Here is a 53,499-nt window from a genome sequence, read left to right on the forward strand (position 1 = left end):
CACCCCAGAGCCCCTCGGAGCCCATCCCTCCAGCTAGGCTGTTGGATCTGGCCAGTGTCATGGTCATAAGAGAAAGGATATCTAAGCTTGTGGTCACCGTGAGTGTTGGGTGCTTTCTAGAGAAGGAAGGGTCTAGCACAGGTGTGACCCTTGTAGTTGGAGGGTGTGGTGAGCAGGCGTCAGTTGTACTTTGAGCTATATCGGAGCAGGGTGTGACCTGGTACAAACGACCTGTGTTCAGACCTTGAACCATAGAGCAGTGAGAAGGAGGCCAACCCCTCCTCCCCTCCCAAAGCCAGCATCTTCATCTTCTGCTCCCCAAAGAGCTGACCTCACCCCCAAAGCCTTCCTGGCTGCCGGCACCTGCAGCTTTCTATAACTAACCAGGTGGGGCTTCAGGTCTGAGGCACAGCCAGAGAACTTTTCCCATCTATAAAACCACAGCAAAAGGGCATATCACTGTCCGCCCAGGACTCATGGACCTCCCAGACCAGGCCGAGAGGCCACCCCATCATTTGTGAGTCATTGCACTGGGCTCACCTCCCCAGTGACCCTGAGAGGGCTGTGCTGCCAAATTTGCCAGTGCAGGGCTGCACCCCAGCTGGGAAAGCTGTCTTCATCCGTGGAGAGGAGGAGAGCCTGGTCTTTGTGAAAGGTCTCTGTTTCTGGCCAGCGGGCAGGAGCCACCTTCTGGTTCATGGGAAGTGAGGCAGAGAGTGGCGCAGTAGGTTCCAGAGACCAAGTCTGAGCTGGTGGAAGAAGACAGCAGTTTCCAGTGTCCCCGTCCTCCAGGAAGCATGGTCCGCTCCATGGGGACCCAGGGAGACTTGACGAAGGAGCTGCCTTTGGGTATGAGGGCAGAGTTTGGGCAACATCAGACAGGGTGGTGAAGTGCCTGCAGCTGGTGATGGCCTCGAGTTGCGACCACCTCAGGCACGGCCTGTTTCTGGAGCCCAAAAAGAGAGTTGAAATGTCAGGGCCAGGCGAGGTGGCTCACGCCTGTAATCCCAGCAGTTTGGGAGACAGGCGGGCAGATCACCTGAGGTCAGAAGTTCGAGACCAGCCTGGCCAACATGGCGAAACTCTGTCTCTACTAAAAATACAAAAAATTAGCCTGGTGTGGTGGCAGATACCTGTAATCTCAGCTATTCGGGAGGTTGAGGATCGCTTGAACCTGAAGGCAGAGGTTGCAGTGAGCCGAGATCATGCCACTACACTCCAGCCTGGGAGACAGAACGAGACTCCATCTCAAAAAAAACAAAAAAAAAAAGTGTCAAAGCAGAAGGTCCCAGGACAACAGCTGGGGCCTCTTGCAGAGGATCCAGGGAGGGAAGGAGGAAAGCCAAGGTCGGGGGGTAAATATCTCAGCCTCACTCACCTCCCATAGGCTAGACCCGCCCAGCAGCCCAGGTGCGGGGGCTTGATTGATACAGCCATAGAAGCTGCCAGAAAGCATTTCAGAAAATGTGCATTTGCTCAGAGTAGCAGCTAGAACCCTGGCCCCAGCCCTGGCATTGGCTGTGTGACATGGGGCCGGCTGCTTGGCCTCTCTGAGCTTCAGCTTGTCCCTTAGACCAGGCTGTACCTAGCAGTCCTGACCCCACCGCTCTGATTTCTGGGGACAGACTGTGTGTTGGCAGAGGCACCTGGCCTGTGTCATCCGGTCTGATCCCCCATCTGTCCCCCTCCCTCTCAGCACGCCTCTGCAGACGTCGAAAAGATGATACTCGGGAACAAGTGTGATGTGAATGACAAGAGACAAGTTTCCAAGGAACGGGGAGAAAAGGTGGGCATGGTGGCACAAGGGGCAGAGGGCCTCGGGGTCTTGGGGTTCTTGTGCAGAGGCCTTCCCCTGTCCCTCCTCTGCCCCAGGGGCCTGAGACGAGTTGGTCACCCCAGTGGGGCACGTGCCATGGGATGACAGAAGCACACACCCAGCCGGGGCTTCTTGGGTGCACTCTGCGGGCATCTCATCAAAACCTACCATGGCCCCACTCCAGACTTTCAAGACCACAGGAGTGGGGAACAGAGCCATAGTTTGATCCCAGCAAGTCCCCGCCACCCTCCCATCTCAGCTGCCATCCCCAGCACTCCATGCCCTGTGAGGCCCTGTGGAGGGGCATTCACTATAGACTTGAGGGAGTGATCCAGGAAGTCACGCCCACAGCCCCAGCCCTGTTGCTGCTCCCTCTTGGCGCCGGCCCTGCCTTCAGCTCCTGTTTTAGGCAAGCTCAGATGCGCCCGGCGGCTGGTGTGCTCATGCGTGTGCCTCCCTCTCTCACAGCTGGCCCTCGACTATGGAATCAAGTTCATGGAGACCAGCGCGAAGGCCAACATCAACGTGGAAAATGTGAGTCCCGGGCCCTGCTGGGAGACATGGGGCCTGCAGGATCGGCCCCTTCAGGCTAAAGGGGGAGCTGGCGTCCTCCGAGGAGGTCCTGCCAGACGGACCAGCCTCGGGCTCAGGGCTGCCAGTCAGTCCTCTGAGGGACATTTCCTGGGCAGTGCCACGTGCCAAGCACAGGCAGCCCCTGGGAATGTGCCATCAGCAGGGACAGGCACCACAAAGGGCACCTAGGACGCATCTCACGGGCTCTTGGGCAGCCCTGGGGAATAGGCACGGTTTTACAGGTGAGGAAACTAAGGCTCAGAAAGACCCAGCTCTGTGTTTACCCTCTCAGCCACACCACTTACCCTGGAGAGGCCCCTGTCAAAAGCCCAGACATAGCAGGGAGCCCTGATGGGACCCGGGCCCATGCCACCCTCCCCTCTCCACGGGGCGACCCCAGCCCTGCGGCCGATCCTGTGATGTTTCCCCATCCTAGTCATGTTTCCAAGGCGGATCTTCCATATCACTCCCGACCTAAAGTCTCTATGCTGACATGAAGACAGAGGCTAGACTCCTTGCCTGGCGTGGAAAGCCCTCCCTCACCAGCTACAGCTGGTGTTTGCCACCCAGGGCTTGGGCCTTGCCCTCCCCAGGCCACCTGGGCTGCTCCCTTCTCCAATACATCACTGCATTTCCCTCCTGTGTGCCCCTTTTTCTGCCTGCCAGGTTCCCTTTTCTAGTCAGGGCCTGGCCCAGGGGGCCTCTCCCCAAGAACACCTTCAGTCTCCCCTGGGCCTTCCTCCGCACCCCAAGCCACTCTCCTCTCCAGAACCTCCCACATCATGGGGATATATGTTGGGATCACGCCTCCCACCATCTCTGTATGTCCCCTCCTCAAGGCTGTGACAGCAGCTCAACCCTTGGCTGTGCTGGGAGATGAACCTGCTCCCGCTTCCAGCCCTGCCAGGCAAGGACTCCGAGTGAAGCTTGTTTGGCCACAGAGCTGCTTGCCTTTTTCCCTGACCATCAGAAGGGAGGCCAGAGCTGACAGAACCTAGGAGTCAGAGACAAAGAACTGGGCACTCCTTCTAGATCCTTCTGGATTGGTCGGTTAACTGCTGGGTTCCTTTGGACAAGTCACTTGGCCTCTCTGAGCCTCAGTTTCCTCTCTGGCCAACTGAGTGTCGCCCCATCTCACAGGGCTTAGGGGAGGTGGCGCATGCGTAAAGTCCCGTCAATGCTAAGGTGCTCTGTGGAAGTGAGAGTTGATGTCAGAGAGTAAGGGTGGTTGGGAGGCAGAGGGAGCCGGGGAAGGACAGGAGCTGGGGCCGGACAGGCCAGATGAACCCACTGCCAGAGGCGGGCATCAAAGGGCCAAATGGGAGGCCCACGCCTGGGAAGCTGTCTCGCCACACCCGCTGTACACGGGTGGCTGAGGACTCAGGGTCCTGCCATCCCAAGGACTCACAATGTGCTTATTCCACAGGCATTTTTCACTCTCGCCAGAGACATCAAAGCAAAAATGGACAAAAAATTGGTGAGTGTGTGTCCTTCCGAGATCCCCGAGTGGATCTCTGGGATCCAGCCATCGTCGTTAGCAGCACTGATATGACGTGCCCTAGATCCTGCTTTTTAGGGCCCAGCCAGACCCCATGGGACATTGCTGGGAAAGGGGGAAGAGTTTGCAGGTGTGGCTGGGGCATCAGCATCAGGCAGTGCCAGCCTGGGGACGCTGCCCAAGCAGACAAGGCCGTGCCCGGTGAATCCCCAGGCTAGCAGGGAGCACACGGCCTTTTCCATTCCACTTAAGGGCCAGAAAGACAACATGGTGTGCAAGGACAGAGAGCCACGGCTCGGAGAAAACCTTCCTAGGTCGCTTGGGCAGGGCCAGGGCTGGTGTCTGATAACTGCTGGCTCATCGTCTTGACAAGCATGGCAGATCAAGAACCTGCCCCCGCTCCACCCCAGCCCCAGATGCTACAAGTTGTGACAGCTCTGCGACCTTCATTGTGTCCCAGGGTTCTTGGAGGCCTCCAGGGAAGTCTGCACGAACCCCTACCCATCTACCCTCTCATTCGTTTCTTGCTTTTTTTGTTTACCACGTTAGCGATTTCCTAGTCCACTGCGCTCAGTATCAGTGGTGCTTTCTTGACGGAATCAAACACTTCCCTGTACTTTGGGGGCATTTAGTGCCTAAACACTGTAGTGACCCTTCCTCCCTCGCCCTGGTTCCAGCAACTGCCCTTTCCCGGCCATGTTACATTGGTTGTCCAGTCGAGGAGCACACGGCGCTCTATTTGTGGGTTAAGTCTGGTCACTTGAGAATGCACATAAAATACAAAATGCCGTTCAAGTTTTACATCTGATGTAAGCAAATCTGTTTTGTAATTCTAAGATGCGATGTGTTGAACAGTGAGGCATGTGATTGATTTAATAGCAGCTCTTTGGCCATTAAATCAAAATGGGAAACAGTTCATGGAAACCAGTGCACTGACCAACAATAATTTGGGATTTTCTTGCAATTTTTTTTCTTCAGTATAATGGTCAAGGTTTGATTCTTTTTTCTTTTAGTTTTTTTATTAGTTAAAAAAGAGATTTTTTTTTTTAGAGTCTCACTTTGCCACCTAGGCTGGAGTGCAATGGCACCATCACAGCTCACTGCAGCCTTCAACTCCTGGGCTCAAGCAATCCTCCCACCTCCGCCTCCCAAGTAGCTGGGGCTATAAGCACACGCCACCATGCCTGGCTAATTTTTTTCTTTTTCTTTTTCTTTTTTTTTGAGAAGGAGTCTCGCTCTGTTGCCCAGGCTAGAGTGCAGTGGTGCAATCCCCGCTCACTGCAACCTCTGCCTCCCAGGTTCAAGCGGTTCTTCTGACTCAACCTCCCGAGTACTTGGGATTGCAGGCACATGTCACCACGCCCAGCTAATTTTTGTATGTTTAGTAGAGACGAGGCTTCACCATGTTGGTCAGGCTGGTCTTGAACTCCTGACCTCAGGTGATCCACCTGCCTCGGCCTCCCAAAATGTTGGGATTACAGGTGTGAGCCACCCCGCCTGGCCATTTTTTCTTTTTTAAGAGGCAGGATCTCACTTGTTACCCAGGCTGGTCTCAAACTCCTGGGCTCAAGCAGTTCTTCTGCCTCGGCCTCCCAAAGTGCTGGGAAGGGTATGATGGGGTGGGCGGATAAGTGAGAGAGTGGTTGGAAGGGGTGGTATATAGCAGATGGAAAATAGATCTGTTTCTGAAAAATGAATTATCAGTTGTAAGAGAATTGGATGGATGGGTAGAAGATAATGGATGGATGGTTGGTTGAAAGGGAATAAACCGATGGTTGATTTGTTGGAAGGAGATCGTTGGATAGATAGATGATTGGTTTGTTGGTTGGTTGGAAGGGGATGGATGAATGGTTGGTTGGAAGGAGGTGGTTGCTTGGAAGGGGATAGATGGATGGTTGATTGGTCAGAAGGGGTGGTTAGAAGGAGATGGTTAGTTGGAAGAGGGTGGATGGGGGGAAGGAGACGGACGGGTGGATGGATGGTTGGAAAGGGATGGTCGGATGGTTGGTTGGTTGGATGAGGTGGTTAGAAGGGGATGGATGGTTGGTTGGTTGGTTGGAAGGGGATGGATGGTTGGAAGAAGATGGATGGTTGGAAAGGGATGGATGAGTGGATGGTTCTTGGTTGGAAGGGATGGATGGTTGGTTGATTGGTTTGTTGGTTGGAAGCAGGTGGATAGATGGATGGAAGGGAATGGGTGAGTGGATGGATGGATGGTTGAAAGGGTATAGATGGATGGTTGGTTGGTTGGTTGGTTGGTTGGTTGGTTGGTTGGTTGGTTGGATGGTTGGAAGGGGACAGCTGGATGGACTGGCAGATGATGGATGGATGGTTTGATGGCTGATCGGTTGGTTGGATGGCTGGAATGGTAATGGATGGATGACCTGGCAGATGATGGATGGATGGTTGGATGGCTCGTTGGTTAGTTGGTTGGTTTGGCTGGTTTGATTGGTTTGGTTGTTTGATTGGTTGGTTGGTTGGTTGGTTGGTTGGATGGATGGTTAGGTGGATGGTTAGGTGGATGGCTGGTTGATTGTGAGACCTAGTGCTGATTCTCAGTGATAACCTCAGAAAACCTCTTGTGATTTCAGGAAGGCAACAGCCCCCAGGGGAGCAACCAGGGAGTCAAAATCACACCGGACCAGCAGAAGAGGAGCAGCTTTTTCCGATGTGTTCTTCTGTGAGGAACACCGCCTTACTCTGAGCCTCGCTCAGCCCAGCTGACTGTGCCTGTTCTGAGTGAGCCCCTCACTCAGCCGGGGCCCTCCCACCTCCAACGCCCCGCCCACGCCGCGGCCACCGGGCCCACGGCCACCAGAATGCAATTGAGAAATCGTTTATTTTAGTAACTGTCTGATCTTTTTCAACTTTGGAGATGGAATAAGTTAAAAATTTGCTATTTTTCCTGTAACATCTGCTGAACGGGCCCACCCACACGTTATATATTCAGAGAGAGAGAGGGAGTCAAGGTGTGACCGTCGACCACAGCCAGTGTCAGGCCTCTGCCTCTGGGCCTTTGCTTTGTGGCCTCACTGCAACACAAAGCTCCACCAGGAGGCTGGTTCACGTCCCCTACCACGGAAGCGAGGTCCCAGAAGGCCAGCGGTGGTTCCGGGAGCAACAGGTCCCAAACCCTGAGCAAGGCAACCGATCGCCAGGCCCAGGAAGCATCACCCAGGAGATTTGGCGCCCACTTCCACCTCTTCTCTCAGTTTTGGACAAGTGACAAACCATTTTGCCCCCTCACTCTTCTTTTTTAACTGTTAAACCAAAGGAAAGCACAAATGAAGGAAATCCTGTGTGAAGCATTGAGAAGGAAAGAAGCCTGGAGCAGCCTCTCCTGTCCACGGCCAGGGGTTAGGTCCGCAGGCCCGTCTGCGGTCCCCATCGAGCATCAAGGGGACGCTGTGTGTGCTGCAAGTGACCCCGAAAACAACCACAGCCGTCACATGGTCCTCCTGAAGTTGGGGCACCCTCCTCTCAGCACCAAAATGGCCCCCACTCCTTCGTGTCCTCCCGCTGTCTCCAAATCGGACGTTCTTTCTAGCTGAGATTTTTATTTTTCCACATCTGTAGTGCCATGAAGCGATTCTGTCTTTGACTTCCAATGGCAAACCTGGGTGATCGGGAACAAGCACATTGTACCCTTGGCTGGACATGGCCAAGACACAAGGCATTCCACGGCGGCAAGCTGACCGCACAGCAGTCTGGCTTGATTTTCAGCCGTCATCATTGGGTTCTGTTTTGACAGCTCTGCTGTCCCATAGGGACTGCGATTGGGACCAGGTCAACCAAGCCAGGGGGGTGTCACCAGCCTTTTCTTTTTTTCTTTCTTTTTTTTTTTTTCCTCCTTAAGCTGCTGTCAATCCAAACCATTGGCATCATCGTTTCTTTTGAATTAAAACCAACGTATCAGCAATAGTCTGCTCTCCCCGGGAATCTCTAACATGCTCTGTTTACATCGATAAATGCACTTAAGGAAAACAAACAAATTAAAGCTCATCTTAAAGTCCAAGGATTTTTATGTCCACATTTTCCCTGTAGGCCACACGGACATGGCCAGGTGCTGGGGGTGGGTCTGGACAAGATGGTAGAGCCCATGGGTTACCCCATCGAGCGGCCACCTCAGAGGAGATGCCACCCATCATCAAAAGACTAAATTGGGAAAAGAAGCCTCCTGGCTTGGTGCAGTGGCTCACACCTGTAATCCCAGCACTCTGGGAGGCCAAGGCGGGCTGATCACTTGAGCTCAGGTGTTCGAGACCAGCCTGGCCAACATGGTGAGCCTGCGTCACCTGGCTTCTGGCACACAGCTCGGCCACTGTGTCCCTCCTGCCTCCCTGGCAGGTCCTTCTAGGGGCCTTCTCCCGGCTGGCTTTCCAGGGCGTTCCTTCCACTCTATCCAGGGTCCTTCCCAAGACCACCCCCAGGTCCAGTCATTCCCTAGGACTTGACAGAGAGCTGTACTCACAGCCAAGATCACAGCAAAATCAGCAAAGGGAAAAGGCATGCAGAGTGAAGTCCAGAGGCAACCAGACAGAAACTTCCAGAATCCTCTCACAGTGGGGTCACACACCCCATGCTTAACTCCCCCAACAATGAGTTGTAACAACAGGTGTGTAATGTGTCTTTCGTGAAAGCTAGTTGGCAGTTCTGTGCCCAGGTGTTTATGGGGCCAGTCACATAGGAACCCTCTACCTGGCACTTACCAGGATTCCACACTCCTACAAAGAAAGCAGGGGTTTAGCATAAACCGCATCACTTGTACAGAAAGTGTAGGCACCTGTCATGAGCCACACATGTAGGGAAGTTTTAATATCCGTAGGGAACTTTACCAACTGCAGGCCCACCTTGCCAGCAGGCCTTTCTCAGAAAGCAGCCTCAGATCTATTCTTTTCTGCACACGCTATGCTTTTAGATAGGCCAGTGGCTTTCAAGCTGCAAATCCAGGCCAGACCCAAGTCGGTTTCACCTGCCACTCTCTATTCCAATTTGAATGTCTCATCGGCACCGTAAGCGTTAACACAGCCCTGACCCTGGACTCCATCCCTGCCTTCCCCATCGTGCCCACAGCTGACCCCTCCCGAGTTGTAGCCATGACCACCTGGACCTCTGTGACCACTTCCTTATGGGTTTCCGGTCCTCACCTCTGTCTTTCAAACTATTTTCAGAGTGTCCTTACGAAACTGAAATCAGTGTCACCTCCTTGCTTAAAGCTCTCCCCAGGGGCTGGGGTGTGTGGCTTATGCCTATAATCCCAGTGCCTTGAGAGGCGGAGGCAGGGGAATAGCTTGAGGCCAGTTCAAGTTCAAGACCAGCCTGGACAACATAGTGAGACCCCATCTCTAAAAAAAAAAAAAATACAAAAATTGGCCGGGTGCAGTGGCGCATGCCTCATCCCAGCATTTTGGGAGGCTGAGGTGGGTGGTTCACCTGAGGTCAGGAGTTCAAGACCAGCCTGGCCAATATGGCAAAACCCCATCTTTACTAAAAATACAAAAATTAGGCATGGTTGCACGCGCCTGTAGTCCCAACTACTCAGGAGGCTGAGGCAGGAGAATCGCTTGAACCTGGGAGGCAGAGGTTGCAGTAAGCCGAGATTGCACCACTGCACTCTAGCCTGGGTGACAGAGCAAGACTCCATCTCAAAAAAATAAAAAATAGTGTGGTGGCATGCACCTGTAGTCCCAGCTACTCAGGAGGCTGAGGAGGGAGGATCACTTGAGCCCAGGAGTTGGAGGCTGCAGTGAGCTGTGACCACACCACTACATTCCAGCCTGGGTGACAGAGCAAGACCCTTTCTCAAAAAAGCAAACAAACAAAAAACCTCCCCAGGTCTTCCTTGGGCTTAGGGATACAACTTACGCCCCTCACCATGGGGCACAAGCCTCTACACGCTGCAGCCATGGCCCTGCCTACTCCTTCCTCTTTCTCTGGCTGCCTTTCCTGGCTCACTCCACTCCAATCCTCTCCTTCCTTACTCCTTCACTCCACACTCATCACTGAGAAGGCCCCAGGGCCTTTGCACTTGCCACACCCTAGTCTTGCAGTCTCCTGAAATGTGCAAAGCCCACTGTCCATCACATCATGGTTATCCAGGGCTACCTCTGCAGAGGCCTCTCCCAGTCATGCCCTTCTCTCTTCCTAGCTCATCTTCATAGCATTTATGAGAAGTTACCTGTTTTCATTGCCAACCCTGTCCCCACTCAGCCCAAAACCTCCATGAGGACAGGGACTTCTGTAGTGTGCTTGTGTGTGGCCTGAACCCATTGAATTAATGAAGGACACGCAAATGGCCTCTAGGGTGAGCACAAGGGAGGTGACATCCTCTTCCCTCAAAGAAACCAGCTTCCAGGGTTGATCCTGCAGCCTCTGCAGCCTAGGGGGCAGCTCCCCAGGCATTGCAAACTCAATGGGTTTGGGAACCCCCAGCCACAAACTCCCTTCCCACCTGACCATGCTAGAGGCCGGCCCTGGTGGTCCCTGGCTTAGCTGCCATCAACATCTCTGTCGTCTCTATCCTTGAGCCTCCGAGCACCCACTCAGGAGGACCCTGAATCCTGATACTAAAACTCAAAAGTCGCCCCCTGCCAGGGATGCCTGATAAACGGCCACTTTGGGAAACTTGCTTTCTTTCCACGAAACTTTGCAGTTTCTGTCCAAAACTGCAAAATTCGGAGACAGTGACAGCCAATGGCAATGAATAGCAGATCCTGACTGGGAACTCATCCTGTGCCTGGCTTTCTTCTGAGCGCTTAATGGGTCACGGATAAGAGGGAGCTGCCTGGGCCCGAATCCCAGCACCACTCAAGACCCACGGTGATAGAGGAGCTAGAAAGAAATTATTTAGGCAGATAGTGAGGGCACCAGAGTCCTTGGCGGAATTTCTTTTCTAACAAAAAGCAGCCCAAGAAATTACTTTTTCTAATAAAAAGCAGTCTGAGAAATCGAGCTGCAGACATAGATAAGCGAGCTAGAAGCTTGCACGGGGAAATGCCAGCAGCTGCGTCAATAGAAAACAGTTGCCTGGGAGCCAGGCAAGACCACCGTGGAGACTCCATCTTCCCTCTTTTTATTACCACATGTACAGTAAAGGGATGGGCAACATGGCACAGCTCAGGCAGAGGACCCGCTTGCATGATAAAAGATTAGGGTAGGGGTGGCCAGAAATTCACACCCGATGCAAATGGCACACCTAGTCCTAACCAGTTTTTCACACCCTATGCAAATATAACACCTAGTCCAACCAATCTTTCACGCCTATGTAAATCAAACACTGCCTCCTCACCGGGCATCTATAAAATCCCCTGCATTTCACTGTGCATCCGTCAATGCATTTTTTCAGGACCTCTCTCTGCAGGAGGGAACTCTTCTCTTTCTTTCGCCTATTAAGCTTCTCTTAACCTCACTCTTGTGTGTCCACGTCCTTGTTCTCCATGGCCATGAGATGACAAATCTCGGGTATCTACCCCAGATGAGGCCGTTTCAATGGCACAGCCTTGAACACATGCCCTCACCAACTGAACTTAGTTTCCTCTCTTGCAAAATAGGGGGGATCATAGTTTCCACCTCACAGGATGGCTATGAAGAGCCAGGGAGATGATGGATCCCAGAGGAGGCACAGGTACATAATGAGCACAGAGACAGAATAGGCTGATATCAGCATCATCACTGTCCTCATCACCATCATCATCATCATTATCATTATTTTGAAGCAGGATCATCCGGCCGGGCGCGGTAGCTCACACCTATAATCCCAGCACTTTGGGAGGCCGACGTGGGCGGATCACTTGAGGTCAGGAGTTCGAGACCAGCCTGGCCAATATGGTGAAACCCCGTCTCTACTAAAAATACAAAAATTAGCCAGAAATCACTTGAACCGGGGAGGCGGAGGTTGCAATGAACCTAGATCATGCCACTGCACTCCAGCCTGGGCAACAGAGCAAGACTCCGTCTCAAAAAAAAAAAAAGAAAAAAAGAAACAGGGTCTTGCTCTGTTGCCCAGGCCGGAGTGCAGTGGTGGGATCATGGCTCACTGCAGCCTCAACCTCCCAGGCTCAAGTGATCCTCCTGCCTTAGCCTCCCAAGTAGCTGGTACTACAGGTGCATACCACCACACCCAACTAATTGTTTTACTTTTTTGTAGAGATGGTGTCTCACTGCCCAGGCTGGTCTTGAACTGGCCTCAAGTGATCCTCCCACCTCAGCCTCCCAAAGTGTTGGGATTACAGGTGTGAGCCACCACACCCACCGTGTTATTACTATGACCACCATTGTTCATCTTGTTCCCCAAGAAAAGTGCAGTGGTGCAATCTTGGCTCACTGCAACTTCTGCCTCCTGGGTTCAAGCAATTCTCATGCCTCAGCCTCCCGAGTAGCTGGGATTACAGGTCCCGCCACCACACCTGGCTAAATTTTTGTATTTTTAGTGGAGATGGAGTTTCACCATGTTGGCCAGGCTAGTCTCGTCACCCACCTTGGCCTCCCAAAGTGCTAGAATTACAAGTGTGAGCCACCATGTCCAGCCAGTTCTGGACATTTCATATCAATGGAATCATGCACTAGGTGGCCTTTGTGTCTGGCTTCTCTCACTCAGCATCATGTTTTTGGGGCTCATCCACATTGTAACATGGAGCAGTGCTTCCTTCCTTTCTGTGGCTGAATCATATTTCATGGCGTGGATGATGGAACCACGTTTTGTTTACCCATTCATTCATTCATGGACATTTGGGTTGTTTCCACCATTTGGACATCTTAGCTGTCATCATCTGTGCCTCAGAAATGCCAAGTTCATTCCTACCACAGGGCCTTTGCCCGTGCTGATTTTGTTTGTTTGTTTGTTTGAGATGGAGTCTCGCTCTGTCGCCCAGGCTGGAGTGCAGTGGCAAGATCTCAGCTCACTGCACCCTCCGCCTCCCGGGTTCAAGCGATTCTCCTGCCTGAGCCTCCCGAGTAGCTGGGACTACAGGCGTGCGCCACCATGCCCAGCTAATTTTTGTATTTTTGGTAGAGACAGGGTTTTACTATGTTGGCCAGGCTGGTCTCAATCCCTTGACTTCATGATCCGCCTGCCTCAGTCTCCCAAAGTGCGGGGATTACAGGTTTGAGCCACCGCACCCAGCCTGCCCTTGCTATTTTCTTTTCTGCCTGACTGTCCTGCATGTGAACTCATTCAGCATCTGTCTCCTCATAGACTGTGGGCCCTAGAAGGGTGGGGACCATGCCGATCTTGCCTTTTTTTTTTTTTTTTTTGAGACACAGTCTCACTCTGTGACCCAGGCTGGAGTGCAGTGGCATGATCTCAGCTCACTGCAACCTCCGTCTCCCAGTTCAAGCAATTCTTTTGCCTCAGCCTCCCGAGTATCTGGGATTACAGGCATGAGCCACTACGCCCGACTAATTTTTGTGTTTTTAGTATAGACAGGGTTTCCCCATGTTGGCCAGGCTGGTCTTGAACTCCTGACCTCAGGTGATCTGCCCACCTCGGCTTCCCGAAGAGCTGGGATTACAGGCATAAGCCACAGCACCCGGTCCGATCTTGCCTTCTGCTTCATCCGCAGCATCTAGCATGGTGCCCATCCAGAGCTGGGGCTCAGCCAGTGTTTGTGAAATCAATGAATGAATAGAATGAAGGCATTGTAGGAAGCTAAAATCATAAAATTACATCAAGTCCAGGGTTGGGCACAGTGGCTCATGCCTATAATCCCAACACTGGGAGGCTGGGGTGTGAGGATCGCTTGAGCTCAGGCATTCTAGACCATCCTGGGCAACACAGCAAGACCCTGTCTACAAAATAAAAATTGAAAAATTAACCGGGCATGGTGGTATGAGCTTGTGATTGCAGCTACTTGGGAGGCTGAGGTGGGAGGATCGCTTGAGCCCGGGAGTTTGAGGTTGCAGGGAGCTATGATGGCACAGTGCACTTCAGCGTGGGCAACAGCGTGAGACCCTGTCTCTAAAAAGAATAGCATCAAACCCAGTGTTGGCAGAGCCTAAGGGCTTCCCCACTCCCTGACATGTATGGGCCCAGCATTTTCCCGGCACTAAGATGGCATTGTGGCCACCTCCCCCAAGAGCCACCCCACGTGAGTCTGTGAATGGCCCACTTACCAGCTGCGGCCTCTGCTGAGAAGCCCAGATCTGTCTCCCTGGAGAACCTGATATCAGAGAGAGGGGGCCTTGGAATTCTAGCCCCGTTATCTCCCCATCAGGGCACCTTCGTTTTCCCCTCCACACCCTTCCTTCCTCTGGGGGACGCATGTCCGTTTGCGGGCCGAGGCCTGCGGACACTGAGGGGTGTGGGGGTGATTCTGTTGCGACATCTGAAAGGAAGACGTTAGTTTGTGGGAGACCACATCACCCAAGCAGGTCAGGGGAAGCGAGGTTGGGCCGTTTGTGGTGAGGTCTTAGGGGACTGTGCTGGAGCTGGGCCAGCGTACCCCCATGTTCCTGGAAACTCTAAACCCCATGCAAATAAGAGCCCCGATGGTCAGACTTTCCCAGGAGGATCAGAGAAGTGAAGTGAAGTGAAGTGAAGGCCAGGCCTGGTGGCTCATGCTTGTAATGCCAACACTTTGGGAAGTCCAGCCAGGTAGATCGCTTGAGGCCAGGAGTTTGAGGCTGCAGTGAGTTGTACTTGCACCACTGCACTCCAGCCTGGGCAACAGAACAAGATCCTGTCTCAAAAAAATAAAAAATAAAAATAAATAAATAAATACTTCAGGCCTATAATCCCAGCACTTTGGGAGGCCAAGGTGGGCAGACCACTTGAGGTCAGGAGTTCAAGACCAACCTGGCCAACATGGTGAAACCCTGTCTCTACTAAAAATATAAAAATTAGCCAGGAGTGGTGGTGCACACTTATGATCTCAGCTACTCGGGAGACTGAGGCAGGAGAATCGCTTGAACCCGGGAGGTGGAGGTTGCAGTGAGCCAAGATCGCACCACTGCACTCCAGCCGGGGCGATAGAACAAGACATCATCTCAAAAATAAAAAGGCCAGATGCAGTGGCTGACACCTGTAATCCCAACACTTTGGGAGGCTGAGGCGGGAGGATCACTTGAACGAGACCAACCTGGCAACATGACAAAACCCCATCTCTTCAAAAATCCAAAAATTAGCCAGGCGTGGTGGTGGTGCTCCTGTAGTCCCAGCTACTCAGGAGGCTGAGATGGGAGGATCACTTGAGCCCAGGAAGTAGAGGCTGTGGTGAGCTGAGATTGCACCACTGCACTCCAGCCTGGGCAACAGAGTGAGGGGACCCTACTCAAAAAAAAAAAAAAGAAGAAGAAGAAGAAGAAGAGATTAGCCACAGAGTGGTGAAGTGAGTTGCCCAAGGCAGCTCAGCCCATGAGGTCTGAGGCCCAAGCCAGAGTCTCCCCCAGGCAAACACAAAGGTCTTGCTTGAATTAAGTCACAACAAAGAGTCCTGATTCTCTCACTCCCAACTCATCTCCATGTGCTGTGCTGGAGAGTTGCCTCTCCTATCATCTTCACATGATTAAGGAGGGCTATTATGCCCATTGCACAGATGCAGAACTGAGGCTCAGAGAGGCTGAGCAACTCACCTTAGGACACACAGCAGGTGAGTGAGAAGCAGGGCTCCACGTGTCTCCTGCTTAGACCTTGTTGACCACAGAGGGCAGACGAGGCGCTGCTGTTGCCGAGGAGGAGCAGGGGGGTGAGAGAGGCACCCAGGGTGAGCCTGGGGTTATCTAGCCCAGCTGGGCCAGGGCAATAGGCCCTTGGGGAAGCCCCCAGCAGGATCTGGGCCCTTTCTGCCTGAAAGGAGAGGAGGAAGTAGTTTTGTTTGTCTGCCTGGGGTACGAGCACACGGCCAGGGCTGGCCAATCTGTTAGGCACACGGGGCCTGCTCCCAGGACCCAAGTGCTGTGTAGGACTTCCCAAAGGGCTTCAGCTTATTTAAAATCAGAAGAAAAAAACCTGAACATCCTAATAATAAATATACAATAAGGAATCCAGCCTGGACCACATCGGTCTTAATGCCAACACAATTGTAAAATAGAATTTTAAGCTGGCACGGCGGCCCACACCTGTAATCCCAGCACTTTGGGAGGCTGAGGCGGGTGGATCACCTGAGGTCAGGAGTTTGAGACCAGCCTGGCCAACATAGTGAAAGTTTGTCTCTACTAAAAATACAAACATTAGCCAGGTGTGTTGGTGGGCACCTGTAATCCCAGCTACTTGGGAGGCTGAGGCAGGAGAGTCGCTTGAACCAAGGTGGGCGGATCGCTTGAGCCCCAGGAGTTTGAGACCAGCCTGGGCAACACAGCAAGATCCCATCTCTAAAAAAAATTTTTTTTTAATTAGTCAGGTGTGGTGGTGTGTGCCTGTAGTCCCAGCTACTTGGGAGCCTGAGGCAGGAGGATCACTTGAGTCCAGGAGTTCAAGACTGCAGTGAGCTATGACCATACCACTGCACTCCAGCCTGAGTGACAGAGTGAAACCCTGTCTCTAAAATAAGTTAGTCAATTAATAAAAATATTTTTAAATATTTTATAATGGAGGAAGTCCTGGTGTGGACCTATGTGTGCCATGAGACCCCAGCCTGTCCAGGCTCAATACAGTTTCAAGGCCTTTGTGCCTGCTCTTCCCTCCCCCAGCCTGGGCAACATAGCAAGACCCCATCTCTACAAAAAAAAATACTCTTTCTGCACCACGCACTCCCCAAATCAAGATGATTCCTTCTCACCCTCAAATGCCCCTTCCTCCAGGTCAGTTAGGTCACCTCTGTGGGTTTGTGCAACTGCTGTTCCCACCTCCTGTTTCCCCTTTGGGTTTTTTTGTTTGTTTGGGGTTTTTTGTTTTTTTGTTTTGTTTTGTTTTGTTTTCGTTGGTTTTGTTTTGTTTGAGACGGAGTTACACTCTCGCTGCCCAGACTGGAGTGCAGTGGTGCGATCTCAGCAAACTGCAACCTCCACCTCCCAGGTTCAAGCGATTCTCCTGCCTCAGCCTCCCAAATAGCTGGGATTACAGGCATGTGTCACCACGCGGGGCTAATTTTGCAGCTTTAGTAGAGACGGGATTTCTCCATGTTGGTCAGGCTGGTCGCGAACTCCTGACCTCAGATGATCTGCCCACCTTGGCCTCCCAAAGTGCTGGGATTACAGGCATGAGCACCGCACCCAGCTGGTGTTTTTTTGTTTGTTTGTTTTGCGGGGGACAGAATTTCCCTCTGTCATCCAGGCTAAAGTGCAGTGGCGTGATCTCGGCTCACTGCAGCCTCTGCGTCCCTGATCCAAGCAATTCTCTTGCATCAGCCTCCTGAGTAGCTGGGATTACAGGCACCCGCCACCACGCCTAATTTTTGTATTTTTAATAGAGACAGGGTTTTACCATGTTGGCCAGGCTGGTCTCAAACTCCTGGCCTCAAATGATCCACCCGCCTCAGCCTCCCAAAGTGCTGCAATCACAGGCGTGAGCCACCGCGCCCAGTTTCTGTTCCCCCTTTGTTGCTTTTGTTTTTGTTTTGAGAAGGAGTCTCACTCTGTTGCCCAGGCTGGAGTGCAATGGTGCGATCTCGGCTCACTGCAACCTCCGCCTCCCGGGTTCAAGCGATTCTTGTGCCTCAGCCTCCTGAGTAGCTGGGATTACAGGCGTGCGCCACCACACCCGGCTGATTTTTGTATTTTAATAGAGACGGGGTTTTGCCATGTTTGCCAGGCTGGTCTCAAACTCCTGACCTCAAGTGATCCGCCTGCCTCAGCCTGTCAAAGTGTTGGGATTGCAGGTGTGAGCCACCGCACCCGTTCCCCGTTCTCCCTTTGTAATGACGTCTCACTCCTCTTCACTGCTTGATAGATTATAGATGCCAGGAGTCAGGGGGCCTGCACCTGTCTCCGTGTCACCCCTGTGTCCTCCAAACAGCAGGCACACAGTAGGTGCTCAATAACAACTTGCTGGGGGCAAGGCAGGAGCAAGCTGTCTCTGCACCTGTGGCACCAGATGCTTTGTTGGACTGCAGACAGGGTGACTTGGGCTGTCCTTGTTCCGCCCCCAGGGCTCACCTGCTTGAGGAAACAGGAACTGCCTCGGGGCAGCCAGCCCCGCCCCATTGACGTGCAGACCTTGAATCGAAACCCAGGCTCCTGCAGGCACTGGCACAGCTACAGCGAGGGCCTCGGCCATCCAAGGGTCTCCCAGGTATGTGACCCAAGAGCCTCAGCCCTCCTCTCAGCCCTCAAGGAGACAGAACGTGGGGGCTGGGCTAGGCCAGAAGGAGGGACAGGGCTAGTGGGGCCTGGGGTGGCAGGAGGGATTTTCTGGGGGCATGGGGGAGAGCTTCGTGGAGGAGGGGTATTTGTGGTGACCACAGATGGAAAATGGAGCTGGAGTTGGGGAAAGGGGGGTCTTGGCAGGACAACAGCATGAGCAAAGGTATGGAGAGGCAAGAGAGAGAGAGCAAGGATGTCTTTAGGTCTAGAATGTGGGTAGCGGGGAAGTAGAGGAGGCTCCCAGGCCAGGGTCAGGAGCTTGAATTTGAGCATGCGGTCTTTCATCACCAGATAGCTGTTCACCAGCAAAGACCCTTGCACCCTCCTCTGTGCCGGGCCAGCACCAGGACACAGAAAAAAACAACAACACAGGAACCTAGCCCTAAGCCCTGATCCCTAGGAGGCCCTCAGGCTGGTGGAGACAGAGCAAGATAAAGACACTCTAGCTCCATGGAGTCATGGCTGGACCAGAGAGAGGAACGGGGGGGAACGTTGGGGACAGAGAGGGGTGCCAGGGCGTTGTCTGGGGGGAGATGCAGGAAAGCTGCCTGGAGGAGGGGACATTTACTGGGTTTTGAAGGATAAATAGGAGTTCTTCCAAGTAAAAAAAAAGAATAAGCCTGTAAACATTACCCCATGCTAGGTCACAACTGGATTCATGTCTCTATATATACACAGTGCCAGCTAAACTTTCCTAGGTAAATATCATTATTCCCAAATTAAAGACAGAAATACAGGCACAGAGAGCCGTTAAGTGACTTATCTGAGGTCATACAGCGGCTAAGTGGGCGAGCTAGGGTTTGAACCCAGGCCATCTGGGTCGAATTCTAGGCTCTTTTTTTTTTTTTTTTTTTTGAGACGGAGTCTTGCTCTGTCGCCCAGGCTGGAGTGCAGTGGCTCGATCTCAGCTCACTGCAAGCTCTGCCTCCCGGGTTCACGCCATTCTCCTGCCTCAGCCTCCCGAGTAGCTGGGACTACAGGCGCCCGCCACCACACCCAGCTAATTTTTCGTATTTTTAGTAGAGACGGGGTTTCACCATGTTAGCCAGGATGGTCTCAATCTCCTGACCTCGTGATCTGCCTGCCTCAGCCTCCCAAAGTGCTGAGATTACAGGCATGAGCCACCGCACCTGGCCCAGGCTCTTTTTTTGTTATTGGTGGTGATGGGGGTTTTTTTTGGGTTTTTTTTTTTTTTTGTGAGACAGAGTTTCGCTCTGTTGCTCAGGCTGGAGTGCAGTGGTGCGATCTTGGCTCACTGCAAACTCTGCCTCCCGAGTTCAGGTGATTCTCCTGCCTCAGCCTCCTGAGTATCTGAGACTACAGGCACATGCCACCGTAAGTTTTGTATTTTTATTTTATATTTATTTATTTTGAGATGGAGTCTCGCTCTGTTGCCCAGGCTGGAGTTCAGTGGCTCGATCTCAGCTCACTGCAACCTCCGCCTCCCAGATTCACGCAATTCTCCTGCCTCAGCCTCCTGAGTAGCTGGGATTACAGGGGTGAGCCACCTTGCCCAGATAATGTTTGTCTTTTTATTAGAGATGGGGTTTCACCATGTTGGCCAGGCTGGTCTCAAACTCCTGGCCTCAGGCAATCCGCCTGCCTCAGGCTCTGACAGTGCTGGGATTACAGGTGTGAGCTACTGCACCTAGCCTCCAATTCCAGGCTCTTAATCACTTTGTCACCCTGCTTTATTAAACATTTCTTAATACAGTTATTTAATTTTGGTTGCCCCAGAATTCCCTCGTGCCATACCCCAGAGGGTATGCTTGACATCTGGTTGGAGAAAGTCAATATTGACTGCCATTGGTCAACAGACCCTGCTTCCTCATGGAGACAGCCCAGTAAAAAGATCTTTTGAGATATTGAAACATTAGATGGGGCCAATGGGTGGAGGGAGTGAGCTCCAGTTTAAGGACAGAATTTATGGTGAGCGGCCGGGCACAGTGGCTCACGCCTGTAATCCCAGCACTTTGGGAGGCCAAGGTGGGTGGATCACTTGAGGTCAGGATTTGAAGACCAGCCTGGCCAACATGGTGAAACCCCATCCCTGCTAAAAATACAAAAATGATCCAGGCGTGGTGGCACATGCCTGTAATCCCAGCTATTCAAGAGGCTAAGGCAGGAGAATCACTTGAACCTGGGAGGCGGAAGTTGCAGTGAGCTGAGATCGCGCCACTGCACTCCAGCCTGGGCAACAGAGCGAGATTCCATCTCAAAAAAAAAAAAAAAAAAAAGAATTAAGTGTGAGCAAGAGGGGTCCTGAAGGAACTATCTAGCAAGATACAATCCTTTGGCTTGTCTTACACTCAATACTGTTTTGCAAAACGGTGCTGCTTTCTCTCTCCAGCTCTGTCGTTGGTACACAAAGTCCCGTGGTACCGCTTGCTTAAAATTGTCAAGAAAGTGTGTGAATTAATGATGCATCTGACATATCGTAGGTGTGCCATGAGTGGCTACAATGTGTAGTGACGTTGGTGGCAGAAGTGACTGTCTGAAGCCACATTTCTCTGGTGTTTAATGAAACCAAGGCAGCCAGGCACTGTGGCTCGTGCCTGTGATCCCAGTATGTTGGGAGGCTGAGGTGTTAGGATTGCTTGAGCCCAGGAGTTCAAAGCCAGCCTGGACAACAGAGCAAGACCTCGTCTCTATAAAAAAAATTTTCAAAATTAGCCAGGCATGGTACTGCATGCCTGTAGTCCCAACTACTCAGGAGGTTGAAGTGGGAGGATTGCTTGAGCCTAGGAGGTTGAGGCTGCAGTGAGCATGAGCTGTGACTGCACCATTGCACACTCCAGCCTCAGGAACAGAGGGAAACCCTGTCTCAAAAAGAAAGAAAGAAAGAAAGAAATCAGGGCAACCCTTTTTGACCACCACCATTGGGTCAGCTGTTTATTTCGTTCACTTGCCATTTTGTCATTTCCTTTTTCCTCCAGGGGCCTTGATATTTACTTAATATTTAAATACTCTACTCTTTTTTTTTTTTTTTGAGATGGAGTCTCACTCTGTCCCCCAGGCTGGAGTGCAATGGCGCGATCTTGGCTCACTGCAACCTCTGCCTCCTGAGTTCTAGCGATTCTCCTGCCTCAGCCTCCTGAGTAGCTGGGATTACAGGCACCCACCACCTCATCTGGCTAATTTTTGTATTTTTAGTAGAGACGGGGTTTCACCATGTTGGCCAGGCTGGCCTCGAACTCCTGACCTCAGGTGATCTACCTGCCTCAGACTCCCAAAGTGCTGGGATTACAGGCATGAACCACCATGCCCAGCTCTAAATACTCTATTCTTAAATTTCAAAACATTTATTTATAAAATGAACTTTCTAGTCCTTGCAATAATGGCATAAAAGGCTGGGCACAATGGCCCACGCCTGTAATGCTAGCACTTTGGGAGGCTGACACAGGCAGATTGCTTGAGTTCAGGAGTTTGAGACCAATGTGGGCAGCAAGGTGAAACCCCATCTCTACAAAAATACAAGAATTAGCCAGGCGTGGTGGCACATGCCTGTGGTCCCAGCTACTTGGGGGACTGAGGTGGGAGACTCACTTGAGGGAAGAAGGTCGAGGCTGCAGTGAGCCAAGATGGGGCCACTGCACTCCAGCCTGGGTGACAGAGTGAGACCCTGTCTCAAAAAAAAAAAAAGAAAAAGAAAAAAACACAATGGCATAAGAAGAATAAAAGGAAAAGTCCTTGAAGGACTTTGGGGATGAGCCAATGAATGAATGTATAAAAACTATCAGGCACATAGTAGGTGCCCAAAAAATCACAAGCCAGTGGTTTTTTGTTTTGTTTTGTTTTGAGACGGAGTCTCACTCTGTTGCCCAGGCTGGAGTACAGTGGTGCAATCTCGGCTCACTGCAGCCTCCGCCTCCTGGGTTCAAGTGATTCTCATGCCTCAGCCTCCCAAGTAGCTGTGATTATAGGCACAGGCCGCTGTGCCCAGCTCATTTTTGTATTTTTGTAGTGACAGGGTTTCACCACGTGGCCCAGGCTGGTCTTGAACTCCTGATCTCAGGTAATCCACCTGCCTTGGCCTCCCAAAGTGCTAGGATTACAGGCGTGAGCCACCACGCCCAGCCACACAAGCCAGTTTTTTTGTTGTTGTTTTTGAAACATGGTCTTGCTCTGTTCCCCAGACTGGAGTGCAGTGGCACAACCACAGCTCACTGCAGCCATATCCTCCTGAGCTCAAGAGATCCTCCCACCTCAGCCTCCTGAGTAGCTGGGACTACAGGCATGCACCACCACACCCAGCTAATTTTTAAATTTTATTTTATTGATTTATTTGCTTATTTATTTTTTGAGGAGTCTCACTCTGTCGCCCAGGCTGGAGCGCAGTGGCGTGATCTTGGCTCACTGCAAACTCTGCCCCCCGGGTTCAAGCGATTCTCCTGCCTCAGCCTCTGGAGTAGCTGGGATTACAAGTGCCCACCACCACACCCAGCTAATTTTTGTATTTTTAGTAGAGACAGGGTTTCATGATGTTGGCCGGGCTGGTCTCAAACTCCTGACCTCAGGTGATCTACCCACCTTGGCTTCCCAAAGTGCTGAGATTACAGGCGTGAGCCACCGCACCTGGCCAAATTTTTTAATGTTTTGTAGAGATGGGGGTCTCACTATGTTGCCCAGGCTGGTCTGGAACTCCTGGGCTCAAGCAATCCTCCCACCTTGGCCTCCGAAAGGGCTGGGATTACACATGTGAGCCATCATACCCAGCCACAAGCCAGTTTTAAGTCCATTGCTCTGTCCACCCTGGAGGACTTCTTAAAGGAGGAGGCACCATAAGCTTCAAGAATAGAGCAAAGATAAGAGGTGCATCAAGCTTGATTCTTGTCTTCCCTCCCTTCTCTACCCAGGTGACCTTCCCTCCACCCCAGGAAGCTATGACAGAGGCCGGGAAGCTGCCCCTACCGCTACCCCCACGGCTGGACTGGTTTGTGCACACCCAGATGGGCCAGCTGGCCCAAGACGGGGTCCCTGAGTGGTTCCATGGTGCAATCTCAAGAGAGTGAGGACACACCCACACCCTCCACCCTGCCCTCCCCACTCTGTCCTTGTCTGTCCCTACCCTGGGCAGCTTTTAACTGCAGAATTCTGGACTTGGCTCAGCTCAGTGTGGCAAGAGGCTAAAATGAGCTCCAGGCTCCCAGGCTTGAATCCTGCCACTTCTTTGGGCTCACTGTGTGACCTGGGGCAAGTTACTTGCTCTCTCTGGGCCTCAGCTTTCTCTGTACAAGTGGCCAACAGACCAGCACTGCCAGGGACCTGGCAGCACCCCACACCTCGCCCAGGCCAAGCATTACCAATCAACGATGGCAGCATGCAGCCTCAGAATCTTTCTCTCTTTCTTTTTGAGACAGGGTCTCACTCTGTCACCCAGGCTGGAGTGCAGTGGTGCAATCTTGGCTCACTGCAACCTCTGCCTCCTGGACTCAAGTGATTCTTCCGCCTCAACTTGCTAAGTAGCTGGGATTACAGGCACATGCTACCAAGCCTGGCTAATTTTTGTGTTTATAGTAGAGATAGGGTTTCACCATGTTGGCCAGGCTGGTCTCAAACTCCTGGCCTCAAGTGATTCACCCACCTCGGCCTCCCGAAGTGCTGGGATTACAGGCATGAGCCACCGCACCCGGCCAGAATCTTTCTGAACAGAGTACCCCAAGCAGCTGCTCTCAACCCATCAGGATACAACCAATGTGCCCTTTCTTTTTTTTTCTTTTTCTTTTTCTTTTTTTTTTTTTTTTTTGAGACAGAGTTCCACTCCTGTTGCCCAGGCTGGTGTGTAGTGGCGCGATCTCGGCTCACTGCAGCCTCTACCTCCTGGGTTCAAGCAATCCTCCTTCCTCATGAGTAGCTGGGACTACAGGCATGCACCACTACACCCGGCTAATATTTGTATTTTTAGTAGAGACGAGGTTTCACCATGTTGGCCAGTCTAGTCTCAAACTCCTGACCTCAAGTGATCTGCCGGCCTCGGCCTCCCAAAGTGCTGGGATTACAGGCATGAGCCACCGTGTCTGGCCCCAGTGTGCCCTTTCTACCTCAGACTGTGAGCTCTGAGGATGTGGGCCTGGCTTTAACTAAATGGAGGAAAAAATATTTATGGCCACTCTCTGCATGCAGGAAATTGAGAAAATTCTGTGAAGGCCACAGAGAGGAAGTAGTATTGGTCATGGTTTCTGAGCTCTGGGGCCTTGCTGAATAACAGAAATATAACATGAGTTGCACATTGCAATTTAAAAAAATTTTAGTAGTTATATTAAAAGAAGCAGCTGGGTACACTGGCAGTTACCTTTAATCCCAGCTACTTGGAATGCTGAGGCGGGAGGATCGCTTGAGCCCAGGAGTTCAAGGCTAGCCTGGACAACATAGTGAGACTCCATCTCTAAAAGGAATTTTAGGCTGGGTGCAGTGGCTCGTGCTTGAAATCCCAGCACTTTGGGAGGCCGAGGCTGGCAGACCACCTGAGGTCAGGAGTTTGAGACCAGCCTGGACAACATGGTGAAACCTTGTGTCTACTGAAAATACAAAATTAGCCAGGCGTGGTGGCACATGCCTGTAATCCCAGCTACTCGAGAGGCTGAGGCAGGAGAATCACTTGAACCCGGGAGGTGGAGGTTGCAGTGAGCTGAGATCGTGCCACTGCACTCCAGCCTGAGCAACAAGAGTAAAATTCCCATCTCAAAAAAAAAAAAAAAATTAACTGGGCACGGTGGCGCGTGCCTGTAATCCCAGCTACTCGGGTGGCTGAGGCAGGAGACTTGCTGGAACCCTGCAGGCAGAGATCGTGCCACTGCACTCCAGCCTGGGTGACAGAGCAAGATTCCAGCTCAAAAAAAAAAAAAAAAAAAATTAAAAAATTAGCCAGGCGTGTGGAACATGCCTGTGGTTCTGGCTACTCAGGAGGCTGAGGTGGGAGGATCTCTTGAGCCCAGGAATTCAAGGTCTCAGTGAGTTATGATTGCACCTCTGCACTCCAGCCTGAGTGATAGAGCAAGACCCTGTTTCAAAAACAAAAAACGATTCATGAAACAGCATATGTTCCTTTTTTGTGTTGTTTTGGAAATCAGTACAAAAGGCCAGTGGCCTCTGTATTGAACAGTGCAGGACCAAAGTCTCCCCAGCTTGTCCCACGGAAGGCCGCCTTCCTCTCTGTGAACTCCAGATAATAATGGTAATAATATAGAAAATAGACTGATTTTGGTGGCTCACGCCTGTAATCCCAGCACTTTGGGAGGCCGAGGCGGGCGGATCACCAGAGGTCAGGAATTCGAGACCAGCCTGGCAAACATGGTGAAACCCCATCTCTACTAAAAATACAAAAAATTAGCTGGGCATGGTTGCGGGTACCTGTAATCCCAGTTACTTGGGAGGCTGAGGCAGGAGAATAGCTTGAACCTGGGAGGCAGAGGTTGCAGTGAGCCAAGATTGCATCATTGCACTCCAGCCTGGGCAACAAAGGCAAAACTCCATCTCAAAAAAAAAAAAAAGAGAGAGAGAGAATAATAGTAATAATAACAGCAAACATTTTGGGAGCACTTACCAGGTAGCAGCTGTCATGCTTATGTTGCAAGTTCTTTCTGTTCTCACAGCAGCCTTGGAAGTGGAGTTTACTCTCCCCTTGAGGAAGCTGAAGGTCAGAAAGGGAGAGACGATTGCCTGAGGTCACACAGCTGATGGACAGTAGAGCTGGGTTATGAACTTGAATGCATCTGAGTATACAGGTCCTTCTTTGTTACTTGTGACACCTTGATCCACCCAAAGGTGCCTTAATCGGGGGATTCCAGGCATTGGGAAGGGGCTGTGGGAGATGGGAGGAGGTCTGGCCTGAGATCAAGGTCATCAGATGCCTCCTAGCTCCTCGGGGGGAACATCCCTAATCCCTGAATAGCCCAAGGTCTGCAACAACTGAAAAAAAAAAAAAAAAAAAAAGATGGGTTTGGGGTGTTTGTTCATTTAGAAAACAGGCTGGGCATGGTGGCTCACACCTGTTATCCCAGCACTTTGGGAGGCTGAGGCAGTCGGATCACTTGAGGACAGGGGTTTGAGACCAGCCTGGCCAACATGGTGAAACCCTGTCTCTACTAAAAAAAAAAAAAATAGTTGGGCATGGTGGCGGGCGCCTGTAATCCCAGCTACTCGGGAGGCTGAGGCAAGAGAATCACCTGAACCCGGGAGGTTGAGGCTGCAGTAAGCCAAGGTCACGCCATTGCACTCAGCCTGGGAGACAGAGCGAGACTCTGTCTCAACAAAAAAAAAAAAAAAAGGAAAAAAGAGGCCGGGCACAGTGGCTCACACCTATAATCCCAGCACTTTGGGAGGCCGAGGTGGGCGGATCACTAGGTCAGGAGATCGAGACCATCCTGGCTAACACGGTGAAACCCCGTCTCTACTAAAATATACAAAAAATTAGCCGGGCGTGGTGGCTGGCGCCTGTGGTCCCAGCTACTTGGGAGGCTGAGGCAGGAGAATGGCATGAATCCGGGAGGCGGAGCTTGCAGTAAGTTGAGATCGCGCCACTGCACTCCAGCCTGGGGGACAGAGCGAGACTCTGTCTCAAAAAAAAAAAAAAGGAAAAAAGAAAAATGAAAACTACCAGCCTTCTCCATGAATGATCCCATGGCCCCAGGAGTCTAACTGGTACGTGGGGCGGCTGGACTGTGTCATTTCCTTTCTGTGTGTGCCCTTCCAGGGATGCTGAGAACTTGCTGGAGTCCCAGCCACTGGGATCCTTTCTCATCAGGGTCAGTCACAGCCATGTGGGCTACACACTCTCCTACAAGTAAGGCCTGGGCCGGGATCCAGGGCAGGGGCAGGTGGGCTCTTGGGTTTCCTTGGAGGGGGCAAGGGGTGCTTCATGTCATAGCTTCTCAGAAAGCAGCAGTAACTGAGGCTGTGGATCTGAGAACGGGAGCTGCTAGCCAGGCAATGAGTGAAGCTTTTGTCCGTAGTGGCATGTTTTATCTGAGGTCAGCCTTTGTACTCCTGTGTTATAAATGGGGGAAACTGAGGCACAGCGAGGTTAGTAACCTGCTGGGTGTTGCATGGCCAGTGAGTGAAGAAGCCTGCATGGGAACCTGGGGTAGTCTGGCTGTAGCAGTGACGCTGCCAGCCCAAGGGCTGGGGACTTGGGGCAGGGATGAGGGGGAGTAGGATGTCCCAGCCCCCGCAGTGTCTCCGCAGAGCCCAAAGCAGCTGCTGCCATTTCATGGTGAAGCTCTTGGATGATGGGACTTTCATGATCCCCGGGGAGAAGGTGGCCCACACCTCGCTGGAGGCCCTGGTCACCTTCCACCAGCAGAAGCCAATTGAGCCACGCAGGGAGCTGCTGACACAGCCCTGCAGGCAGGTGAGGGCGGGGGCCCACGAGGTTCACAGCCATTTCCTTGGGGCCAAGCCCCCCTAGACCCCTTTGTTTCCCACGCCCCCATCAGCTCCTCTCGATTCTGTCACTCTCATGGTCCTTGGCCCCTCCGGCCCCACCCCTAGTAGTCCCTCTGCCCCCCACAGCGGTCTCCGTTGTGGTTCCTGCTTCCCCATGGCTCCGCCCTCCAGGCCTATGTCAACAGGCTGATTTTTTGTAAGGGTTCATGTGCCAGGTATAATCTTGGCTCATCTGAAGGAATGGCATCTTTCCTTAGAAGGCTCGGTGGGCGTGGCCTGGCTCCCAATACGCTTTCCTTAGAAGGCTCAGTGGGTGTGGCCCGGCTCCCAATAAACTGCTGTGGGTGGAGCATCTTTCCTTAGAAGGCTCAGTGGGTGGCCTGGCTCCCAATAAACTGCTGTGGGTGGAGCATCTTTCCTTAGAAGGCTCAGTGGGTGGCCTGGCTCCCAATAAACTGCTGTGGGCAGGGCATCTTTCCTTAGAAGACCCAGTGGGCGTGGCCTAGCCCCTAAGAAACTGCTGAGGGGGGTTATCTCTCCTTAGAAGGCTCAGTGGGTGTGGCCTAGCTCCCAATAAACTGCTGTGGGCGGGGCATCTTTCCTTACAAGGCTCAGTGGGTGTTGCCTAGTCCCCAAGAAACTGCTGTGGGCAGGGCATCTTTCCTTATAGGGCTCAGTGTGCCTGGCCTAGCTCCCAAGAAACTGTGGTAGGTGGGGCATCTTTCCTTAGAAGGCTCAGTGGGTGTGGCCTAGCTCCCAAGAAACTGCTGTGGGCGGGGCATCTTTCCTTATAGGACTCAGTGGGCCTGACCTAGCGCCCAAGAAACTATTGTGGGCGGGGCATCTTTCCTTAGAAGGCTCAGTGGGTGTGGCCTAGCTCCCAAGAACGTGCTATGGGCGGGGCATCTTTCTTTAGAAGGTTCAGTGGGTGTGTCCCAACCCCTAAGAAATGGCTGTGGGTGGGGCATATTTTCTTATAACGCTTAGTGGGCGTGGCCTAGGTACTAAGAAACTGCTATTCAAGGGATGGTCCCTGAGACCTGCCTTCCAGGGTCCGTGCAGGACCTTTCCCCCTCCCTAGTGCTGAGCTACAGGCCCCTTCCGCCCTGCAGAAGGATCCCGCAAACGCGGATTACGAGGATCTCTTCCTCTACTCCAACGCAGTGGCCGAGGAAGCTGCCTGCCCGGTGTCTGCCCCTGAGGAGGTATGTATATGACAGGAGGCTGGCACCTCCCACCTGGCTGAGGGGCAGGAGCGGAGGTGGTCAACAGCTGCCAGAGGAGGCTCCTTCTAGAATGAGAATGCGATCCTGCAGCTTGGTGCTTTAAACCTTTCCAGTGCTTTCGCAACACCGAGATTAAAATTCAAACTACAATCTGAGTTCCTCTTTCTGCCTATCACCTACCCAGCGCCAGCCCTGCTGCCATACCGTCTGTTGTTCAGACACACCAAGCTAGCCTCGGGGTCTCTGCGTGTGCCGGCCCCACCTCAGGTCCTTTGCACAAACTGTGTGCCCTGCCCCTAGATTTCCCATGTCCTCATTCATTTCTCCTTCGAGTGCCTCCTTCCCCAGGTCCCAGACCTAAAGCAACACTTTCTGGATTCTCCTTCACATTACCCTGTTTATTCACTGCAGCGGACTTCCCAAAAGTGTTCCCCAAAATCCTATTTACTTATGGGTTTACATGCTCCCTGGCTGCCTCCCCAGTCAGACTGTGAGCTCTGAGAGACTGGAGACTCCATCTGGCTTGTTTGCCTTTGCTTCCCCCACCCCTCTGAAAGGACCTGCCATATTGAAGGTGCTTAACTAATGAATCTGTGGAGTAGATGAATGAATGTATCACAGCATCTTGGGGTTTGGGAGACCTTTAGCCACCCCTAGGTTGAAGTCTAAGTGCTCTCCAAGCCCCGTGCCCAGCAGGGGAAGTTATGACAGTGGTACAAATGAAACAGGCTGGTGTGATGGACATCAGTGGAGGTGGGGGGTGCAAGTGGGGGAAGGCAGTCAGGGAAGGCTTCCTAGAGGAGGTGGCTTATAGCTGAGATCTGCAAGGTGAGGAAGAGCCAGTCATACACACAGACACAGGGAGGACATTCCAGGCAGCAGGAATGGCACTTGCAAAAGTCCTGGGGCTTGGTGTGTTTGGAAAACAGAACAAAAAAAGCCAGCATATAGATGGATTGGGGTTAGTGAGAGAGAGATTGTCAGAAGTTGAAGCCCCAGGGTCAGGAAGGGCCAATAGTGCAGGGCCTTGGAGCCAAGGTGAGGAGCTGGGATTCTAGTCCAGTTGCACCAGGGAGGAGCCATAGGAGAGTGTATGCATGGGAGGACTTTTTTTTTTTGAGACGGAGTCTTGCTTTGTCGACCAAGCTGGAGTGGAATGGCACAGTCTAGGCTCCCTGCAACCTCCGCCTCCCAGGTTCAAGCGATTCTCCTGCCTCAGCCTCCTGAGTAGCTGGGACTACAGGTGCGTGCTAATTGTTGTATTTTTAGTAGAGACGGGGTTTCACCATGTTGGCCAGACTGGTCTCAAACCCCTGACCTCATGATCCGCTCACCTCGGCCTCCCAAAGTGCTAGGATTATAGGCGTGAGCTACCACACCTGGCCGGAACTGGTGGTTTTAAATGTTTCCTGTGGCTACTGGCTGCAGAAGGGGCTTTCCTGGGCACTGGTGGAGATGGAAAGAAGGAGGAAGTGAGGTGGGGTGGAGGACAGTGTCAAGGTGGGAGGGACAAAAATGAGAGCCCAGGCGTGGAAAGAAACATGGATATTTGGTCTGCGTAGTGGCTCACACCTGTATTCCCAGTGCTTTGGGAGGCTGAAGTGAGAGGATTGCTTGAGGCCAGGACTTTGAGACCAGCCTGGGCAACACAACAAGCCCCTGTCTCCACAAAAAATTAAAAAATTAGCCAGGCATGGTGGCGCACTCCTGTAGTCAGCTACTCTGGGGGCTGAGGTGGGAGGATTGCTTGAGCCTGGGAGGTCGAGGCTGCAGTGAGCCATGATTGCACCACTGCACTCCAGCCTGGGTGACAAAGCAAGACCCTCTCAAAAAAAAAAAAAAAAGATTTGTAGAGATGGAGTCTCACTACATTGCCCAGGCTGGTCTCAAACTCCTGGCCTCAAACAATCCTCCTGCCTCAGCTTCCCAAAGCACTGGGATTACAGGCATGAGCTATCACACATGGACCCACATTTTTGTAAAGATAGTATTTTGTAACCTGTGAAAATCAGATAAAATTCATATTTCCATGTTTATAAATAAAGCTATATTAGAACCCAGGCACGCTCATTGGTTCACGTGTGACCTCTGGCATCCACTACAACAGCAGAGCTACTTAATTGAGACAGATGGTACAGCCTGCAAAGTTGAAATATTTACTCTCTGACTCTTTGTAAAAGAAGTTTGCCAGGCCAGGCGCGGTGGCTCACACCTGTAATCCCAGCACTCTGGGAGGCCGAGGTGGGTGGATCACCTGAGGTAAGGAGTTCAAGACCACCAGGGCCAACATGGTGAAACCATGTCTCTACTGAAAATACAAAAATTAGCCAGGCATGGTGGTGTGCTTTTGGTTCTAGCTACTTGGGAGGCTGAGGCAGGAGAATCGCTTGAACCCAGGAGGTGGAGGTTGCAGTGAGCCGAGATTGTGCCACTGCACTCCAGACTGGGCGACAGAGTGAAACTCCATCTCAAAAAAAAAAAAGGAAGAAGAACAAGTTTGCCAACCCCTGGGGGAGACAGTGAAGCCATTTACTGAGACGAGAAAGATGGAGCATGGGATCAGGTTTGGGGGTTCACACGGGGACGTTTCTCAGCCACAGGGTGTCTGGGTGGAACCCAGGCTCCAATTTCTGGGACAGACATGGTGCTCTGGTGGGCGAGCTGCCCCAGGCCTCCCCTACTCTCATTTTCAGGCCTCCCCAAAGCCAGTCCTGTGTCACCAATCAAAAGAAAGGAAGCCGTCAGCAGAGATGAACAGAATAACCACCAAGGAAGCCACTTCCTCCTGCCCCGCAAAAGCCCCTCTTGGAGAGACCCGCCAGAAACTCTGGAGGAGCCTCAAAATGCTCCCCGAGAGAGGCCAGAGGGTCCGGCAGCAGCTAAAAAGCCACCTCGCCACTGTGAACTTGTCGTCACTCTTGGATGTCCGGAGATCCACGGTGATCTCAGGCCCTGGGACCGGAAAAGGCAGCCAAGATCACTCAGGGGATCCCACCTCGGGGGACAGAGGCTACACGGATCCCTGTGTGGCCACATCTCTCAAAATCCCCTCACAGCCCCAGGCACCAAAAGACAGAAAGGTCCCCACCAGGAAGGCCGAGAGGTCGGTCAGCTGCATTGAGGTGACCCCAGGGGACATGAGTTGGCACCAAATGGTAGTGAGAGCCCTATCCTCCCAGGAGTCCAAGCCAGAGCACCAGGGCTTGGCAGATCCTGAGAACGACCAGCTCCCGGAGGAGTACCAACAACCGCCACCCTTTGCCCCTGGGTACTGCTAGAGAACAAGTCCACCCTGGCTCTGGGACTCGCTGCCAGGGGCTGCCACACTCCTGAATGTCCTAACATTTCTTCCATGGCCCCACACCATGGCATCCGGGGGTCTTCGGGAACCCGGGAAATGGAATAAAGATGTTTTTGGGGTCTGTTCCTGCACTTACCCATGGGGTGAGCTGGTTATTTTAGCAACAATCATCAGAGTGACGCTGATGGTTTGGGGCGCCAGCTGTACATCAGCCCCAGTGCCAGACCCTCTATTCATTATTTTACACCTCAGAGCAAGGCCCTCAGGGAGGGTCATCCTCCATGTTTTGAAGAAGAGACTGAGGTTCAGAGAGGATAAGAGGCATGACCAAGGCCACAGAGCTATGGGTGTCAGCACCAGGATTTGAAGCCAGGTGAATCTGAGCCCTTTTCCCATATCATCTGTTTGTTCTGTTGTCTAAAAGCACACTGCAAGCCGGGCTCAGTGGCTCATGCCTGTAGTCCCAGCACTCTGTGGGGCCGAGGCAGGCAGATCGCTTGAGGCCAGGAGTTCAAGACCAGCCTGGCCAACATGGTGAAACCCCGTCTATACTAAAAAATTCAAAAATTACCCGGACGTGGTGGCGCATGCCTGTAATCCCAGCTACTTGGGAGCCTGAGGCAGGAGAATTGCTTGAACCCGGGAGGCAGAGGTTGCGGTGAGCCGAGATCGCATCACTGCAGTCCAGCCTGGATGACAAAGTGAGACTCCATCTCAAAAAATAAATAAATAAAAATGAAATAAAAAAATAAAAGCACGCTGCAGGGTCTCTCTCCAGCCGGAGCTTCGTCCAGGCTCAACTCCGAGTGTGTCCCCATCGGCACCCGTGGCTGTTCATGCCTTCCTCCTGGGGTTTTCATGCAGATGAAGGAGACGAGTTGTGCTGAGGGCCTGGTGTGCAGTAGGCACTTGGACATCATCAGTGTTGGTTTCAGGAGAAGCACATGAGCGTCTTTCCTTTAAAAAGGGAAGAGGCAGCCGGGCGCGGTGGCTCACACCTGTAATCCCAGCACTTCGGGAGGTCGAAGCAGGTGGATCATGAGGTCAGGAGATCGAGACCATCCTGGCTAACACGGTGAAACCCCGTCTCTACTAAAAATACAAAAAATTAGCCAGGTGTGGTGGCGGGCACCTTTAGTCCCAGCTACTCGGGAGGCTGAGGCAGGAGAATGGCGTGAACCCAGGAGGCGGAGCTTGCAGTGAGCCAAGATCATACCACTGCACTCCAGCTTGGGTGACAGAGTGAAGAGTCCGTCTCAAAAAAAAAAAAAAAAGGGAAGAGGCAGCCATGTGTGGTGGCTCATGCCTGTAATCCCAGCACTTGAGGAGGGTGGGAGGTGGGAGGATTGCTCAAGCCCAGGATTTCAAGACCAGCCTGGGCAACATGACAAGGCCTCGTATCTACAAAAATTCAAAAAATTAGCCAGGTGTAGTGGCACACACCTGTAGTCCCAGCTATTTGGGAGGCTGAGACGGGAGGATCATCTGAGCCCAGGAGTTCAAGGCTGCAGTGAGTCACGATCACCCCACTTCAGCCTGAGCAACAGAGAGAGACCTTGTCTCAAAAAAGAAAAAAAAAAAAAAAAAGCTGGCCGGACGCAGTGGCTCACGCCTCTAATCCCAGCACTTTGGGAGGCCAAGGCAGGTGGATCACCTGAGGTCAGGAGTTCAAAACCAGCCTGGCCAACATGGTGAAACCCCGTCTCTACTAAAAACTACAAAAATTAGCCAGGCATGGTGGCTTGCGCCTGTAATCCCAGCTACTCAGGAGACTGAGGCAGGAGAATCGCTTGAACCTGGGAGGCAGAGGTTGCAGTGAGCCAAGACCAAGCCACTGCACTCCAGCCTGGGTGACAGAGCAAGACTCCAGACTGGGTGACAGAGCAAGACTCCATCTCAAAAAAAAAAAAAAAAAAAAGGCTGGGGACGGAGGAGGCATCACAGGGCCATGATGGTGGAGGGCTCTGGAGGGAATCCTAGGTTGTGGGGCTGTGTGACCTTTGGCAAGTCTAGACATCTCTGGGCCTACTTTCTTACCTGGAAAATGAGAAGAGCAGTCCCTCTTCAGGATGAACTGGCAGAATGCATGTAAAACCTGGGACTTTGGTGCACAGTAGGTGTTTTTCTTTTTCTTTTCTTTTTGAGACGGAGGAGTTTTGGTCTGTCGCCCAGGCTGGAGTGCAGTGGTTCCACCTCGGTCCATTGCAACCTCTGCCTCCTGGTTCAATTGATTCTCCTGCCTCAGCCTCCTGAGTAGCTGGGACTACAGGCATGCACCACCACATCCAGTTACTTTTTGTATTTTTGGTAGAGACAGGGTTTCACCATGCTGCCCAGGCTGGTCTCGAATTGCTGGGCTCAGGCGATCTGCCGGCCTCAGCCTCCCAAAGTGTTGGGTGTTGGGATTACAGGCGTGAGCCACTGTGCCTGGCTCCTTTTTTTTTTTTTTTGGACAGAGTCTCACTCTATTGCCCAGGCTGGAGTGCAGTAGCACGATCTCCAGTCACTACAACTTCCCTTTCCTGGGCTCAAGCGATCCTCCCACCTCAGCCTCCCGAGTAGCTGGGACTACAGGCATGCACCACCACACCCAGCTAATTTTTGTATTTTTGGTAGAGACAGGGTTTCGCCACATTGCCCAGGCTGGTCTCAAATTCTTAGGCTCAGACAATCTGCCCACCTTGCCCTCCCAAATGCTGGGGTTACAGGCTTGAGCCACCGTGCCCAGCCCAGTAGCTGCTTAATTTACTAGCGGGTTAAGATGGGAGTGAGCTCTCCAGACATGACATACTGTACAATGGAGGTGTCTGGGAAGGTCCCTAGGGGCTGGTCTTGGTTGCAAGAGTGACTACTCCTTGGACTGACTGGGGCATAGATGGGGGCCCTGGGGCAACCCCAGGTGGAGGGGGTGTGGGGTTCCCCAAATGTACAAGGTTCAGACATCTGGGATCTGGTATAAGGTGCACCTGGGTTCAAGCCCGCCCCTGCAAATGACTTGTGGGGTGGCCTTAGGCAAGTCACTCTGCTCCCTCCAAATGAGGGCATGATCCTCGGCCAACTCTGCAGGGATGTTATAGGGGGTCAGTGTCACGTTAGGGGGCAGATGCATCATAAACTGTAAAGTGCAGCAGCCACCTCAGTGAATGACATTTCCACCCCTCCCAATCAGTGGTCTCCTCTTGGCAGCTCTAATGAATCAGCCCGGGAGGAAAAGCTTCAATCCCTTTGATGACTCAGGATTTCAGGGATCAAAAGAAACTTGAGTAGTGAAGGGTGAGGTTTGGCCTTCAGGGTGGGAACCCTGGGGTAGGACAGCATGGGCCCGATCTCCCCACCACCTCATCTCCGCCACGGACACCCACAACAAGGCATTTCCAGCCTTCACAGTGAAGACGATCTAGGAGTCACCCCTTCCTTGTACAAACAGGGAGATCGTGGCCCAGAGAGGGTGTGGCCACACTCAGGGTCACACAGCAAAGTCAAAGATAAAATTCTACGCCGCCTCCCTCCCGTCTTCCAGTTTTAAGGTGGAAAAATGTGTCCTCCCAGCAGGTGTGACTCAGTGACTTGTGTTTATTCTCAGAAACCAGAGTCCACAGCAGGTGAGGGGTCACCCCGCCCTCCTATAGCTCGGCTCCTCTGTGGTGCCATCAGATTCGGATGTGGAAGGTGCTGTGTGCAGAGAGAAAAGGAGTCAAGGCCTTCAAGGAGTGGACAACCCATTTTCCTCCTCCCCCTCAACACGCTCACGGCAAGTCCCTGGGACAGGCAGGAAGGATGCCACATGGACCCCTCAAACAACCCTAGGCCGGGAGACCCCTACAGGGGTTGAGAGCACATGCCTTTAATTTTTTAATTCTTTTTTTTTTTTTTGAGATGGGGTCTCGCTCTGTCGCCCAGGCTGTAGCGCAGTGGTGTGATCTTGGCTCACTGCAACCTCTGCCTCCGGGGTTCAAGTGATTCTCATGCCTCAGCCTCCCGAGTAGCTGGGATTACAGGTGCATGACACCATGCCCAGTTAATTTTTCTATTTTCAGTAGAAACGGAGTTTCTCAACTTGCTTTGTTGCCCAGGCTGGTCTGGAACTCCTGTGCTCAAGCGATCCACCCACCTTAGCTTCCCAAAGTGCTAGGATTACAGGCATGAATCACCACACCCTGCCATATGATATAAAGTTTCAAATAGCTAGAAGAAGGATACTGAATGTTCTCAACACAAATAAATGATACATGTTTGAGATGATGGATATGCTAATGACCCTGATCTGCTCATCATACATTATATGTATTGAAACCATTATGTGGCCTGGTACGGTGACTCACCCCTGTAATCTCAGGACTTTGGGAGGCCAAGGCAGAAGGATCAGTTGAGGCCAGGAGTTTGAGAACAGCCTGGGCAACAAGGCAAGACCTTGTCTCTACAAAAAAAAAAAAAAAAAAAAAAAAAAAAAAAAGTTTGTAATTAGCTAGGCATGGTGGTGTGTGCCCATACTCCCAGCTACTCAGGAGGCCGAGGTGGGAGGATTGCTCTTGAGCCCAGGAGGTATAGGCTGCAGTGAGCTATGATTGTGCCACTGCACTCCAGCCTGGGCAACAGAGTGAGATCCTGTCTCAACATTTTCAGCACTGCCTCAGCTTATAGATAAAAACAAAAACAGGCCGGGCATGACGGCTCACGCCTGTAATCCCAGCACTTTGGGAGGCCAAGATGGACAGATCACCTGAGGTCAGGAGTTCAAGACCAGCCTGGCCAACATGGAGAAACCTTATCTCTACTAAAAAAAATACAAAAATTAACCGGGCGTGGTGGCGGGCACCTGTAATTCCAGATACTCGGGAGGCTGAGGCAGGGAGAAGTGCTTGAACCTGCGAGGTGGAGGTTGCTGTGAGCCGAGATCGTGCCACTGCACTCCATCCTGGGTGACAGAGCGAGACTCCGTCTCGAAAAAATAAAATAAAATAAATTAATTAATTAATAAAATAAAACAAACAAAATTAGCCAGGCACAGTGGCACGTAGCTGTAGTCCCAGCTACTTGGTTTATTCTTATTTTATTTCTTTTTTCTTTTCTTTTCTTTTTTTTTTTTTTTTTTTTTTTGAGACAGAGTCTCGCTCAAGCTGGAGTACAGCGGCGCAATCGTGGCTCACTGCAAACCTCCACCTCCCGGGTTCCGGTTCAAGTTATTCTCCTGCCTCAGCCTCCCGAGTAGCTGGGACTAGAGGTGTGCCCCACCATGCCCAGGCTAATTTTTGTATTTTTAGTAGAGACTACTGCCTCAGCCTCCTAAAATGCTGGGATTACAGGTGTGAGCCACTGCGCTCGGCCCCATAGTCCCAGCTACTTGGGAAGCTGAGGTGGGAGGATCTCTTGAGTCGAGGAGTTGGAGGCTGCAGTGAGCCGATTGCACCATGCACTGCAGTCTGGGTCACTGAGTGAGACCCTGTCTCAAAACAAACAAACGGGCTGGGCGTGGTGGCTCACGCTTATACTCCCAGCAGTCTGGGAGGCCACAGCAGTTGAATCACTTGAGGTCAGGAGTTCAAGACCAGCCTGGCCAACATGACAAAACCCTGTCTCTACTAAAAACACAAAAATTAGCTGGGCGTGGTGGCATGTGCCTGTAATCCCAGCTACTCGGGAGGCTGAGGCAGGAGAATCACTTGAACCCAGGAGGTGGAAGTTGCAGTGAGCTGAGATTGCACCACTGCACTCCAGCCTGGGCAACAGAGCAAGACTCCGTCTCAAAACAAACAAACAAACAAAAAGAAACATCACTGTGTACCCCATGAATATGTACAATCATTATTTGTCAATTCAAAAAATAAAAAATAAAGTGAAATTTAAAAATTATAAAATAATAATAGCAACAGCAATTTATTAAACACCTATTGTGTGCCAGGAGCTGTGCTGAATTTTCTCCATATATTAATTTGGGGTTCAGCAAACCTTTTTCTGTAAATGGCCAAATAGTTGATGTTTTCAACTTTATACCATGACGCAACTCTGTTGTTGAAGCACACAAGCAGCCATAGACAAAATGTACACAAATGGGTGTGGCTGTGTGCCAATAAAACTTTATTGATGGACACAGAAATGTGAATTTCGTATCACTGTCACGTGTCATGGAATAATCTTTTTTTAAATTAAAAAAAAATTTAATGTGTTTATTTATTTTTGAGACAGAATCTCACTCTGTGACCCAGGCTGGAGTGCATGGCACAATCTGAGCTCACTGCGGCCTTGACCTCCTGGGCTCAAGCAATCCTCCTGGGCTCAAGCAATCCTCCCGCCTCAGCCTCCCGAGTAGCTGGGACTACAGGCATGCACCACCACATCTGGCTATTTATTTATTTGTAGATATGGACTCTCCTTATGTTCCCCAGGTTGGTCTCAAGCTCCTGGGCTCAAGAGATCCTCCCCACTTAGCCTCCCAAAGTGCTGGGATTAAAGGCATGAACCACCCCACCTGGTTGGAATATTATTATTCTTTGATTGTTTTTTGATCTTTTGAAAATATAAAAGCCATTCTTAGCTCACAGGAGGTACAAAACCAGGCTTTGGGTCAGACTGGCCTATTGGCCATACTTTGCCCTGCAGTGGGGGCTGATTTTCCCCAAAGGCTGCCAAGTACAGTTACACAGTCTGTTCACTGCAAACTGTTCAGGCAACAAGGGCTGAAGTCCAGCCACATTCTGCTTGCTGAAAGAGGTGTATCCACTCGCAAGAGGTGCCCAGGGGGTCCCTAATTATCCCCATTTTACAGATGCAGGGACTGAGACTAGGGAAATTGAGAAAGTTTCCCAAGGTCATGAAAGAATGAATAGAGGAATTTTCAGAAACAGAGTCTGTGAACTGTCTGCGTAAGAGCCCCTTCAGATGTGCAAATGGACTGTGAGCGGTGGTGGAGAGCATCACCTGAGGAAGTCTGGTGCCCGGAGGATCATGTTCTGGAAATCTTCCAGGGACAGCCGCCCATCATGGTCTCCATCAGCCTCATCCAGCACCTTCTCACATACCAGGCTCACCTCCTCGGCACTCAGCTCCCCCCGCGTCAGTTTGGTCACCGTCTGCTCCAGGTCCCACGCACAAATGTAGTCGTCGTTGTTAAAATCTGCAGAGCAGGATGGATGGGGAGTGACAGCAGGTGGCAGGAGGGCTGGGCCGGCTGTGGGCACATACTGTGCCCATGTTACAAGAAGGGGAAACTAAGATCGGGCACGGTGGCTCATGCCTGTAATCCCAACACTTTGGGAGGCTGAGGAGGGTGGAACACCTGAGGTCAGGAGTTCGAGACCAGCCTGGCCAACATGGTGAAATCCCGTCTCTACTAAAAATACAAAAATACCCAGGTGTGGTGGCATGCACCTGTAATCCCAGCTACTCAGGAGGCTGAGGCAGGAGAATCACTTGAGCCCGGGAGATGGAGGTTGCAGTGAGCCAAGATCTCACCACTGCACTCCAGCCTGGGCAGCAAGAGAGAAACTCTGTCCAAAAAAAAAAAGGAACTGAGGCCCTGGGAGGGCACCCAAGACCGTGGTGTAAAGTCTGGAACTTGCCTTAAAATTGGGCAGGGACCTGCTGGGAGTTCATTCATTCATTCAACAAGTATTTATGCAATGAATGTTTCATTCATTCTTTTTTTTTTCTTTGGGACGGAGTCTCACTCTGTCGCCCAGGCTGGAGTGCAGTGGCACGATCTCGGCTCATTGCAACCTCCACCTCCTGGGTTCAAGTGATTCTCCTGCCTCAGCCTCCCAAGTAGCTGGGATTACAGGTGCCTGCCACCATGCCTGGCTAATTTTTGTGTTTTTAGTAGAGATGGGATTCCCCATGTTGGCCAGGCTGGTCTCAAATTCCTGACCTCAGGTGATCCACCCACCTCGGTCTCCCAAAGTGCTAGGATTACAGGTGGAAGCCACCACACCCAACCTCATTCATTCATTTTTACAAGTATTGAGTGCCTGCTGTGTGCTAGGCACTGTAATAACTTTTTTATTCACTCATACAAGTATTTATTGAGCATCTACTATGTGTCAGGCATCACAGTAACTGATTTTCATTCACTCACTCACTCAACAAGTATTTATTGAGTGCAATTTTCATTCATTCACTCACTTAACAAGTATTTATTGAGTGCCTACTGTGTCCTGGCACTGTGATAATAATTTTTCATTTACTCATTCAAAAAACAGTTATGGGCCCGGCGCAGTGGCTCATGCCTGTAATCCCAGCACTTTGGGAGGTGGAGATGGGTGGATCACCTAACGTCAGGAGTTCCAGGCCAGCCTGGCCAACCTGGTGAAACTCCATCTCTACTAAAAGTACAAAAATTAGCGGGGCGTGGTGCGGGTGCCTGTAATCCCAGCTACTAGGTAGGCTGAGGCAGGAGAATCGCTTGAACCCAGGGAGTGGAAGTTGCAGTGATCTGAGATCGCGCCATTGCACTCCAGCCTGGGCGACAAGAGTGAGACGCTGTCTCAGTAAAAAAATAAATAAATAAATAAAAATAGTTATTGAGTGCCTACTATGTGCCAAACACTGTGACAGCTCTTTCATTCATTTATTCAAGTATTTCTTGAACACGTACTACGTATCAAGCACCATGATATCTGTTTTTCATTCATTCACTCACTCAACAAGTATTTATTGAGTGCCTACTGTGTAGTGGGCACTGTGATAACTTTTTTTCATCTACTCACTCAAAAAGTACTTTTTAACTGCTTACTGTGCATCAGGCACTGTAATAACTTTTTCATTCATTCATTCATTCATTCATCCATTCAGCAAGTATTTATTGAGCACCTACTACATGTTGGGCACCATAACTCTTTTATTCACTTACTCAACAAGTATTAGTGTCTACTGTGTGCCAGGCACTCTGATAACTTTTTCATTCATTCATTCATGCAACAAGTATTTATTGAGCACCTACTATGTGTTGGGCACCATGATAACTATTTTTCATGTACTCACTCAAAAAGTATTATGGTGGCAGGGCACGGTGGCTCATGCCTGTAATCCTGCCACTTTGGGAAGCCGAGGTGGGTGGATCACTTGAGGTTAGGAGTTCAAGACCAGCCTGGCCAACATGGTGAAACCCCATCTTTACTAAAAATACAAAAATTTGGCTGGGCGTGGTGGTTCATGCCTGTAATCCCAGCACTTTGGGAGGCTGAGGCGGGTGGATCACCTGAGGTCAGGAGTTCGAGACCAGTCTGACCAACATGGTGAAACTCCGTCTCTACTAAAAATACAAAAAATTAGTCAGGCGTTGTGGCAGGCACCTGTAATCAATCCCAGCTACTCAGCAGGCTGAGGCAGGAGAATTGCTTGAACCCGGAAGACAGAGGTTGCAGTGAGCTGAGATCGCGTCACTGCACTCCAGTCTGGGGGACAGAGCAAGACTTTGTCTCAAAAAAAAAAAAACAAGTATTTATTGAGTTCACACAAGGTGCCAGGCACTAAGATAACTGTTTTTCTTTCATTCAGTCATTCAACAAATATTTACTGAGCCAGGCTCAGATGACAGGTGGTGAGCAAAATAGATACTGTTGGTACCTTTGAGTCTTCTCAGGGACAAAGTCAATAAGAAGTGAACAGGTCAAGGAACAAGAAATTAAGCAGCATTGCCTGGTGCTAGAAGAGAAATAGGATGGTGGGATGGGGGGATGAATGGGGAGAGGCCTACTTTTGACCTAGACTTCAAGGGTAAGAAGGAGCCAGGGGAGCTGGGCGCGGTGGCTCACGTCTGTAATCCCAGCACTTTGGGAGGCTGAGGCGGGCGGATCACCCGAGGTCAAGAGTTCGAGACAAGCCTGGCCAACATGGTGAAACCCCGTTTCTACTAAAAATACAAAAATTAGCCAGGCGTGATGGCACCTGCCTGTAATCCCAGCTACTCAGAAGGCTGAGGCAGAAGAATCACTTGAACCTGGGAGGCGGAGACTGCAGTAAGCCAAGATTGAGCTACTGCACTCCAGCGAAACTCCATCTCAAAAAAATAAAAAATAAAAATAAATAAATAAATAAGGAGCAAGGCGAAGGGTGTTCTAAGCAGAGGGTTCAGCAGAGGCAAAGGCCCAGAGGCCGAAGACTGTGTTTGAGGAACAGCAAGGCCCATGTGGCTGGAATAGAGTTAGCAAATAAATGAGGTGGGGAGGGATTGGAGTGGGGTGGAGGACAGGGCCACACAGGGCCTCAAAACCCCTGGGGAGATATTTGTGATGTGGGTGCCACCCACCCAGTTCCCACTCCCCACCCCATCCCCATGCTTCCCAACCCAAGGGCCACGCACGCACCATAAATTTTAAAAGCATAGTAAGCCTTGAGGTCGCGGGGAGCCATTTCGCTCATCACGGAAAACATGTCCAAAAAGTTGTCCAGGGTCATGTGGCCATCCCCATCCTCAGAGAATACCTGGGCGATCCTCTGGCGGAAGGGGTTGTCCTGGGGACAGAAAGGAAGCTGGGAGGCCATCCTCTGACCCCCAAGGTCTCTGGGGTCCATGTGGTCTCACTATCAGCACCCACTTTCTGGGAACCTCCAAGTACCCTCCATCAAGACCCACTCCCTCCCATGGTCCCTGGACAGGACTTTGGACAACTCCACCCTCCACCCCTGTGATCTGAGCAACCTTGCCCCAACTTCCAGCTCTTGGAGCAGCCATGTGACCCAGGCAAGGCCAATCAGAGAGTTCCATTCACCTGGCAACAGTGATTGGCTCTGTGATGGGCATGTGACTCAAGCTAGCCAATCAGAGGCTGACCTGGGATATTTTTCTGAAAAATTGGGAGGGAGGGGACCTGATTACTGCTGCTTGCAAAGCTCACAGAAGCTAAAGATGAGTGGCTGAGAGGTCCCTTCACAGCCTCAAGAGGTGAGGCTGCCTTAGACTGAAACCTCTTCCTGGGAGGAGCCGAGAGATGGGGGGAGATTCCTGAGCACATCATCAGAGGCCCTGGTTCCAGCTGTACCTGACACTGTCCCTGCCTCTGGATTTTTTGGTTGTTGTTCAGGGGCAATCCATTTTGATCCAAACCATTCTGTCCCTCTCAAATAAGGTTTTTGTCACTTGCAATAAAATCAACCCTACTCACAGTCAGTTACGCAACCCACAAGTTCCCCTCGGAGGCACAAACCATGTGTCAAACATCCTGCTGATAAAAACCTGCATTTAGCAGCTCCTGTTACAAGAAGAACTAACGTTCTCTGAGTACTTGACACACAACACACCCTGTACTGAATTTGTTACCTGTATTATCTCGTTTCATCCTCCCAGTTCTGGGTGTTTTTTGTTTGTTGTTTGTTTGTTTGTTTGTTTTTTGAGACAGAGTCTCACTCTGTCGCCCAGGCTGGAGTACTGTGGCTAGATCTCTGCTCACTGCAACCTCCACCTCCTGAGTTCAAGCAATTCTCCTGCCTCAGTCTCCCTAGTAGCTGGGATTACAGGTGTGCACTACCACGCCCAGCTAATTTTTGTATTTTTAGTAGAGACGGGGTTTCACCATGTTGGCCAGGCTGGTCTCGAACTCCTGACCTCAGGTGATCCACCCGCCTCGGCCTCCCAAAGTACTGGGATTACAGGCTTGAGCCACCACACCGGCCAACTCTGGGTTTTAACCCTGTCTCTGTCACATTATAGCTGTGTGACCATGAACAAGTGTCTTAACCTCTCTGAGCCTCAGTTTTCTTATCTTTAAAATGGGGATAACTGCAGCACTGACCTCAGAGGATTGCAACGAGAGACATCTCTACTATTTTTTACCCTGTTTGTCCCATGGCCTGGGCATACCTTCAGCTCGGGCATGCTGCCAATGAGCTCGTAGGGCACCTTCACATCGGGGCAGGTGGTATAGTCGAGGGGCACGAGCTGCGGGGCCAGGTCCTGGTAGCGATAGAAGACCCTGATGTGGGGAGGAAAAAGCTGGGAAAGGCTGGGAGCAGGGAGCAGGCAAGACGTTTGTCCCTTCTTTGTTTTTTGAGACGGAGTCTCGGTCTGTCACCCAGGCTGGAGTGCAGTGGCACAATCTCGGCTCACTGTAACCTCTGCCTCCCGGGTTCAAGCGATTCTCCTGCCTCAGCCTCCCAAGTAGCTGGGATTACAGGCGCACCCTGCCACGCCCGGCTAATTCTTTTGTATTTTTAGTAGAGACGGGGTTTCATGTTGGTCAGGCTGGTCTCAAACTCCTGACCTCAGATGATCCACCTGACTTAGCCTCCCAAAGTGTTGGGATTACAGGTGTGAGCCACCGCACCTGGCCAAGTCCCTTCTCTTTCACATTCACAGCTGCTCACTGCACACCGAGGTATACTGGGTCCCCAAGAACCCTCAGCTCTGGGCCTGGACCTCAAGCATACAGAGCCTGACACAGGCACCCCTAACCTCCCTGGGGGCAGGGCCAAGGTGCAGAGAGGGCCACAGGACAAAGGGAGACTGGACTGGGGGAAGCAAGCTAGCGAGGAGAAGGGGGTTCCTGGAAGAGGGGACATTGGTGCTGGGCTTTGAAGCATGAGTAGGAGCTTATAAGGCAGATGGAGTTGGGAGAAGGGAGGGTGCTTATGGCCAGATCACAGCAAGCATTCAGAGAATCCTATATAATCCACACATCTCTGGATATTGTCATGTTATCAGCAAGACCCTGCCTCCAAAGATACCTTCACTTTCATACCTTCCCTTCCTCTCCTTATAATGGGAGGAAGGGGCCGGGTGCAGTGGCTCATGCCTATAATCCCAGTACTTTGAGAGGCTGAGGCGGGTGGATCACCAGAGGTCGGGAGTTCGAGACTAGCCTGGCCAACATGGTGAAACCCCATCTCTACTGAAAATACAAAAAATTAGCTGGGCGTGGTGACGGGCGCCTGTAATCCCAACTACTCGGGAAGCTGAGGCAGGAGAATCACTTGAACCTGGGAGCTGGAGGTTGCAGTGAGCTGAGATCGTGCCACTGCACTCCAGCCTGGGCAACAAGAACAAGACTCTGTCTCAAAAAAATAAATAAATAAAAGAAAGGAAAAAAAGAAAGAAAGAGGCCGGGCGCGGTGGCTCACGCCTGTAATCCCAGCACTTTGGGAGGCCGAGGCAGGTGGATCACGAGGTCAGGAGATCAAGACCATCCTGGCTAACATGGTGAAACCCCGTCTCCACTAAAAATATAAAAAATTAGCCGGGCGTGGTGGTGGGCGCCTGTAGTCCCAGCTACTCCAGAGGCTGAGGCAGGAGAATGGTGTGAACCCGGGAGGCGGAGCTTGCAGCAAGCCGAGATCAAGCCAGTGCACTCCAGCCTGGGCAACAGAATGAGACTCCGTCTCAATAAAAAAAATAAATAAATAAAAAAGAAAGAAAGAAAAAGAAAAGGAGGGATTCCTCAATGGGGCAGAGCAGAGACAAACAGCTAATATTCACATTTTTTCTAAAGGGCAGACGAAAGATATTTTGCAAATAACTGAATACCACACACACTATCCAGATTGTAAGGCCAGTTCTCCACTCAGATGCCCTCACCTGTGACACCATACCTTCATTAGGGCATGCTGAGCAGCAGCCTTGCAGAGACCATCCTTGGTGAGTCTGAGGTCCCCAAGCTGCTAGGGACTGTCTCTGAGAGAGACATGAGTCCCTAGGTCATATGATGACTAGGAACTCAATGAAGGTGGGGTGGGGAGACCTAGAACTTTCATCCTGACCACTCAGTTCCCTGTCGGGGTCCCATCAGGGAATACCCTGGGTTTAGGTTTCTGTGTGGCTCTGAGCATGTTCCTCTCGTCTCCCTCTCTGTGCCTTGGTTATTCTATCTGATAAGCAAGAAGCTTGGGACAGACAAAATGTCAGCCTTCAACCGCCTTGGGGCTCTGTGCATCTACCTTTCAGCCTGGGGTCAGCCCCGCCCTGTCTGAGCCTCAGTTTCCCCATCAGTAATTTGATCGTGATGGCCGAGGTGACCCTGCAAGCTGTCCTCACCCAAACAATGGGGCTCACTAGTAAAAGGTGTGGTCATCCATAATGGATGTCTTGTTACTACACAATTGGGGCCTTGGCCCCGATCACGCTGCAGCTGAACCCTGGCCAGCTTGGGTTTCATAGCTCCAAGTTCATGGGTCGGGTCCCCTGGGCAATGGCCCCACAGGCCGAGTGATGATGTGGGATACTCATCTGTGCCCATCGTGCTGGGTCATGCCAGGGACCTGCAGCAGCCTTGGGCCACCTCCTCACACCCTCACCTTAATGCCAAGCCCACAACCCAGAGTGGGCTCTGGACTTTGCACCTGGGCTCCCAGCCTCAAGTCCCAGTCTCAGGAGAATCTTTATCTTTCATTTTGTTTTTTTGAGGCAGAGTCTAGCTCTGTCACCCAGGCTGGAGCACAGTGGCGTGATCTCGGCTCACTGCAACCTCCACCTCCCAGGTTCAAGCAATTCTCCTGCCTCAGCCTCCTGAGTAGCTGGGATTACAGGCACCCACCACCTCGCCCAGCTGATTTTTGTATTATTAGCGGAGATGGGGTTTCACCATGTTGGCCAGGCTGATCTTAAACTCCCGACCTCAGGTGATCCACCCACCTTGTCCTCCCAAAGTGCTGGGATTACAGGCATGAGCCACCGCGCCCAGCCTCAGGAGAATCTTTCTAACGTGCTGATGGTCTCTCCCCTGCTCATGCATGCTCCATGGCTCCCTGCCACCCTTGGGAGAAAGCCCAAGCTCATCAGCCTAGAGACTGGGACAGTATGACAAGATGTGACTTCTCAGCTTCTCCATCTCTGCCTCTGTCCACTGACCACACCTGCCCCCCTTCCCCATTTGAGTCCCAACAAATTGGAAATACCAGTTGGGCATGGTGGCTCACACCTGTAATCCCAGCACTTTGGGAGGCTGAGGCAGGGGTATCGCTTGAGCCCAAGGGTTTAAGACCAGCCTGGGCAACATAGTGAGACCCCCATCTCTATAAAAAAATACAAAAATGAGATGCATGTGGTGGCTCGCGCCAGTGGTCCTAGCTACTCGAGAGGCTGAGGTGGGAGGATCACCTGACCTTGGGAGATCGAGCCTGCGATGAGCCGTGATTGCACCACTGCACTCCAGCCCAGGCAATAGAGACAGACTCTGTCTCAAAAAAAAAGAAAAGAAGGAAGGAAGGAAGGAAGGGAGGGAGGGAAAGAGAAAGAGAAAAGAGAAAGAAAAGAAAGAAAGAAAGAAAGAAAGAAAGAGAAAGAAAGACCACTTACACACACACACACACACACACACACACACACACCAAATTGCAAATATCCTCCAGCAATGAATAGAAAGTTGTTTTTCCAGATCTTCTCTCCCTTCCTCCCTGCACTGACCTCATGATCTCCTTCCTTGTGAAAAATGTGCAGTCCTGTGGAGAGAGGTGTTGTCTTAACCCGAACCCTGCCTCTGGGGCCTCCTCCCACGGCCTCCTTCCTCCACCCCACACTCACACAGATGGCCTGACGCTGCCACACACAGAGCAGAACCAGGAACCCAGGCGGACGGTACACCCAGATGAAGGGATTCTGTTCCCGTTTCCCAGACCACGGAACCAAAGTTGTCAAACCCACTGAGGACCCATCCTGCCCCCCTCTACCTGATACGCTTCCAGCTGCTCGTGTGTGAAGACTGTCTGCTTGTTGCCCATGGTGTGAACCACAGCCCAGACTTGGGGATGCACCCCAAAGGCTCCCAGCTTCCTCGGGGCCACACGGGTTGCCAGGCTGTTGTGTACCAGTGTCTGGGCAAATCTCCCTGCCCTGGCTGTCACCCGCCCACCTACGCCATCACCCCCTGCTTGGTGAGACTCAAATTACAGCCAGGCTCTCTGGACAGCAGCCTGAATGTGTCCACGGGTAAGGATAAGGGCTGTGGGATGTCACAGAGAAGACCTCAGTGGGGAGGCCACATCTGCCACCACAAGGTGAGGCTGGGGTTATGGGGCACACTCAAGAGACAGGCAGGGTATACGGAAGGGCTATGGGCACACTCCAGCTCAAATCCCAGCTCTCTGCCCACTAGCTGTGTGGCCCTGGGCAAGTCACCTGACTTCTCTGAACCTCATTCATGAGATGAAAATTACATTATACCTACCTCATAGGGTCATTCTCAGGATCTGAGATTTAAAAAAAAGAAAAAAAAAGGTTTTGACTGGGCAAGGTGGCTCACACCTGTAATCCCAGCACTTTGGGAGGGCCAGGCAGGCGGATCACCTGAGGTCAGGAGTTCAAGACCAGCCTGGCCAACACGGCGAAACCCCATCTCTACTAAAAATACAAAAATTAGCCTGGCATTGTGGCGCATGCCTGTAATCCCAGCTACTCCAGAGACTGAGGCAGGAGAATTGCTTGAACCCAGGAGGTGGAGGTTGCAGTGAGCCGAGATCCCGCCATTGCACTCCAGACTGGGTGACAGAGTAAGACTCCATCTCCAAAAAAAAAAAAAAGGTTTTGGCTGGGCGAGGTGGCTCATACCTGTAATCCCAGCACTTTAGGAGGACAAAGCATGAGATTCACTTGAGGCCAGGAGTTCAAGATCAGCTTGGGCAGCATGGCAAGGCCCTATCTCTACTAAAAATACAAAAATTAGCTGGATGTGGTGGTGCATGCCTGTGGTCCCAGCTACTCAGGAGGCTGAGGTGGGAGGATTGCGTGAGCCCAGGAGTTTGAGGCTGCAGTGAGCCATGATTGCATCACTGCACTGGGCACATAATGGTGAACAAGCTAGATAAAGTTCTGGAGTGTGCATTGACATTATTATTTTATTACATTTTATTTTTTTGAGACAGTCTCACTCTGTTGCCCAGGCTGGAGTGCAGTGGTGTGATCTCGGTTCACTGCAACCTCTGCCTCCCAGGTTCAAGTGATTCTGCTGCCTCAGCATCCCAGGTAGCTGGGACCACAGGTGTCCACCATGCCAAGCTAATTTTTTTTGTATTTTTTTTTTTTTTTTGAGACGGAGTCTCGCTCTGTCACCCAGTCTAGGGTGCAGTGGCGTGATCTCGGCTCACTGCAAGCTCCACTTCCCGAGTTCAGGCCATTCTCCTGCCTCAGCCTCCCGAGTAGCTGGGACTACAGGCACCCGCCACCATGTCCGGCTAATTTTTTCTATTTTTAGTAGAGACAGGGTTTCACTGTGTTAGCCAGGATGGTCTTGATCTCCTGATCTCGTGATCCGCCCACCTCGGCCTCCCAAAGTGCGGGGATTACAGGCATGAGCCACCATACCTGGCCCTTTTTTTGTATTTTTTTGTAGAGATGGGGTTTCACCATGTTTCCCAGGCTGGTGTCGAACTCCTGGGCTCAGGCAAACCTTGTGCCTCAGCCTCGCAAAGTGCTGGGATGACAATTGTTAGCCACCGTGCCCACCCTGTTATTATTATGTTATGTTATGACTTGAAAAAAGTGATCCAAGGTTTCAGGTTGATTAACAGTGGGTTAAGTAACACCAGATAGAGTTCCTTGTTGCAGGAATTGTCAGAGCCTTTAATATTCTGCCAGGCACAGTGGTGCATGCCTGTAGTCCCAGCTACTCCAGAGGCTGCAGCAGGAGGATCGCAGGAGTTCTGGGCTATGGTGCACTATGCTGACTGGATGTCCACACTCAGTTTGTCATCAGTATTGTGGCCTCCCGGTAGCTGGGGACCACCGGGTTACCTAGGACGGGCGAATTGGCTCAGGTAAAAAATGGAGCAGGTCAAAACTCCTGTGCTGATCAGTAGTGGCATTGCGCCTGTGAATAGCCACTGCACTCCAGCCTGAGCAACATAGTGAGACCCCATCTCAAAAAAAAAAAAAAGCACATTTGGCTGGGTGCGGTGGCTCATGCCTGTAATCCCAGCACTTTGGGAGGCTGAGGTGGGCAGATCGCCTGAGGTTAGGAGTTAGAGACCAGCCTGGTCAACATGGAGAAACCTGTCTCTACTAAAATACAAAAATTAGCCGGGCATGGTGGCAGGCACCTGTAATCCCAGCTACTCAGGAGGCTGAGGCAAGGAGAATTGTTTGAACCCGGGAGGCAGAGACAGCAGTGAGCCGAGATCACACCACTGAAGGGGGCCAGCCCCTCCACACCTGTGGGTGTTTCTCGTCAGGTGGGACGAGAGACTGAGAAAAGAAATAAGACACAGAGAGACAAAGTATAGAGAAAGAACAGTGGGCCCAGGGGACTGGCGCTCAGCATACAGAGGGCCCACACCAGCCCTGGTCTCTGAGTTCCCTCAGTATTTATTGATCACTATCTTTACCATCTCAGAGAGGGGGATGTGGCAGGACTATAGGGTAATAGTGGAGAGAGGGTCAGCAGGAAAACGTGAGCAAAGGTCTCTGTGTCATAAATAAGTTTAAGGAAAGTGCTGTGCCTTGATGAGCATGTAGGCCAGATTTATGTTTGACTCTACACAAACATCTCGGTGCATCAAAGAGCAGTGTTGCCGCCAGCATGTCTCACCTCCAGCCATAAGGCGGTTTTCTCCCAGCTCGGTAAATAGAACGTACGATCGGGTTTTACATCAAGACATTCCATTCCCAGAGACGAGCAGGAGACAGATGCCTTCCTCTTATCTCAACTGCAAAGAGGCCTTCCTCTTTCACTAATCCTCCTCAGCACAGACCCTTTACAGGTGTCAGGCTGGGGAACGGTCAGGTCTTTCTCTTCCCGAGAGGCCATATCTCAGGCTATCACATGGGGAAAAACCTTGGACAATATCCGGCTTTCCTGGGCAGAGGTCCCTGCGGCCTTCCACGGTGCATTGTGTCCCTGGGTACTCGAGGTTAGAGAATGGCGATGACTTTTACCAAGCATACTGCCTTCAAACACGTTTTTAACAAAGCACAGCCCTAAATCCATCAAACCTTGAGTCAACACAGCACATGTCTCTGCAAGCACAGGGCTGGGGCTAGGGTTACAGATTAACAGCATCTCAAGGCAGAAGAATTTCTCTTAGTACAGAACAAAATGAAGTTTCTTTTGTCTACTTCTTTCTACATAGACACAGTTACAGTCTGATCTCTCTTTCTTTTCCCCACACAGCACTGCACTCCTGCCCGGGTGACAGAGTGAGATTCAGTCTCAAAAAAAAAAAAGATCGAGATCGCACCACTGCACTCTGGCATGGGAGACAAGGTGAGACTCCATCTCAAAAAAAAAAAAAAAAAAAAAAAAAAGTCTACTTTTTTTTTTTTTTTGAGACGGAGTCTCAACCTGTCACTCGGGCCAGAGTGCAGTGGCTCACTGCAACCTCCACCTCCCAGGTTCAAGCAATTCTCCTGCCTTAGCCTCCTGAATAGCTGGGGTTATTACAGGCGCCCACCACCACGCCTGGCTAAGTTTTGTATTTTTAGTAGAGACAGAATTTCACTATGTTGGCCAGGCTGGTCTCGAACTCCTGACCTCAGGTGATCCGCCCACCTCGGCCTCCCAAAGTGCTGGGATTACATGTGTGAGCCACCTCACCTGGCCCAAAGCGCAGATCTAATATAGCAGCTACCAACTTTATTAAGGCCCAGAATCCTCTTGGGTGGAGAATCTGAGAGTCTAAATTTCTTAGCCTGGCCCTCCATGCCCTTCTCACTGTGGGTCTCCCCTGTGTTTTCTCTACCTGGCCTGGACTATTGCAATGTTTCCCAGCAGGCTTTCCTGCCCCGGCCTCATCAAGCATCCTCTGTCAAATCTGTGCAGTCATCTTGTAAAATGTGACCCTGATCAGGCTTGAAAGATGCCTCAAGGATGACTTGTTTTTTTTTTTTTTTTTTGAGACAGGGTCTCACTCTGTCGCCCAGGCTGGAGAGCAGTGATACAATCATGGCTCACTGCAGCGACCCTCCTTCATCGGCCTCCCAGGTAGCTGGGACTAGAGGCACATGCCGCCACATCCAGCTAATTTTTTTTTTTTTTTTTTTGTATTTTTTGTGGAGACAGGGTCTGTCTATGTTGCCCAGGCTGGTCTTGAACACCTGGCCTCAAGTGATCTACCCGCCTTAGCCTCCCAAAGTGCTGGGATTACAGGCATGAACCACCATGCCCAGCCATCCAAGAATAACTTTCAAAAAATAAACAATATCAAGTGTTGGTGAGGGTATGGAGCAACTGGAATGCTCATACATTGCTGGTGTTGATGCAAAATGGTATAGACACTCTGGAAAATAGGTTGGCTGGGTTTTTTTTTAAATAGAATTAAACTTAACCTTACCACAAGATTCAGGGCCTGGTATGGTGGCTCATGCCTGTAATCCCAGCACTTTGGGAGGCCAAGGCAAGAGGATCACTTTAGCCCAGGAGTTGGAGACCAGCCTAGGCAACATGGTGAAGCCCCATCTCTACAAAAATACAAAAATTAGCCAGGCTTGGTGGTATCCAGCTACTTGGGAGGATTGTTTGAGGTAGGGAGGTCAAGGATGAAGTGAGCTATGATCACTCCACTGTACTGCACTCCAGCCTGGGAGACAGAGTGAGATCCTGTCTCAAAAAAAAAAAAAAAAAAAAAAAAAGACTCCTGGGTGTTTACCCAAGGGAAATAAAAACCTATGTTCAACTGAGAGTGACCCCTAATGTAAACTATCCACTAACCACTGTGGGTGATAATGATGTATCAGTGTCAGTTCATCAGTTGTAACAGACCAGCTACTGTCATGCACTTGCATGTGGAGGATGTTGATTGTAGGGGAAGCTATACAAGTATGAAATCAGCAGGTGTACGGGAAATCTCTGTACCTTCTGATCAATTTTGCTGTGAAACTAAGACTGCTCTAAAAAAATATAGTGTAAAAAAAAAATTTTAACTAGGTTCACACAAAAACCTGTCATGCCCACAGAATGGGACAAATGCTCAGTGCTCAAGCCATTTATATAAAATGGCATAATATTTGCATGTAGCCTGTGCACATCTTCCATACACTTTATTTATTTATTTATTTTTATTTTATTTTTTTGAGATGGAGTCTGGCTCTGTCACCCAGGCTGGAGTGCAGTGGCGCAATCTCAGCCCACTGCAACCTCTGCCTCCTAGGTTCAAGCAATTCTCCTGCCTCAGCCTCCCTAGTAGCTGGGATTACAGGTGCACACCACCGTGTCCAGCTAATTTTTATATTTTTAGTAGAGACGGGGTTTTGCCATGTTGGCCAGGCTGTTCACAAACTCCTGACCTCAAGTGATCCGGCCCACCTTGGCCTCTCAAAGTGCTGGGATTACATGGGCCACCATGCCTGGCCCTCCATAGACTTTAAATTATCTCTAAATTACGTATAATATCTAATGAAATATAAATGCTACATAAATAATGGTTATACATTTTTATTTGTATTCTTTTTATTGTTGTATTATTTTTATTTTATTGGTTCCAGGTATTTTCACTCCGTGGTTTATTGAATCCATGGATAAGGAAACTGGATATGAAGGGCTAACTGTATTTGCGAATCATATATCTCATAAGGAACTACTATTCAGAATATATAAAGAACTCTCGGGGCCGGGCGCAG

At 51.2% G+C, this 53,499-nt stretch overlaps 3 protein-coding genes across 3 annotated transcripts in view; 2 read left to right on the plus strand and 1 right to left on the minus strand.

Annotated features, from left to right (window-relative positions):
* Nucleotides 1-7,902, plus strand: part of RAB8A (RAB8A, member RAS oncogene family) — a 22,249-nt gene extending 14,347 nt beyond the window's left edge. The window contains exons 5-8 of the mRNA XM_004060218.5: nucleotides 1,697-1,786; nucleotides 2,285-2,350; nucleotides 3,816-3,866; nucleotides 6,479-7,902. Coding sequence (XP_004060266.1) covers nucleotides 1,697-1,786; nucleotides 2,285-2,350; nucleotides 3,816-3,866; nucleotides 6,479-6,571 — 300 coding nt within the window. The 3' untranslated portion in view covers nucleotides 6,572-7,902. The remainder of the gene's footprint in view (nucleotides 1-1,696; nucleotides 1,787-2,284; nucleotides 2,351-3,815; nucleotides 3,867-6,478) is intronic.
* A 10,006-nt stretch (nucleotides 7,903-17,908) lies between these two features.
* HSH2D (hematopoietic SH2 domain containing) lies at nucleotides 17,909-32,785 on the plus strand. Its single transcript, XM_055372046.2, has 6 exons — nucleotides 17,909-18,051; nucleotides 22,979-23,130; nucleotides 26,815-26,904; nucleotides 27,306-27,471; nucleotides 28,619-28,711; nucleotides 31,426-32,785. The coding sequence occupies exons 2-6, from the start codon at nucleotides 23,006-23,008 to the stop codon at nucleotides 32,008-32,010; spliced, it is 1,059 nt and encodes a 352-aa protein (XP_055228021.1). The 5' UTR covers nucleotides 17,909-18,051; nucleotides 22,979-23,005; the 3' UTR covers nucleotides 32,011-32,785.
* Nucleotides 32,786-35,586: 2,801 nt separating this feature from the next.
* CIB3 (calcium and integrin binding family member 3) lies at nucleotides 35,587-47,722 on the minus strand. The gene is made up of 6 exons (XM_004060220.3): nucleotides 47,622-47,722; nucleotides 47,359-47,393; nucleotides 43,825-43,936; nucleotides 42,332-42,479; nucleotides 38,949-39,144; nucleotides 35,587-35,705 (listed from the first exon to the last, which is right to left on the minus strand). Exons 1-6 carry the CDS (start codon nucleotides 47,670-47,672, stop codon nucleotides 35,684-35,686), a joined length of 564 nt encoding a protein of 187 aa, XP_004060268.1. The 5' UTR covers nucleotides 47,673-47,722; the 3' UTR covers nucleotides 35,587-35,683.
* Between the last annotated feature and the right edge of the window lie 5,777 nt (nucleotides 47,723-53,499).

Source organism: Gorilla gorilla, chromosome 20 (genome assembly GCF_029281585.2).
Source record: "Gorilla gorilla gorilla isolate KB3781 chromosome 20, NHGRI_mGorGor1-v2.1_pri, whole genome shotgun sequence".
Classification (NCBI taxonomy): Eukaryota; Metazoa; Chordata; class Mammalia; order Primates; family Hominidae; genus Gorilla; species Gorilla gorilla.

Excerpts from the sequence above, each read along its gene's own strand:
- HSH2D (XM_055372046.2), top strand. The coding sequence starts at position 23,006 with ATGACAGAGGCCGGGAAGCTGCCCCTACCGCTACCCCCACGGCTGGAC. Across the intron at positions 26,905-27,305 it reads GGCTACACACTCTCCTACAA|AGCCCAAAGCAGCTGCTGCC; the intron begins GTAAGGCCTGGG and ends GTGTCTCCGCAG. Across the intron at positions 27,472-28,618 it reads TGACACAGCCCTGCAGGCAG|AAGGATCCCGCAAACGCGGA; the intron begins GTGAGGGCGGGG and ends TCCGCCCTGCAG.
- CIB3 (XM_004060220.3), bottom strand. The coding sequence starts at position 47,672 with ATGGGCAACAAGCAGACAGTCTTCACACACGAGCAGCTGGAAGCGTAT. Across the intron at positions 47,394-47,621 it reads AGCAGCTGGAAGCGTATCAG|GACTGCACATTTTTCACAAG; the intron begins GTAGAGGGGGGC and ends CTCTCTCCACAG. Across the intron at positions 43,937-47,358 it reads ACAAGGAAGGAGATCATGAG|GGTCTTCTATCGCTACCAGG; the intron begins GTCAGTGCAGGG and ends TCCCCACATCAG.